The sequence below is a fragment of the Gordionus sp. m RMFG-2023 genome, chromosome 4 (assembly GCF_954871325.1).
Source record: "Gordionus sp. m RMFG-2023 chromosome 4, tfGorSpeb1-WG-v2, whole genome shotgun sequence".
NCBI lineage: Eukaryota > Metazoa > Nematomorpha > Gordioida > Chordodea > Parachordodidae > Gordionus > Gordionus sp. m RMFG-2023.
This window is the reverse complement of record NC_088778.1, coordinates 5,481,391-5,553,479: the sequence shown is the minus strand read 5'-3', so window position 1 is coordinate 5,553,479 and position 72,089 is coordinate 5,481,391. Positions and strand designations below refer to the sequence as shown.

General features: G+C 27.8%; 4 protein-coding genes and 2 long non-coding RNA genes across 7 annotated transcripts; 5 read left to right on the top strand and 1 right to left on the bottom strand.

Moving 5' to 3' along the window:
* Positions 1 to 17,268: 17,268 nt before the first annotated feature.
* On the bottom strand, positions 17,269 to 29,318 carry LOC135929131 (protein unc-93 homolog A-like). 2 transcript variants are annotated; one of them, XR_010572485.1, is made up of 5 exons: positions 28,198 to 29,317; positions 27,261 to 27,418; positions 23,970 to 24,243; positions 22,801 to 22,925; positions 17,637 to 17,777 (listed from the first exon to the last, which is right to left on the bottom strand). XR_010572485.1 is itself a non-coding variant. In XM_065465647.1 (4 exons), exons 1-4 carry the CDS (start codon positions 29,105 to 29,107, stop codon positions 17,572 to 17,574), a joined length of 1,548 nt encoding a protein of 515 aa, XP_065321719.1. In that variant the 5' UTR covers positions 29,108 to 29,318; the 3' UTR covers positions 17,269 to 17,571. The 2 variants fall into 2 exon arrangements, 1 of the variants encoding a protein (XP_065321719.1); XM_065465647.1 differs by lacking the exon at positions 22,801 to 22,925 and having other exon boundaries at positions 17,269 to 17,777; positions 28,198 to 29,318.
* Positions 29,319 to 53,999: 24,681 nt separating this feature from the next.
* LOC135928511 (uncharacterized) lies at positions 54,000 to 54,605 on the top strand. The gene is made up of 4 exons (XR_010572362.1): positions 54,000 to 54,084; positions 54,124 to 54,145; positions 54,247 to 54,507; positions 54,555 to 54,605. It is a non-coding gene; the product is annotated as an uncharacterized LOC135928511 (long non-coding RNA).
* Positions 54,606 to 56,426: 1,821 nt separating this feature from the next.
* LOC135928551 (zinc finger MYM-type protein 1-like) lies at positions 56,427 to 57,527 on the top strand. Its single transcript, XM_065465007.1, has one exon. The coding sequence runs from the start codon at positions 56,427 to 56,429 to the stop codon at positions 57,525 to 57,527; it is 1,101 nt and encodes a 366-aa protein (XP_065321079.1).
* A 2,175-nt stretch (positions 57,528 to 59,702) lies between these two features.
* Positions 59,703 to 60,206, top strand: LOC135928550 (uncharacterized). The gene is made up of 2 exons (XM_065465006.1): positions 59,703 to 60,009; positions 60,079 to 60,206. The coding sequence occupies exons 1-2, from the start codon at positions 59,703 to 59,705 to the stop codon at positions 60,204 to 60,206; spliced, it is 435 nt and encodes a 144-aa protein (XP_065321078.1).
* Positions 60,207 to 60,210: 4 nt separating this feature from the next.
* On the top strand, positions 60,211 to 60,804 carry LOC135928549 (uncharacterized). Its single transcript, XM_065465005.1, has 2 exons — positions 60,211 to 60,464; positions 60,618 to 60,804. Exons 1-2 carry the CDS (start codon positions 60,211 to 60,213, stop codon positions 60,802 to 60,804), a joined length of 441 nt encoding a protein of 146 aa, XP_065321077.1.
* Positions 60,805 to 64,924: 4,120 nt separating this feature from the next.
* Positions 64,925 to 65,516, top strand: LOC135929014 (uncharacterized). Its single transcript, XR_010572448.1, has 3 exons — positions 64,925 to 64,984; positions 65,102 to 65,251; positions 65,361 to 65,516. It is a non-coding gene; the product is annotated as an uncharacterized LOC135929014 (long non-coding RNA).
* The last annotated feature ends 6,573 nt before the right edge of the window (positions 65,517 to 72,089 follow it).

Here is a 72,089-nt window from a genome sequence, read left to right as displayed (position 1 = left end):
ATTAACATTATGTCTTGGGGTTTTCCTTCGATTCTAAATGTTTTTTTTTCTTATATTTTTTTATCAAATATTCGCGTGTGAATAAACCGAGTTTATAATTTGTCTCAAAAAGAAAAAATTTACAAAGATATTAAACCCGGAAGATTTTTTTTCTAAAATGAAGATTTATTTTAGAATGCTCGGATATTTGATAAAATTTTACCTATGATTTGAAAAAAAAATTTTTTTTTAAATCTTCAAAGATTTTTGCTCAAATTTTTGGGCAAAAAAATATCTTCAAATACACTTTTAAAATTTTTGTTAAACCCTGGTATTAGCCATTTGAACGATCTACAAAATCGATAATAAAATAAAAACCATTTTAAAATAAGATTACGAAAATACAATAGGAAATGGAAGTGCGCTGAAAAAAATATTTTAAGAAAACAATTGAGTAGAAAACTTCATTTTTTTCAAATTGGATCAAAAAAATCGAATACATTTACGTTAAAAATTTGTCTAAATAATAATATAACATCGTCCACTGTTTTAAAAAAACAAATTTAATTCTAGAATGCATTCAAACATGTTCGTTTATCTAATTCATTTTATTTTTTAGGGGGTGGGGGGGGGGGGTAGTCTACATCTAAAATAGGTTAATTTTCTTAAGCAATAATATATTATATAAGTTCTCAGCCATAAACTTTGGGACTATTGTTTTAAACTGTTCTATTTCACTCTTTTTTTAAATTAAGATTTTTTTCCGGAATAATATTAAGCAAAAACCTCTAGATTTCGTTAATAGATGTCCAAACCTTTCTGCAATGAGAAAAAATCATTTTAGAGATTAATTCATGATATATATAATTATATAATATTAATATTTTAATACTATATTCAGGATGTCTTATGGGACAACTTACAAGTTTTTAGCTAATAAGAGGAAAATGAGTAAGTTCTATTATATTTTTCAAATGGAAAAAATTAAATAACACATTACTTACAAATATCAATTAAAGGTTTTTTTTAAAAAAATAAATTCTAACTAATTGATAAAATGAGAGTTATTTATAATTTTAAAATTATTATCATCATTCCTTTTTTAGTATTATAATGAAATTTATCAGTATTTTATTAATTTTACCAGCATAAATAAATAAAATAAAATACCGGTATTTTATTCTGTATAAAATTTTGATATATGTATCTTTATTTCAATATACTATAATATAATTTGTCAGTAAATATAAAGGGTGCATGGCAGGTGGGATATAAAAGGCAAACATCTATAACTTTTTGCATCTCTAGAAATAATTGGTCAGAAGATATTTTAGTGGTGGGATCTCCGCATTGTTTTCGAACATTTCCTCAACCTTTTATTTGATATTTTTTTTTCTTAAGGATGCAAAAGTACCTCTTCTAATTTTGTAAAATTTTTAAAAAAATATTTCACAATGTATAAGTTATCGAATGCCACTTATCAAGGGTTTCTGGCTTAAATAGAAGAATTGCTAGAGCATTTAAGCTCTAAACTACTGGGGTTACGCGGCAAGGGTTAAAATGACAAATTTGTGAAAAAATTTCCCTGGTCGACGATCAAAATATTTTAAGTGGGTTCTCTGCCCGCAGAAATTTTCTGATATTTAATACATATCATATTTGTCCTGATGGTTCTAGAGATTTGCCATATTAATTTTAATTGATTTACAAGTAAATATATTTTTCATCATTATTTACTTTACATTACTAAATTTACTCATTATTTTCAATTAATTATCTAAATTAGAAAATATTTACTTAATTTTTTAAAAATTTCTTCCTTATTTTAATATCATATTTACTTTAATATTTTTTTTTTACAAATTTTAATCAAAGGAATTCAAATGAAAACTACAATAGGAAAGGGGATTTGTTTCTTATTGATATTTTCTTGCCTATTAAGGATTGGGAACGATATTCCCTATAATATTAAAGATTAATGGAATCAATATGAAAGAATTCAACAGGAACCATTCGACTTTTTGATCTCTTGAGGGAATCAGGTAATGACACACAAGCTACCGCTATGCCAATGCATTAAAGATACACCATCCAAAAGCTTCCCATTCTTATTTTAAAAGCTAAGGGCTCCAGAAATCAAAAATTTGTCAATCAACCATTAAGGCTATCATGCCGCTATAAGGGACCACTGACTTAAGACAATATTTATGGGGTTGCTTTAAGATCCCCCATAAACGCTCAATACGTTGAGTATGGGTTGATACATGATTTGGGTCTAAAGTTTCTGCTGTGACCGAGTAATGATCATATCCATTTCCATTAAGATTGTCATAACTTAGAAAAATGTTAAATTTTAAGATTTATCGATATCTTGGAAATTTGCAATTCAATCTGATCCCCTCTATTTGATAAAAATTATTTTACTTATTCACCTACTTTAAGAATTTAACTGACTAATTACAAAATCATTATAAAATTTGCACCAATTTTAATTAAATAATGCCAAAATTAATGAAAAATGCTGACCATTTTAATCAAAATACATCCAGAGGGGATTATCAGCAGTGAGTATTATATTTTTCGAATCTAACAATTATTATTTTGCTTATGAATTTTTTTTTAAATTTACAGAAAAGAAATAATTATAATTTTATTAAATGATATATGGAATAATAAATTATATTATTCAAATGAAACAATTCTAGAACGTATATGTTCTCCAATTGAAGAGAGAAAATTAGGCAAGTCTCTTCTTTCTTCTAAAAATCAATATATAACTTTTTTTAAATATTTTGTTTCGTTGCATAACGACGATTTTTTTTGGGAGTGTATGTCCCAATACTCTAATTGGTCAATTTTGCCCATGTCGACCGCTATTTCCATCTTCATTTTTTCGATTAGTTCCCATATCTTAGGTTTTTTGTAGCCTATAATATGCTGAAATCGATTATTCCATCCTTCACATACATTGTTTGTTCGATTTTCCCCAGCAATCGTAACGTTGAACACATTCCATGTTTCAGGTGGGAACAATGGCTCTACTTGCCTTTGAGAGTTTCTCCCATATCTCAATTCCCCATTCACATATTTTTATCAAAATAAATCAATAATTCTTTGTTTTCATCCGATACAATGGTTTTTAAATACTCCATACCTCGTTTGACATCGTGTATAGGTAAGAATGCTAATCCATCGATCATAGCTGCAAATAAACATAACGTTGGATCATTTAGATGTGATGATTCTAACCCCACATCTTGAATATTCCTATGTGGATTGAGTTAGATGATAAAAACATCCTTGGATTATGATATCTCTACCTAAAAGTTGAAAAAATATAGATTAAAATTATTTTATAGGTTTTATTTAATATATATGTCTTTATCAATTTTCATTAATTACTCGAGGTGGGTGCGTTCATCTTACACTCATAAAAAACCCGTTTAAAATATTCCTAAAAACAACAGAAAAAGGAAAATAGAATTTAAAAAAATTTCAAGGTCCACGGTCCAAAATACATTTTAAAATCAAGGTCCTAACATATCTCGATAGTATATAGTTGTAATTAAATCGTAAAAAGACTTAGAATATTATCGATGGGATTGATTGCGGCCTTTAATCCATATAAAATGTTATCGGATCTATGACTAAATTCCGTTCTTGGGCTTTTTCGAGTAAAATCTCAAAAATTTCTTCCTACGTTGTATACGTTTTTCTTTGTAACAAAAAATATGCCGCTGTAATAAACAGTGTTTTAAAGGGTATTCTAATTACATATAGCTGCAAAAATAAATGAAGAGCCAATTTAAAATTCCCGTCTATATACCAAGTTTTCGTTTCGGCTAACATTTTAAGCATATAATCGGTGGCATATATAATTATTCGTTCATAGGATCTCCGCCATTATCATGCAAAAGAAATCTTACATTCGTGGGAGATCCGGTTGTAGCCCAATCCTCTAATATTAAAAGATAATTTCAATTAAAAAGTTATTTATAGGCATAAATATGATTTAACCTGAAATGTTTAATTCTTCCAATGTGGCCGGAATAGGAGGAAACCTTTTTATTTTGTGATTTCTAAGTGTCCTCTTGATACTATCTTCATTCGGGAGTCTTTTTCTGGATTCGGGAGACAATTTAGACATTTCTTCTGCGTTTATTTGGCAAGTATTCTGATTTGTTCCAGGGGCTTTTCTTTTCATCGTGCTTATAGCATTTTCAATTTGATATTCATGTGGGTTTATAGGATGAATATGAGGCTAATTTTCCATTGTATAGTCATTTTCATTGTAATATTTCAAAATAACTGGGCATTTTTCAGCATTATATAATGTACATTTGTATCTTTTAAAATTTTTCGTAGTTTTATGATAATTGTAGAAATAGCACTCATGAAAAATTTTAGCATGCTTATTTAACGGAATAATAAACATAAAAAAATTTATTAAAATTATCAAAAATGTTTAAAATAGTAAAAGAAAATTATATAAAAAGTAATAAAAAACTATGAAAATCGTTTGTTTCAAAATTACAAAGAATATACCACCCAAATATATAAATTTATTTATTCTTAAGCATAATTTTCCTTTCAACATTATAAATAATAATATTATCAGGGAACTAACTGGGATTATGTAATAACATTTCCGGAGTTGAATACTTTCAAATAAAAAAAGTTTCTATTTTAAGATTATAAACCCTCCTGTGTTTTCTTTGATGAATTAAATATATTTAAAATTATAATATTTATAAAAATAAACAAATATTATTTAAAATAAATACTATATTTTTTGGTAGCGTTCAATTACTTGAGATAGTCATTGAATTAAATAAGCTTTTGTAATCAGTGATTAGGATGAATCCTTTCTTTGAAAATTTATAATCAGATACAATTTTTAAAATCAATAGTATTAAACATAAAAAAATTTCATTATGTTATTTTTGTCCGGGATTCAAACTGTTATAAGCGAACGGAACAGAATAGTGTCATAATATTCATTTTAATGTTATATATATTTTAACCTTAGTGGCGTGTTAGAAATAACCCCCCCCCCTTCTTCGTGGTAAATATAATGTGGTTTAATTACCTGTTTTCATAATATCTATTCAAGTCTAGATGAAAAGTGGATTATGAAAATATCCTTTCTCTTTCTTTCTAGGAAAAAATTTGCTTTTCACTTTTTTCTAAATTGTAAAAATTTTTTCATATTTTTCATATATTTCTATAAAAATCTGTCGTTACAAATCTATACTTTTTATGCTATCTACTAAATTATAAAATATAAAAGCTACCAACCGATTTATCAATTCTCATTTAAAGATTGCCCTTTTGGAATTAAAAAAGAAATAATCTCAACGTTCAGAAAATACTAATATATTTTTTAGAAATATTTTCGTTATTTTAGCGGCGGGATTATTTTATGACAATTTTAAAAAAATTATTAAGAAAATTTTTTCCGGTTTTATTTTCCGGGGATTAATTTTCCCCCATATTTAATTTAAAATCTAAAAAATGGGGAATTTATTTCCGGGGAAATATTTTCTATGGGAATTATTTTCTATAGGAATTTTTTTCCAGGGGAATATTTTTCCGGGTAATTATTTTTCAAGGATTTTTTTTCCGGGGAATTATCTTCCAGGGGATATTTTTTCCTGGGATTTTTTTTCTGGGGAATTATTTTCCAGGGGATTTTTTTCCACGGGAATATTTTTCCGGGTAATTATTTTCCAGGGGATATTTATTCCTGGGATTTTTTTTCTGGGGAATTATTTTCCGCTTACCATTTCGGAGGCCCTTGCTAATTCTTGCTAATTTATATTTTTTACGAATTTTTTTCTGATATATCTTTTGATCTGCAATTTTTAATATTTTTTAAGAATATTTTTTATGTATTTTTTCTTATATATCTTTTGATCGCTAATTATTTAGGTAATGAACATCTTAAATTAAAATTTCAGTGAAATGTACCATACATAGAAAGTGACTGACAATTGTCATAATCGTTATTTTTGAACTTTTTTTAAAGTAAATAGGTAAAAATATATATAAGCTAAATTTAAAAAAATTGTAGTTAAATTTAAAAAAATTGTAATTAAATTTAAATCTCAGTGAAAATGACCTTACAAAAGATAATTGTAATATTTTCTGCTTTTGATCATTAATTTTTAAATATATTTTTTAATATTATTTATATATATTAATTTTTTATGGACTTTGATTATGATACATTTTTTAATCGCTGATATTTCTAAATAAATAACGATTTTGACAATTGTCACTTTTCTATAGTAAATATCCACTGAAATTTTAATCTAACATGTTTAAAATATATATTTTTGCCTATTTACTTTAAAAATTTTAAAAAGATCAAAAATAATGATTATTACAATCGTCACTTTTCTATATTAGTTCTTCGCAAAAATTTCAAAACTTGTTCACAAAACATATTTTTACCTTCTGAAAAAAATCAAAAAAGTAATGATTTTGACAAATTTCATTTTTCTATAGAATATCCTCACTGAAATTTTAATTTAACATGTTTATGAAACATATTTTTACCTGATTGCTTTGAAAAAATTCAAAAAAGCCCAAAAATAACGATTTTGACAATTGTCACTCTTCTATATTGCATCTTCACTGAAATTTTAATTTATGTATCAGAAAAAAGGTACATAAAATTATAATCAAAAGATATATTTTAAAAATAATATAACATAAAATATATTAACTCAAAAAAAAATATATTAAAAAAATAATATAAACATTAAAATAAATTATTTCAAAATAAATAATATAACAAACACATCAAAATAAATCTCAAAAAAATATATTTAAAAAATATTATAAGATCAGAAAACCTTAAAAATCTTAAAAATATTATTTAAAAAATACATCTAACAAAATCTATAAATTATGAAAATAAATTTATAAATAATAAATTCCTCTCAAATAAATAATAATTTAATCTAAAATAAAAATTAATTTATTAATTTGTAATTCACCCAGCCTACCATATAACACATTGCCGAAAAAATCAGGCAATGTACACATTACCAAAAATAACATATTGACGATAACATATATATTATATTATTGAATTTTTTATTATTTAACGAGTGTAAACTTAGATAATATATCTAATAATTTAATTTGAATGACTAATTCATAATTATAAAAAAAATTAATCAGAAATTAATTAATAAAGTATAAATAATTTTTACCTAAAGAATTTTCAGTTGATTACTTAGGCATTTGCAGTCAGCTAAAACCCTCTCAATAATTTAAATTAAAAATATTTACAACTCAAAAAAATTAAAAACTTCCGAAAATGTCAAGAAAAAAATACTTAATTAATATAATGAAAAATTGTATGAATTTAAATTAAGTTGGATATGGTAATATGAATATATGTATTTTATATATTTTCAAGATGGCAAGATAGGTAAAAGATTATCGAATAATAAAAATATATTTTAATTAGACCCATACATGCTCGGACCGAACTAGGCTTGCCAACTAGACAACATCAATAAAATAAAGGACCGGACATAAGCACGACAAAATATTAATCTTATGTTCATTTTCTGTTTTTACTTTTTGTTGTCGAATATCACAATAAAAAAAAAGAAAAATATTAGTAAGGTAATATATATTTCCATAAGCCTATTTTGTACTCTAGTAAAAATAGATAATCATTAATTAAATTATCAGAGATGTTGCGAATTTTTAAAAAATAAATGAAAATAAAAGGAATATATGAATAAATTTATAAGTACAACAAATTTTTTTTTTAAATCATTTATTTAAAATATTAATTGGGTGTTATATTTGATAAGGGCATGGAAATGGAATTTTCACCTAAATTATGACATCGATATATATTTAAATTGTTTATATTTTGACGCTTTAGTTCACCCGTTAATAAGAAAAAAATCTATATACAATTTTAGCATATACTTAAAAATTTATGTTGTTTTTTTTCAGCCATTTTATCATATTTTTTTTTTAATATATATATATTAATAATACTATATAAAAAAAATTTAGATATAGATCGTCCATTATGTAAGTTATTTTCTCATTAACTATTTTTTATTAATGATATTGCGATTTACATTTGATAAGTAAAAGCGGATATTAATAGTTACTCATAATTTATTTTGTTATATTAGATGTAGGTTCATATGCTCGTAGTACCGGTGTGCTATTAACGGAGGATGGGAAACTTTATTTCCTTATTCTAATTCCTGCTAAATACAAGGTTTTTTTAAAAAAATAATTATTTACGTATAATAACTGTTTTTATTAGTCTATCTTTTTTGAAACTCATCCCTTTTTGCAATTGATACAATTACGCTTTGCAAAATCACACTATTTTATTGCTTAACTCACTATGTTATGGCAAAAAAATAACTAAATTATTACAAAAATACTATTTTATTGCAAAAAGATGCTAAAAGATACTATTGTACATATAAAAACTAAATATATCAATATAATTCTAAGGTTAGCTTCTAACCTTTCCACCTCCAATTGTCTTTTAATAAATATATTTTTAAAAAAAAGAAGTTATATCATAAAGAACTCAAAAAATAAAAAGGATTCTCTTTAAATCTCATAAGATATTAGACATATAAATGGCATAAAAAAAATTAGCGTACGATTTTATTAATTGATTTATTGTGTCACTTCAGTTTTTATGTCTTCTTTTTGGTCAGCTTTTCTTAGGCAATGCATAACTAATTGCAGATTATAATTTAATTAAGAGCGAGTAGGTAAAAATGTACTATCGAAAAATTAAAATGAAAAAAAAATATTTGAACTGAGTTTGATTTGATACTTGTTGTTGCTAGTGTAGGGAAAAGTTATACTTAGAATTTTTGCTACAAACCCCGGTATAATTTATTTGATGTGTGGGGCCAGGTGAGCATGCCATAAAATACACCATATAATGCAATCCAAAATTATCATAAGATCTAAGTAAGATACAAAATGAAATTGGAGCTACCTTTTATCATACTTATCTCATCTTTCATATTAATTTTAAAAAATTTTTTATATTGTTTCCGCTTTCATCTAATACATATTTTTTTTTAAGTCACGCAATATTTTTCAAGAGATTTTTTTTAAAAAGAATTACATCCTTTTTAAGGATAAGGAGTCCCATCTCCCTATATGACTTAAAAAAGCTAAAACCTATTTAATTTAGTTGATGGAAAACCCAGTTTAGTTATCAATAGTTGATTTTTTTTTAAAAAAATCATTCTTTTATTTAGAACCCGTGATCTCTAACCATCTGGTGGTTCTCTTCTTGGGGCAGAATGTATAAAAATTTTATCCTCATAGGTAAGACATCATAGTGGTAATCTTCTGTAATCGCGACGATACTCCATAAGATGCCCCTCCCTCCCTTGTCTTATCGAGCCCATAGACCCCTTACATACCTGGCTAATCACTTCTCCATGTTATATAATCCGATTGATTCTTCCCCTACTGTCTCCAATCTTCTGTTTTATTCATTGAAACCAATGGCGTTTTTAATCTCGACAACATTTTGATCTCTCTTACCCAAATATATCATATAAAATATTTTACTAAAATCTTTAAAAAAAATTCGCCATAAAATTCTTATTTTTTTTAACTTTGTTCTTATACTGGAATAATCATGAGTAGTGTTGTTAAACGGCAATTTTTAAGCCGATTTTTAAAAACGGCTATAACTCAATATTTATTAAGCAAGACTGAAGAATTTGTTCATAGCAGGCACAAAGATCAAGACATACATTAGTGAAATTTTGAGGTTTAGGTGATTTTTCTGGCTAAAGTATGAAGTTAGCTGTTTTTAAAAATCGGCTCAAAATGAGCCTTTTAACAATACTAATTATGAGTAAAGTAGAACCTCCATAATATGTTTCCTTAAGAGAATTATTTTTTAAGCGTTACATGTGAACCGTTAAAACGAGGAAATATGCACTTTTCTTCGTATTTCCTTAAATAATTATGCTTTTTAAATTAGAACATTTGAGGGTTGTCATTAAAATTCCAGTCTCCATTCATAAGGCACTTTTATTTAGTTGGATTTTAATACTTCATCTATAATTTCGAATTATTTACTACCCGCATATGCAGTTCTTAGGTAGACAGTAAAAGAGTACACCCTAACTTAATTCAAAGATAAATAGGCTAGACACCAAGCTGCATCTTTTATCCATAGGCCCTTTTTTGGCTCACATTTGCAATACCTTAGAGCAAATGGGAATTTGGAACTTAAGATAATAAAAAACATGAAGGTATAACGTCTACGTCTTGGGATAAATGACAGCTTATGATTTAGGATTATACTATGTTTATAGATTATTATTTTTTTCTATTTTTTTAGTTATTCTCATAACATTGTATTTTATAAGAATATTTAATTAGTTTTGATAATTATTTTAATAATATATTTTCTTTAAATTATAAAAAAAAAATTAAGAAATATTTTTTATCTTTATTCTTAAATCACAAATTAAAACAATTTGTTTAATTTTTTTTTTTATTAAGAAACATTGAGATTAACAAAAATTCATAAAAATTATAGGAGTTTCTGATATAAACTCCTCTGAACATATACGTTATATTATTATAGATATTATTTTCTATATAACCCTAAGGTCCAAATCGCTTTTACTTTTTGTAAGCAATCATGTATATGGGCAAATGTAAAGAGTTTTTTTTTATTGTATAATTATATCTTTACATTATTGCTTACAAAAAAAAATATAAATAGACTCAAAACTGGAAATAGCACTTTAATTTAATTAAATGGAGAAATTTTACAAAAAATATAAATGCAGGAAAGGGGGTTAGAATATTGTTACGAAAAACAATTTCGATAAATAGTCGCATACTAAAATGATTCTTAAAATTGGTTAGAGCAAAAGAAATCTACATAAAGTCCAGTGATTGATATAGGTTAATGAGGAGTTGGTTTACATTAAATATAGGCGAAGACACCTTATTTTTGATTAAATGCTTGATTTCTATAAAACACATATAATGGGTGGGGGGGGGGGGGGTAAAGTTACCTTTCAAGACGAAATATTTTTAGCATATGACTATTTATCGAAACCTTCCGTTTAGTAGCAATAACCTAAAAGATTATAATATGTAGAAAATAAATTCAACAATACATTATTTTTATTAGAAACCACGATTTTCTAAAACTAAGTGGAAAGGTTAAATAAGGGGAACATTTTAATTCGGAGTTATTCTAATAATATTTATATTCTAATTTTAAAAAGATTCATTCGTGATTATTATTTTTTTTTGAAAAGCTAAGTGATGAATATGAGCCAAAAAAGCAATGCAAAGATCCACAAATTAAGCGTGATGAGGCTTTTACATTCGATAAGCTAATAGCTGTAGCTGCTGCCAAATGAATATTAATTTTTTTTAATTGAAATAATATGGGCAAACTTATAATAGAAAAAACTAATTGGTGTTTATGGTGTCAATACAATTTTTTAAATATATTTTTAATTTTATATTTTTTGTTCGAATTTTTATATAATTTTTATTTTTTTAATTGAAACGTCCTAAAAAATAAAAAATTTATCTATCATAAAAGAAAATAAAATTTATTTGAATGAATGAATTTAAAGTTTTGCATCCTCCTAAAAATCTCATTATTAATTTATCATAATTATAAGTTTATTTAGAAAATCAACTTGATAAACCATATCAAAATTAAAATTCTACTGATAATCAATATATAGACTAGCTTAATTTTTTTTTAAATATATTTGCAAAATTTTTAAAAAAATCTTAACAAAATATAATGTTCCTTTGCCTCCAAGCGCTGACTCGGAGAGCGTGTTTAGCACAGCATAACATATTCCCCAAAACAGCTAACTCAATCTTTTATCCATACGCAAGCCTAAAGATTTTGCTCATAAATGGCAAAAAAAGTTTGGATAATAGCAAAATATTCAGGCTTGCATAAAAATTTATAGAAAAAATATTGAGTAAGGCGTTCTTAAAAATCAGCTCAAATTGAACTTTAGGAAAACTAATTTAAAAAATTATAAATAAATATATCACTATTTAACTTCAGTTTAATTATAAATTTAAAAAATAAAATTGAATGCTGAAAAATATAAAATCATTTAAAATAATATACTGTATTTTTAAAAAAAGATTATATAATTACAACAAAATATAAGTAATTATTGTTGCACATAACGGAATTCGAAAAAATAAATTTAACAATTATAATTAATACAAATGATTTTATGAGAAAGAAGGAAAAAAAATTAAAAATTAAGGGAAGAGGAAGAAGAAGAAGATCTAGATTAATCGGGCTCCTCGAGGAATGAACCCATGGTACATGTGAAATTAGATATTATAATCTCAATTCCTATGCGGTGACGTAAGTAGACCCATTCTTTTGGGTCTCCTTAATTAGCTCTTAAGGCTCTGCTAATCTTTTTAATTAGGTTATGAGCCTGGCTTCTATATGATGTTAAGGTTTGGTTCCAATTTTATCAGGAATATCCACATATTTGTTCGTTTTAAAATCTTCTGTGTATTATAAAATGTACTTATTGAAGTACTTTAGAAATTGAACATTCTCCCAAGGAATTTGTGTAATTCCATCGGGTAGTTAACTATCAGTATAGAGACCTAGGGGTTCTAAAGTGGCAGGAAAGCCTATGGACTTTAACACCCGTTTTATGAGATGTCGGATTGAGCTTCCACTGCTAAAGATGCATTAGAGGCAATGACGACTAGTTTGACTTATTGTGCACCATGTGCACTTATATGAGACTGATAAGCTAATGAAGCTGAATTCTTGGTTTGACAGCTCTAGGTCAGGAGTGTTAAAGGGAATGGTGTTTAAGTATTCATATCCAGAACCTTGATTGAGAAAATCTAATAAGGCATGACCTTCATATAGCAGGGTCAAAAAGAGGTAATCAACGGACCTTGCAATCATCTGATTACCCCAATCCTTTTGTTTATGTGAGGCTGGAGGTTGACATTCATCTCCGACTGAGGCTTATTGGAGGTCTTTATGTCAACATATGTCTTTGGCTATTTTATTTTTTTTTTTAAAAAAATACATTATTAAGGGCTAATTAAAAAATAATAAATATATACAGTGTTGTGATAATTTAATAAAAAACATATTGACTATTAAATTAAAACCCATCCATATAAAAATATTTTGTTTGCAAAAAATAATTAAAATTGAAAATTCTTTTATTCCTCCTTGTGTCATTTTAATTATTTCTGCAGACAAAATATTTTTATATAGATGGGTTCTAATTTAAATCTTCAACATGTTTCATTAAATCATCACAACACTGTATATATAGTTGTAGGATCTTTGGCTATTTTATATATTTATAAAAGATAATTTTGTTTCCTTAAAAAAAAAAATTTTTTCTAAAAATTTTGAATTAAAAGTCGTTATTTTTAAAAATTATTAAACTTTTACATTTTTCTTTTAAATTATGTTTATAGTTATATATTTTATTTATTTTGGGAGGTAGGGAGGATGAGGGGGTGGGTATGTGGGAATTTTTTTTATTTGCTTAAGATTATAATTACAAGAATAATTTCTGAAGGGGGAAATCCCCCTCCCCTTGAGATCCCCCCTCCATTGGATTACACTCATTTATAATTGCTATATAATTACAAAATTATAGTTGTCTTGCAGTTGTTATATAATTATAAAACTACTAGCAGCTAACCCGTCAAAAATGATTAGATTCTGTTTCTCCTGCAGCTAATCTCTCAATAATGATGAGCGATTAGGATATTTTTTTGATAAGAGGAATCAGAAATATATCCATATTTTGATGTGACATGATTCCTTAATTTCCCATCATTTTTAAAATATTTTAAGAGTATATGAGTGCCTTCAATATAAACAAATAATTGGTACGTAATGACCATCATCTAATAAAGAAGAAAATTCTGATTCACAATTATCATCCTTCTTGAAGAACCAAGTAGATGAAATAGAAAATTAAATAACTAAGTTTGTCATAATCGCATACAATTCAGAGTTTTCTTGTTTATATCTGGAAGAATATAGGTTTGATGAAAAGAAAATGAGATATATGAAATTGAAAGGTGCCTGTGAGAAATATATGATATTTCAGATAGGTATAAATTAATTTTAGTTAAATTATTTAACCTCTTTATTAAAGGGTAAATGTGCCATGAATGGCCATGTTTTTGTTTTTTTGAAAAAAAGGTATTAAAGTTTATGTTTAACCAAACATCATGTGTAGCCTAAATATTAATCTTTAAAATAAAATTTGAATTAAAGCTCTATGTAAAATACTTTATGAGCTAAATGAGATTATGTGAAAGTTGTTTTTCTGGCCAGTCAATACATACTATGTATTGACTGGCCATATACTATGTGTTAACTGGCCATAATATATTATTTAAGAATGTTAGTATAAATATAAAAAAATACAGTATGAAATACTTGTAAAAAACCTATATTGATGTTTCTATATTTTTTAGTTTTATAAAAAATTATAATTTAAATTATATTAAAATCTCAATTTATTACCACATCTATTTAATGATATTATTATAAATTAATATCTTAATTATCATTTTACTAAACATTCTTAAGTTTGTTCATCATTTTATTTCACCAAATGTTGTTTTGCAAGTGCTTTTCATTTTAATAATATGTAAATGAACGAATTGTGGCCAATCAATACATGGCCAGTCAATACTCACCTCTCTTAAGCGCCTTATATGTCTATTAAATAAATCTTTTAAAGTCTAATTTTTTGTGTGAATAATGCTAAATGCCTATGGATAATATTTATATAAAATATCAGTAATCTAAATTGGTAATTTTTTCACCAAAAAAAATGTGTACGGTGATTTTTCCAGAAAGAGCTACTAAAAATAGCTTATTTGAAATAATTTTTTATTGAATTGCTCTATTCAATAAATGAACTTAGGTAAGGTACATATCATAAATATACACATTTTGAGAGAAATTGGTCCTCTAGATAAAAAGTTAAAGGGTGGTGGCCAATCTTCACACATGGCCATTTATGGCACATTTCCCCTACCAAAAGTGATAAAATATTTATTCCTTTAACTTATAACATTTACATCCGCCTTTTAAATTTTTGAATCCTGATCCTATATGCTCAGTCTAGACATCAGCAATATATTATCTGACAGATCACAATTTTACGATTGTAGAACAATTGTTTTATTTATTATAATCAATATTATTGGGTTAGATAAGTTTTTACATTGTTCTTTATTAACATATCGCAATTTATAAAGGATATTTGATTCTTAAATTTAGTTTTGTGTGTGAAATTTTATTTAAGACCATATAATTAGGTCTTGCCATATATGCATTCTCACATGCAATATTTAATTATAAGTATCTCATTGTCATTTCTCATTCAACTGCTCGGAATCGTGTGCCATTCTGCTACACTTAGTTTCTTTCATACATTGCATATATTTTCCAGTTATTTGTATTTTGCAGTTATTATAAGTAGTAGAGATATTTTAATTTATCAAATGAAATAGCCAAAGCCTTTCCTTCCTTTCAAAAACATTTTTCAAAAAATAAAAATTTTTTAAATAATAAATAAAATTCCAATTCACCAATAATTAAAATCCCATATCTTTCATACTTATGCGCGTCACAAGTTTAAAAAAATTTTGCATATTTGTTTATTATTCCTATAACTGTTCATAAAAAAAATTTGAGAGAAAAAATTACCGATTTGACTTTATTGGTCATTTCAGATTTTTGTCATCTAAAATTATATTTAACATAAACCCACAGCCGTTAAGCTATTAAAGTAATTTAAATGAAGATTCTAACTAAAGGAATGTATTTTCGCAAAAATATTCATTTAAAAAAAAAAATTATGTATAATAAAAATAACCCAATTATAAATGCAACTAATCTCTGATTAAGGTTAAAAAAAATAACCCTATCATAAAAACAATCAATCTCCGTTTAACAACACTAAAGGATCCAATAAAATTGAAAGGAAATTAAACCAATTAATAAAATTGTGTCAGATAATGTAAGCTGATATACATCATTGGGTAAAAAAAAAGATAATCCAATATATTGAAAGAAAAGTAAACCAATAAAAAAGTATTACATATGTTTCATATATAATAAAAATATTAACTCTTTATAATATGCGTGATGATGGATAGGTAGAACTTTAGCTTCCAGTAAGATGATAGGAATTGATAGATAAAATTAACATTAAGAATGGTAAAACGATCACTTATTGATTACGGAAATTGCAAATTAGATTGGTGTCATTGACATATAATTATAAAATAACAGGATTTTATACAATAAATTGCCACCAATTCTTGCCCGTTTGGAATTTATCGATCCTGTTTCAATTTTTTACTAAGAGTACTACCATAATGTTCGATTATCTATAATATTACAGTAAATCCGTGTAATTTTAATATATAAATTTATTAAATAACTTAGATGTTCCTGGCCAAATCGTCTTAAATTTATAGAATTGATATTTAGCACATTCCGGATTACCTTGAGCAAAATCAGGGCTTCAAAATTTAAATGCGTGCTCAACATATTTTGATATTATCATTTTATTTTTTTTTGCAAACAATCCTATTTCCCTAGATTTGTAATAATATCTTTTTTTAAACTTAATTTTTAAAGTGAATTTAATTATATAAACTTTAATACGTTGGTTTGACTAAAATAAAATTAGGCATATGATAGTCTTTTCTCAAATAAATGAGGGATTTGAATTTAATCAGCAGGAAAAAAAGAGGTATATTCTCGACTTTTTATTATGACTATAACTTGGCTTGGATGTTAATAAGACTCGCGAGTTAAAATAATTAACATTAAAATTTTTAAAACTTTTCCTGGAAAATTGTCAAAATATTTTATTACAAAATTGTTAAGACACCATAATCCGTTTGGAATGGGATTGAACTGTGTAGATGTCTCATGTTCAAGATAGATACTATGTTATTTTTAAGTCTATTTTCTTGGGAAAATAGGGCGTTTCCAATTATTATAATTCCGAAATTAATATTATCAAATATAATATTTTTTCGCGATTGCTTCCCTTTTCGAACTTATTCACATTTTAGAACCCCGTACACCATTGATATATATACATAGATATAATATTATTATGAATGAATAATGAAATTCATCTTTAAACAAGTTACTATAACAGTAAGCATAAATATTCATTATTAATCCCATACAAATAATTAAAAATATAAATATATATATAATATAACTATTATATCACAATTAATCAATGTAAAATCACTATTTTAAAAAAAGGATATTTGAATTTATATATATATATTGGTAAATCAATATCTATGAATTTCGGCCAAAAAAATCATTGGATGAAATCTTAATTAAACGATACAGATTTAAATTGGAATGCTGCCTTAAATTTTTTTAATTTTTCATAAATATTTTGTTATATCATCATTATTTTGCAGGTTTCATTGATTAAATTTCCATAGTATTAAAATCATTAAATAAAATGTTCGGTGATAAATAATTAATTTCTTTTATGACACTCTATTTTTGACTCTGGTCTCCAAAACGATGTAAGAGATGGTAGCCAAAACGAGCATGACGGACATGAAAATGAGTTTAAATTTGATACATAGAGCATCGTGATAACCGAAACTTATTATGAACCCTAAGGATTCCCATAGTCTATGATTGGCGAAAGCTGGTTCAGGATTGTTTTGGAATAACGAACTATATAAACCTAAAATTTGTATTTTTTAAAATAATATTATACATTAATAACTATATATTTCAATATAAGTATGCAGAATAAAGGACCACATGAGAAGTATACTAATCTCATCATGAAAATAGTGACTCCTTTAATTAACAGTGTCCCTTCATATAATATATATACAAGATTGGAAATGATACTTTAAAAAAATTAACGATTACCGTTATTCAAAGAAAAAAATAAGGTTAAGTTACTACCCTTTACTTCTAAAAAAGCTAACGATTATTTTGCCTTTATTTAGTACGTGTTAAAGATTACAAAAAGCTCGTCTTCACATAATTAGAGATAAGAATACATTAAAATCCTGTGTTGTTAAATGGCTCTATTTGAGCCGATTTTTAAAAACGGCTAACTCAATATTTTATCCAAAAGAAAATAACGTAAGCCTAAAGATTTTGCTCATAGATGACCTAAAGGTTTGAACATCTATTAGCGAAATATCAAGGCCTTGGCAATATTTTTCTGGCAAAAATCTTGAGCTATTTAACAACACTATTAAAATGGAATTAATAATTTTATAGATTCATTTCGCTGTAAAGTCAAGAATATTAAAAGCAGTAGGGAAAACTAGTTTATTAACATTTTATTATCAAATTTGATGTGATATCTATTATAAAGATTATCATTTTAAAAAAATTTAAAAAAATTATTATATTTTTAAGGCCCAGTTTCATCTAATAATTAAATTTTACAAACGAATATAAGAGCTATGTGGGAGTGAAGGAAGGTAAATTTGTAACTGTAACGAATAAATTATTTATTTAGATATTTATGTTGTATATTTGATTTCTGATGGATCTCAGAGATATAGGATTACTTCACATTTGACGTTATTATAACTCTTTGTAGATTCCAACTCTAACTTTTGGAAATATAAAAAATATATTTTAACCAGTTGTATCTTGTACACTAAAGAAAATTTAATAATAAAAGTGAAGAACAATGTGAAAATGCTTCTTAATAAAACGTTAAGTAATCTTTTTCATCTATGATATCATCATCTATAGTACTCTATTCATCTTCTTTCAGAAGGATGGTCGATATCTTCCTGTGTTAAAATAGTCACATGTTGGCTGCCATGATTTAAGAAAATAGAAAACAAAATGACTAAATTCTACAACGGAAGAGATTAGAGGTAATACGATTTCTTCCTTCTATTGGATTCCTTATTAACCGCTAACCAAATTAATCTGGCAGTCCATTTTAAACATTTATATTTTTAAAAAAATCATTATGGTTTAAAAATATTGATAAATAAGCAATTACTACGTTAAATAAACAAACAGAACTGTTATAGAAGTTTTTCCTTATCTAAAATTGGAGGAGCGTTATATATAATAACCCTTCCTGAAATTTAATGCTATTTGTAACTTTTTTTCCAACCTTGACGAAAAATATATATCAGAGACCTGCAGATTCGGATCTGCGGGTAAAAGGGCCGGGCAGTATTTTAATTTTTTTAATATATCAGGGCCGGGCCCAAATTTTATTAATATATCAGGACTGGGCCCAAATATTTTTAATCCCGACCGGGCTGAGCTTGAAAATCTAAAGCCCAGGCCGGGTCCAAATTTTTTAATGCCTATGCTGGTCTCTGATATATAAAAAGTATGAAGAATTTTGATTATTCTTGCCCCATTAACTCTTTCTTTCATTTTAAAACCTTATAGTTTTAATGTTAACACAAAAAAAAACATTTTTATGATCCATCTTGGCTAAAATTAATAAGTAAAGAAACATTTTTTTGTTTCTAATTCTATTTAAACTAATCGGGTTCGGGTCGGGTCAGGACTTGGAAATTTTTTTATATATCTAAATTTAACAATTTTATATTGAATATTTATGTAAAATAAATATATTTGATTTTATTTATTGAAATTAAACGACATTTAACATATGTCTTTTACTTTGAGTAATTATAAAAATTAATTTCTATATTTAAATAAATTCCGGACGGGCCGGATGAGTAAATTTTTTTAAAAAATACTCGGGTTCGGGCTGGGCCGGAAAACTTTTTTAAAAATTTCGGGTTCGGGCCAGGCCGGCAAAACTTTCTTAAAAAAAATATCGGGCCGGGCAGGGCTTGAAAAATTAGGCCCGATGCAGATCCGAACAAAAAGTTTCAAAATAAAGAATTTCATTTGTATGTTAGCATCAATGTGTTTTGTCAATATGATATTTTTATTTTTCAAATTAAATAATTTATTTTGAAAAAATTTAAATAATTTATTTTGAAAAAATCGGATATTATCGGAAATGGACTCCAGAAGATTAGAATTAAAAACGCTATGAATTTTAGAGGATTTTGGCCTTAATTTTTGAACCATTTATAATTTATATTTAAGAAAATCTATGGAAATTCAAAATTAGGTAAAATTTTCTAAAAATCTAATAGGTTTTCAGTTGTAGCAGTTAGAAAAAAGGAGAAATAAATTTAATATAATATACTAAATGTCAGTCATTTTTTCTGACATGAACAATTAATTTTTCTTGGGGATGGAAGTAAGATGGGAAAATCACGGGATGCCATGGTGGGAGGACAAAGAGATCAAGAATGCACAGAATATATTGGATGACTTGGACTGATCTTGAAGATTTCTCATTTTACTATGTATATTATTGTTTACTTGTTTTCATATGAATGTTAACATTGATATTATGAACGTTTATAGCAAATAAAGAATTTGAAAGGTATAAGTCTGATATTTTTGTTTTATCAAATGGCAGCAAGATTATAGGAAGGGTTGAGAGTAAGATTTTTTTTACAGTTGTTGACCGTGACCTACGATCAGAAACACAAGAGTTTCGGTACATAACGCAATTATTAACCACTATACAGGGTGTCAGAAAGAAGTGAGATTAAGGGATTTTAGTATTTTGTTTTCGATATTTGGCAAATAAGGAAAAGGATAGAAAGTATGTAATGAGTATTAGGGCTGAAAATGAAAATAAAATGATTAATTTATTATATATATATATGAAGTATAATATATATTAATGGTTAATGATATTTGATTCATTTTGTCCCATTTAAGACAATATTTGTGGTATTATATGTCTAGATTTATATTTTTACATCCAATGTTTGACAATATGTTATTGTCTTGTTATTTGGTAAGCCTTAAGACTCATTGAAGCGAATAGGTTTCCATCATCAGACCTCACGTAATGCAGGACAGAAAAGATTGCTCAATATTTAAATTTTGGGGATTATAATGAGCAGGAATATATATATGTATATATAGGGTTAAAAAATATTTAATTGATGATTGTAAGTGTGATTAAGATATAAATTAGTGTAATTGAGGATTTATGAAAATATATAAAGAAAAGGATTTTTGTAATAAAATATTTGTTATATAATTATGCATTTGGGTTTTTAAAGGGATGGACAGGTGTGGGAGGATTTATTATTAATTAATGTTAATAATTGTATATGTAATCCAGTTTCAATTAAAGTTGATATATTATTAAGGGATCTATTGTGGGTGAGTTTATGTAGTTTATTTTGAAGTAATTAACCATTTTTAGGAAATATGGTGTAATTTTAATTACACATATGATATATTTAATTATAAATGATAAACATATATAGGATGCATTTAGATGAAAAATAATGTTATATGAAGCATATAGGAGATACATTTAGGTTAAAAGGAACGATATCGGTGAAGATATGAGGTAATGTGTCTGCAGGTTATGTAATAACATTGTGAAGTACATTGAAATTAAAGGAATTGAGTTATGATAAAAGTCAAAATAATATCTATAATGTAGATGTGGATAGTGATTTTTGATTTAATGTGTGATATATATATATATAATATATATATAAATTTGGCATGGATTTTTAGATATATTGGTATAAGTTTGATATTGTTGATATATATATAAATTTGGCATGTATTTATATGATATATTGGTAGAAATTATGGTACTTAAATATTTTTTTTTAAAATTATGAAATTATATTTAATATATATTTTTTTTATTATAAAATTTTATAAAATTTTTTATTTGCATGTATTATACTGTGTTTATTGTAATTTTTATTAAAGGAAAAATATTTTTATGGATGGTCAGCCATGTGTTGATGGGTATGCCTTAAGATGGAAATATTGTTTAGTTTAAATACTTGAGAAAGTTTTTTTTTTTAATTTTTTTTTGAAAATTTATTTTGTGTATTACATTTTTTTTTATCTTTGTAATAATTTTATAGCACATCACATTTTACTGTTTTTATCTTTGTAATAATTTTATAGCACATCACATTTTACTGTGTATATTAAAAACATGTATTTTTTTAAAAATAAAAAAAAAAGACTCAGATTATTTTATATTGTGAATGTGATATTAAAAATTCTCTACATATATACCATATAGCCCATTATATTCTCAATTTTTATTACTTTGCATTCTACATTTCTGTGAATCCGTGCTAATTGTGATGGGGTTAATGGTATACTTTTTTTAGGATACTGAGTAATTCCTAGGAGAAAAATATTTTATTTTCTGCATATTATATATTTTTCCACCTTATAAAATATTAAGTTTATGTCTATACTTATTCCTTGTAATTTTATTTAAAATCTTTGTTCGACAAATTTTCGCGATTATTTTTAATACCTAAAAATAGATTTTTCTATTTATTTTAGGAGATATTTAAAAAAAAATGTTGCTTTGTTTTTTTACATGACATAAGGAAAATTACATGTTGTTGAAATTGCATTTCACACATGATTTGTTCACATTACAGTATTATATGTAAAATCATTATTTCCTAATTCCCATTAGTCAGACCCCGAATAATGTATATTATAATTCATATTTTCCAAATGTATTAAAAGAAATTAATTAGTATGTTTTGCTTGTATATTTTGTCAATATTACTGTTCCATAGATTATAAATGGGGATAACACGATGTAAATGTCATTATTGTTAACATTTTTTTCAGCGATTATATATTGAAATGTATTGGAGATATTATACTATAAATCATCATAAGAGGAGGCGATTCGATAAATTCCGTGAACGTTTTCAAGGCGTACCGAAAGTTGATACAATTCAAATGGACGATTCGATACAATGCCACCAGAGAGAGAGGGACGCTGGGCCTGAAGGGTGGGCGTGTTGTAGCAGTTAGAAAAAAGAAGAAATAAATTTAATATACTATACTAAATGTCAGTCAATTTTTCTGACATGAACAATTAATTTTCCTTAGCGATGGAAGTGGGAAGGGGAGATCACGGGATGCCATGGTGGGAGGACAAAGAGATCAAGAATGCACGGAATATATTGGATGACTTGGACTGATCTTAAACATTTCACATTTTACTATGTATATTATTGTTTACTTATTTTCATATGAATGTTAATATTGATATTATGAACGTTTATAGCAAATAAAGAATTTTAAGGGTATAAGCCTGATATTTTTGTTTTATGTACAAATAGCAGCAAGATTATAGGAAGGGTTGAGAGTAAGGGTTTTTTTACATTTTCTAACATGATGAAATACATTTCCATGAAAATTATAATAAAAAATGCTTCCAAAAATTGATTTAAATTTGAAAAAATAGCAGATTGACTAAAAAAACACATTTGTAAAAGTAAATAAGTGTAATTAAGCAAGTGTTAATGTCAAGACTTTTACCTATAAATTATAGCCTTGAAAATATTAATTTACCAAATATTTTTAAAAAAATTTTATTTCCTAGAGGAAGTAAAATTTAAAGTAATTATAACTAAACATAATATACAAACAAATACATTTATATAATATAAATAATATATGATTTTACCATTTAATTAGCTGCTCAAATGAGTGATATTAAACTTTTTATTAAATATTTATATCTTATAAAGAATTGCGAAAATCTGCTTTAGAAAGATGGAAAATAGTGAGGATATGGATTTTTATACCTCTCTTTCTTTCTTTTTCTCTAAAAATGTAGCAAGAAACCCTTGCCCATAATTTATGCCCATAATTTATAAGGTCGATGCTTAAATTAAAATACTTTCGATTCTCATATAATGTCACTATCATCTCACTCTAATGATATTATCTTACTCATCTAACAATATATTGTTGAGGAAAATCGTTACTTAATATATAAAGGAATTAAATCATTATAAAATCAAATAATTTTTTAATATACCATTGATTTGTGGTTGGTAAATACCATCAAAGCATCCCCATAAACCCGCAACGACGAACATAAGGTAGAAGTGGGTAGCGAAAGCTTGTTTAGAGAAAGCCAGAATCGGAAAAACCAGAAAGGAATGGATTATAGCGGCCGTTAAAAATAGCGGCCAGCGAGATATTTTCTTGTTCAGGTAACCTGAAATGAGGCACACTATCGCGTTAACTGCTCCATATACCATCATCACGAAACCCAGGTAACCTACGCCATAATAACAGGCTACGTATGCCTTCGGTAGATGAAGGAAATAAACATAATGATCTTTTTTCTTTATTTCTTTCCTTTCTTCCTTCCTCCCTTTCCTTTCTTTCTTTCCTTCTTTCTTTCTTATAATAACATCTTTCTAAATTTATAAATAATATAATAGTTGTCAGAAATCATTCATAATGCTATTGTAGAAATAGAGTTATGTCTAAAAATCTCAAACTTGAATTGGATAACCACGAGATCAGCCATATTCTATGTAACACATTCAACATTCCTTTCTCATTACCATATAAATGCAGCTAATTTCATACTAATGATGATGCATCCTTTACATTGTAAGCATAATCCCTGACGGCAAACTCGACACTCGAGCTGCAATCAAATTATATCTCTGTACTTAGATCAAATGGTTTTCCTATCTTCCCGATGGTATGTGTCCTGATGGAATAACAAGAATTGTAGGGTCATTATTTTTCTTATCTGGACACGAACTCCCCTTCCAATTTTAACAAAGACGCTCTGAACAGGGGCAAAATTTTAAGATCGCTAAACACAGCGCTGATTCTAATTACATATTCGTGCCAATTATTTGCTTCACTTAAAGACATATGAAGATTTAGCTCAAAAAAAATTTAAAGACGTCTGCCGCCAGCCCTGTAAAGGCTAGTAAAGGATCGCAATGGCCATGCTTAAGGCTAATTATGTTTGTTTTATTAATTCGATCTCTCCTGTTAATTAGTTTTCTCCCCCTAAAGACGACGTCGCACCTCATCTTTTTGTGCTATAAATTTCTTGATACATAATATTTTGATTTGATGGATATTTCATAAGATATTTTTTATACCAACAGGGCTATGCTTGACTCTTAAATACTAATGAATTCGTATTTTTAACCAATTTGTGAGGATTAATAAATTATTATAAGATAATCTCTAATGGCATACCGAATTGCAATTATTATTTCTTCTGATAAATTTAATCTATATATAAAAATTATTTATTAATTTAAAATATCTTAGAATTGATATATTAATTATTTAATATTAAAAAATTTAATTTCGGTATAAATTTAAAAGTAAATTTAGCCATTGTATGCCAATTACTCACTAAAATATTATTAAAATATATTTAAATGTGACCCTGAAATTAATTGATTGACAATATCCATCTGTCATTCTTGGCATGGTCAGCAAATCTATCATATTGCATAAATTGTTTATTTTTTAAAACTTGATTATCATTCAAGCTTTAAAAATACAATTTTTTTCAAAAGTAATTAGTTACATATTACATTCTAAAAATCTGTAAGCAGAATACTACCCCTAAAAAAATACCCTTCCCCTCCACACTCTTTATATTTTTTAATCCGAACTTCAATTATAAATTACATTTAAGCAAAATTTAGTATCACCACAAAACACCTAACATAAAAAGAAAGTAGAGATAGCGATAAGATTAAATTATTTAGAAAAGGATCTTTCATGGTCCTACGTAGACTTCTCTTAATAAATTTAATTTTACTCATGACCCTTTCGGCAACTAAATGAGGTAGTTGGAAAATAAATATTTATACAAAATTGACAAAAAAGGAAAGCAGAAAAATTAACGATAAAGTAAAATAAACGAATAGTTCTTCGAGTCTGAGTCATAAGTTTCAGAATTATCATCATCAGTAGAAGAAGAAGCTAAACAATGTATTTATATAAATATTTTAATAAAATATTACAATTCTCAGATTGGCAAGTCTTACGATTCTTTAATCTCCAGGTCATGTATAATAATTACATTCCCCTTTTTAGACATCATATAAATATTTCAAAACTTAAACATTTATTCAAAAACTTGACACGAATGTAATAAAATTTACAGATCATTTTTAACAAATTTCTTTTCCGCCATTCCCTTTGATGAAAATTGTTTGATTTTAAATATTTCCTTAATTCATCATTGAATCTTTCATTTAAACTGCATTATTATCAAATCAAGTGTAGCATAAAGCATACTTGTTTCCTTTTTGAATTTTAATGAATCTAGAAACTTTCATAAAGAGGTTCTTTTCCCCCCTTTCCGTGTCATTATCTAATAAGATTAAAAAATGATCCACAACAACAATAATTTAAATTATAATTTTCAAAGTGTTTGCAATTTTGCACAAACCAAGCATGTTACCAACAATATTTTACCCAAAGCGCAAAGTGATAAAATAAAACAAAATTTTTCTATTCTAAAAACTATAGCATTAGCCATGATAGAAGTGGCAGGATCTTCCCTTTAAATTTGTCAAAGCTGCCATCATTGCAGTATAAAATAGAGAAAAAAATTTACAATAGCTATATATGATCATGTTAAATCTAAACAAATAAGATAAAATTACCGAATGGTATTCTTGATGCGTAAAAATTGTTGCCAATTTGTCAGTATATTATGAGCACTGTACATCTTTTGATACCATTGAAACACACTTGAATCTTGTCTACGTAAAATATTCCTTAGCTCTTGACATAATTGAATGATTAGATTTAATCGATGACAATAGCAATAAATAAAAGCTGCCTTTGAGGACTCAGCTCTAATCAAAGCCAGTATTCCGTTGATCCTTTCACTCATGTTTGAAGCACCATCATATTGCCCAACTAAGAAATTGAGGGGTATATTTATGGAACTAAGTTTGCATATTACATTTATTCAATATCAAGCCCGGTCGTGTTACCCGTACAGTATAGATCTATTAATCTTTCAGCCGATTAAATATATCTTACTAACAAAGCTATAGCTTCTGATTTCGAAACACCAGATCAACTATAATTGAAAAGTATCTGTTAGGATGGAATATAGTTTGAATTCTACTCCATTTTGTATTATGTCCCTTCTTTTTTCCTCATATTTTTGTACATATATGTAATTTAAAAGCATTTTTGAAAAAATAAAAAATGATTTACTATCCCATCATCATCGGGGTACAATATTTTCTAACAAAAAAAATTTATTTAAGAAGCAGTTGTTTCTGTAATGTATATTTATTGTGATTATGAATTTTACTTTTGTGAAATCGGCCGACATAAAGCCTTGCTGCAGCCCACTGTAAATAGACAAGGGAATCAAGCATATTTGCCTCGGATCTCGCATCTGATTCAAAGTGGCGAAACACATTGACCAAATGGAACCCCTTTTCTTAACACCTTTCCCATTTGAATCATCTTTTGGTCATTGTTATTATTCGAAATTTTATATTTGTAAATTAATTAATATAGATAGAAAAACCTTAGATGTTGAAACATTGTAAATTATCCCCACCCCATCTCTCGCATAAAAAAAATAGGAATGAGTGCCATACCTATTTCACAAGTTGAATTAGGTCAAAATTTTAATGTTAAAAGATAGGGAGCAATTATTGATGCGTTTTTCACGCATTGACTTATTTAAGAGAGCTAAAAACCTAGCATTGGACCCCCAACCCTACGATATTTTTATTAATATATAAATGGGATTAAATATGTTATTTGAACTATAAAACCTCATATCAAAATTAAAAGAACAAAATTAATGTATTTTACAACGATTTAATTTTATAATGCGTAAATTTGATTTATAGCAGCTGATCCAATTTCATATAATTATTAATTTTCAACCTATGTAGGCGAAATGGGATTAAAAAATAGTATTTGATTTTTTTGTATTGCTAGCCTAATAATATTGTTCTAAAGTTACATTATAATTTTTTTACATATAAATTAGTAATTTACGAATATCTTGTACAAAAAATAACAAATGCGTTTTAAACGTAACGTGGAAAAATCAAGCCACAACACCCTATATGCAGTTAAGTAATTTTCTAAAGAAGAGGTTGTTGCTCACTAATGATATGGATGCATTAAAAACCCTTGAGATAAATTATTTCCTCAATTTAAATTTTGAAATTTTATTTTATATTGAATAAATAGGTGAAAATCATATTTTCATTATTTATCAAAAATACCTTCATCATAGCTGTCAGCTTTGACGGATTGCCTCGGCAGATTATCCAAAAAAATTGAGACTACCAAAACAGCTGAAAGGGACAAGGCGGTATAAACGGCATACAGAGTATATATTTTACGCTGAGAAGGTTTAAAAATAGAACCCCCTGAGTCTTGATTAGAACAAAAAGATGAACCACAATGGAAGGAATGGTTGGAATTGCTATTGTTATGATCTTCAGCCGACACGAAATCGCTCTTCAATGTGAGCGAAGAAATTAATTGGCCCAATAAGGATCCCGTCTGAAAGAAGGCGAAGAATATTCCGAATAAGAAAGGTGCTATAGCTGCCGCTTTCCCGTTATTTTCACCTGTTCCTTTTCCTACTCCTACAGTATCTACAATTTCATTAGAACTACTATTCATGGAAGAATTCATCGATTTTGAAGGTTCAGTTGGGGATAAAAGAGAGGTATCCGATCTTTTCTTACTACTCTGTTTGTCCCTTGAGAGGCATTGGCCTAATTTCTTGCCCATAGCAGTTATATAGACCGATTGAGAAGTCCACAGTGGACCAGCAGCGAGTCCCAAGAGGGCCGAAGTTGGGAAAAGGGTGTACCATGCTGGTTTAAAGTTAGCTATAATGAAACTGGTGTACATTAGGACGCACAAGACGAGTGTCCATTTGATAGTTAGGAAAGATATAAGTAATTCGGGTAAAAATAGGCATGAAATGATAAAGAATCCGTATATGATAGATAATGAAGTAGAACCAAGTCCTTTGAAAGCGTTTATACTTGTTTGAAGAGTGGAAACAGCTTGAAAGGCCGAAAATAACAAGAAAAATGAAGCGCTGAGCGCTACCACATTTTTGTAATATTTCCATTTCTGTGCTTTTGTATTGGGATCCGTCATATTTTTATCAGCCATTTTGAGATTCCAATTGGATTTTTTTTTTCAATAATATAATTTCATGTATTTTAAGGGTGTCGAATAGTTTAGCTTAGATATAACATAAGTTTAAATTTAATATTTTTAATATTATATGAGCATCTTTGTTGAGTCTATTATGAATGAAAAGTTTTTGTATGCGTGTTATTTTTGATAATTTTTAAAAACCAATTTTTTTTATTTTAGAAGATTCTTTTATTTAAAATAGATCATTATTTGTTTGAACAGAACTGATTTTTAATATACTTTTATCAATTTCAAAAATTAAACATTCTATTTATTATTATAATATTTATAATCAATTTTTTCCAAGATGTTTATTTTTATTTAAATTTAATTAAATATTTTTTTTTATTATTTCAATTTCAAATCTTCAGTTTTTTTTTTAAAGTTAATCTTTGATTTTTTTAAAATATTGTTGTTTAATATAAAGTTATAAGCTGAGAGGTTAATTTTTTATTTATTATTTTTACGATAGGAAAATAGATGGTCAAAAATCGCGAAAAAAATTGCTCGAAAATTGTGATAAGATTAAATATTAAAGATCTATATGGGGAGGGGGGGAGGAATCAAATGTAATTTATAATAATGAATCATTTTAGTGGACAGTATTTTTTTTCTTCGAATGACAACCAGAAAAGGCAACTTCGATTATTTCATCTTTATTTACCAATAAATCCTCTTTTAATAAACTAAATTTCCCTTAAATTATTTATAATATTTACTTTACCTTATAACTTATTTTATTAATTTATTGAAAATATTTATCTTTCCTTATAATTTAATTTATTGTTTTTTATTTATTATAATTTACAAAATAATAATTTTTTTGTTTATCAAGCTTGCAGTTAAAGCAACATATTTTTTTTAAATTAAATTTTTTAACCTAATAAACTTTGAAATGTTAATTTATAAAAAAAAAAATCATTTTAAAGTTACACTATTTCATCCGATCTATAATAAAATATTTTTAATTCGTTGAATTTTCTTCCCAATTCATTATTCCTACTAAAGATCTGCAAAAGTTGGTAAGACCCGTGGAAAATTCGGGTCGGGTCGCGCCTTATAAATTTTTTAAAATATATCTAAATTTATCAATTTTAAGTTGAATTTTTAATGTAAAATATAAATATGTGATTTTATTTATAGAAAGTAACACCTATAACATATATCGTTTATTTTGAGTAATTATAAAAATTAATTTCTATATATAATAAATTCGGGCCGGGCCGGGCTTGAAAAATTAGGCCCGATGCAGATCACTAATTCCTATTACGGTCCTGCAAGCCGGCCCGAAGCCCAGGCCTATAGATTTTTTAAATGTTTCGGGCCGGTCCCCTTTGACAAATATATTTAAAAAATGGTTATTTCCTCAAATTAAAATGATAATTTACAATTTATTTATGATAAGGACAACAAAATTCCTGGTTTGGGCTATTATGAATTTGCAAGAACTCTAATTCTTAAATTTTTATAAAATGTTTTCTTCTTTTTTTTTTTGATCGATTAAAGGATTAATCGAATCTATTGAAAAGTATTATTTAAGGCAATTATTTGAAGATATAAAAATGGATTATAATATTACACCTACATAAATAGTATAATATATTATCCAGTTATTTCTATGACCTTTATTATATGTAACTACGGGGGGGGGGGGGGGGGGGGATCATGACGCCAAAAAATCTCTATCTTCCATACAGATTGTAAATTAGGCTCTTATAATTATTCATTGTAAATTATTTTAATTTTAATACTTGCTATAAATTTTCCCCTTCAATTATTTTACTTGTTTATTGCAACATAGAAATAAATTGCTTACATAGTTTACTCATGAATCCCATTTTTAAAATGATAAAACCTATTATTATTAGCCCCATCAAAACTTGATAAGAGGGAATATGATTGAAATTACGTCATTTTTTAAAAAAATAATTATGCACTCTCACAGTGCCCCTTACAAACATTTAAAGTACAGCCATGCATCAATATAGTATAAAAGTTCTATACCGCGTCATAAAGGTATTGGTAAAATAATTGATAAAAATAAATAAATTGGCATAAGATCTTCAATTATTCCATGTCGAACCAAATACAAAATACAACTAAAAAGATAATATTCCGAAGAAGCTTAAGGAAAATAAAAGAATTTACTGAGAGCACCATATCATAGATTTTTTTTAAAAAAATATTATGTGTGGGAGAGAAAAATTTTAATCCCCCTATTTATAATCAATAATTATTTTATTTTATTTTTAAAAAAATAGGAATATTTTTACAATATAATTGAATAATTAAAATTTTTTATATTATTTACAATAACTTCAACCTTCATTCCGATATATTATTCTATTTTTTATTATATCATTTAAAATTTAAATTATTGTAATCCAATTCCTATAATATATAATATTTTATTATTGTTTTTTTTTCCAAATATTTTAACATTGAATTTATTTTTTAAATTATAGAAACAAATAGAAATTTCGCTTTTCTTTGTATAGAAAGGGGAAGAAATAACCCAAGAATATAAAATTGATTGGTCCATTTGATAAAAGAGCAAAAATTCACGCCTTTGTCTAACTAGAACCCTTTTATCACTTGTTTTGAAAAGATTTGTAAAATGACAAATCTTCGTCTTTTAATTCAATTATATAGTTTTTTGATCATTTAAACCTTGTTGAAAAATTAATAGCTAAATAAAATTAGTAAACCTTCGGCAGGAAAAAGGAGGCCGGCAGTTGAACCATCGTCTTCGCGAGTGAGTTATTTGAGACAGCAGGCTACCCCCCTCCCCTTACCCCCAACAGAAATCCTGTACATTTGGATATGGAACTAAATAGTTGGACCATACTTATAGACACTAAATAAAAATGATATCGAGGAACTTTCATAAGATATAAATAGGGAAAACGGGAGTAAACTACGTTAATATTTTAATCATATAAATTCAAAGCTAGAGTAAAACAGAACAAATTTTAATAGGGTAAAGGAGAGGGAGAGGGGCGGGTTAATAGCTTAAAATGATAATTACGAAAAAAGGTAAATTTCCGAAGATGGTGATCCCCCCCCACCACACTTGGCTACGCCTATGCCTCATCATAATTAAGGCTAGATATAACAAGCAAATATTAGTTGTTGATAATCAGCTTTTACTTCTAACCGCAATCTAAAAATTAGTCATGACTCTGTATAAATTCAATATACCTAAGTTTTATCTGAAAATAAATGACTTAAAATACAATTGACAATCAAAATCAATATCTATTAATAAATTAGAATCTTCATACCAGTTATTTTTATTTTTTTTACCTACAAATAGTGTTATTTTTACTTTACCCTACCCCTCTTTGGATGCTTACCCCTTATCCCAGGGGCATCACTAGCCGTTACAATCCCAGGAAGCTCAAAATTTATTTTTAAATTATTTTCAAAATTACCTTTTTTTTAGCTAACATGATTTAAAATTACCTTCATTTTTTTTTAGTTAACATTTTCATAATTACATTTTGTATTTAAAAAAATCAAAATTTTGAGGAGGAGCTCGAGCCCTTGCCTTGATGGCAAACTTTTCCCACAACTACCCACTGATGTTTAATGAAAAAACTAATATTTGTAAGGATTAATATTTATATCGTTAGAAAAATTAATTAAAATCTGTTTGAATTAATGGGAAAATAAAGTTGCTGAAATGATGCAGTTATGTTTGGTTTATGGTGAAAGAAATGATTTTAAAATTATATATTAATAATTTAATAAATATGAAATATTTTTGTTTTGAAGATATTTATTTTAAACAAGGACCAAGAACAAGTGGCATTTTTGCGCTCCCTTCTCGTTTCAGTTCCGGTCAAAATAATTGTTTCGTTCCACTTATTGGAACGTTCCGTAACATTCTTAGAAATATATCTAAAAATATTTTTTTAAATCCACATATCTTAATTAATCTTTATTTAATTTATAAATGTATTAATTATTACATCGAAGAAATAAAATATTTTCTAAAAGATTATCATTTTGGTTTTTTATGGTGTTGTTAGCATAAATTTGAATGTTGAAAAACAACGTTTAACACAATATAACTACATGGATAATACTATTTAGGCCAATTCATACATATAATTTTTTATTATATTGAATTCCCAGTATTTTAGCATATTTTATGATATATTTAGACACTATCGATTTTTTTTTATAGTTGATAGAATATCATCATTTTTGTAAGTTTGCAATGTTTTTTTTTAATCCTTTGCCTTAGAAACATTTCTAATTCATTATATTCTTGTCCTTCTTCAGAAGATTTATCAGAATTACTTATTATATTTAAATCTTCATCCCTAAAATTTTTAATATGTTCCCATGTAGCCATGATTTATAACTATATTATTTACCTCTTCGTACAAAAGAAATTTAAACCTAGGTTCTAAATAAGGCAGAACAGTAAAAATCATTAGCGTTTTTCCCCCTTTTGTTGAGAGATAAAATTAAGTCTTGTGATAACAGGAAATTAATTTTTTGAAGCTTACATTTGGTCCATTGTCCTATAAAATCACCAGGAAAAATTCTCTCTTTTTGGAACATTAAGCTTGATTCTTTAACGGCCCTAATAAGGCCATCATTTTTCTACAGTTTTCTAATCTTCATCGAAGAAAAATTTCAAGGTGCCTCAATTGTAAGGATTTAGAAAATAAAAAGAAATGAATATATGTACTGTTAGATTAATAAAAAAATTATTAATTTTAAATATAAAAATAAATAATAAATTTATTTATAATTTAGAAACGTTCCTGGACCCTTCTGAAGGTTCCTGAATACACGTTCTAGTTCCATTTCTGTTCCATATCACTGATTTTAAGGCATCTGAAATGAGAAAGCGTATTGAGGAAAATCTACTTTTGTTTTATGCTATCATTCTAATTATGGATGGCAATGGAGGTAGTCGCATTATACAATTAATTAGTAATGCTATTAGATGCTGTAAAGCCTTATGGTTATGCGAAATTGGTATTCTTCATTATTATATTTTAATTTTATATAAAACTTATATATTTTTAGTTACTCCAAAAATGCCTTATATGGTATGAAATACTAAATCTTTGCAAACTCATCTTATAAATATTTAAAATAGATCTGACATTTTTTTATTATACCGACGGTTTGTAAGAAAAGAGAAAATAGAATAATCGCTTGGGTGACCTAATGGGTTAGATGTATGCTTGGAAACAGATGGACGCAGAGGACGCAGGTTCAATCCTGGTAAGAAGCTTAAAAACTTTCAGGTTTTTCTTCGATGATTGATGTGTAAAAAGACATATGATGGTAAGATAAATTTCGGAGCTTTGAGATAACACCCCGGTCACCGACAGGCCTGGACAGCCGGGTGCTAAGGATACTTGTCCAATAAACAAGATGAAGGAAATAAATGAAAATATGAATATGAAAGCTAGGGCATTCCCTCCAAGCGATGCGCAGGGTGTAGACCTCCATGCTGCGAAAAGTAAAATAAAGGTCAAAGCAAGACAAGGTTAGCAAGTTTGAATATTGGAACACTTAAAGGTAAAACGAGAGAATTGGCATCATGTTGAACAAGAGAAAAGTTGATATAGCATGCATATAAGAGACGAAATGGAAAGGTCAGAAGTCTTTAATGATTGGAGATGGATATAAATTGTCTTATAATGGAATTGTTAGCATTAGGAACGGTGTTGGCATTATCCTCAGTCAAGATCTAACCTCCTCAGTAGCAGAAGTCAACAGGATCTCTGATAGACTAATGAAGATAAAACTCTGCATTGGTCAATAAATACTACACATCCTTTCAGTATATGTTCCTCAAACGGGATGCAAGGAAGAAGAGAAAGATGACTTTAGAGCTATTCTTGATGAAGCTGTAATGGAAATCCCTAAGGATGACCTAGTCATAAGAGGTGGTGACTTAAATGGGCATGTGGGAAAAACAAGAGATAGCTACAAAAGGTACGATGGTGGTTTTGAATATGGAGAAAGGAATTATGAAGGAGAGCATGTACTGAAATTTGCGCAAGCCTTCGATCTTGCCTTAACTAACACCTACTATAGGAAAAAAGACAGTCATTTAATAACATATGAAAGTGGTACAAGGAAAACACAGATAGATTACATGCTAATCTCTCGCAGTAGATTAAAAGATGTAATAGACTGCAAAGTCATACCAGGAGAAGATATAGCCGCGCAACACAAGCACATCGCAAATAAATCCACTCAAAACAAGATAAAACTGGAACCATGCATCAAATGGGGTAAATTAGAAACAATTACAGATGCCTTTGCAATCAATGCAAACATTGAAACAATAGATTCCTCACTAGTAAGTGGACAGACCTTTCATCCAGATTAATAGACACTACCAAATCAACACTAGGCTTGATAAGGGGAGGTAACAAATCATACAAAGAACTATGGTGGTGGAATAAAGAGGTACAAACCACTATACAGGAGAAAAAAAGCCCTTTATAAAATATGGTATAAATCCAAAAATCCAGATGACAAGAGAAGATACAAAAAATGCAAGATAATAGCTGCAAAGGCGGTGGCTAGGGCCAAATCTATGGATACGATATATGTATGAAGAACTACATACCAAAGAAGGGCAAAATAAATTATACAGATTAGCCAAAGAGCGAAAAGAACTCTAGGGATATAAACGGAGCTCCGAAAGTAATCAAAAAAAAGGATGGGAAATTGATAATAAAGAAAAAAGAAATAATAAATAGATGGAAAGAATATTTTCAGGAGCTTCTCAACTTTATCCCCACATACTACATCTAGATGAACACTCCCCATATCAAAACCTTGTACAACCAATAACAGAACAAGAAATAATCACATGCCTCAAGCATATGAAAAACAACAAAGCTAGGGGTCAAGATGATATTCCAATAGAAAGCCTTAAAGCACTAAAAGATGAAGGAATACATTTCCTCACAAATCTATACAATAAATTACTTGGAAATGAAGAGGTTCCTCAAAAATGGAGGCAGAGCTATTAGTTCCAATCTTCAAAAATAAAGAGGATCCACACAATTGTCAAAATTACAGGGGCATAAAACTAATGTCACACTGTCTAAAACTATACGAAAAAATTATAAAAGAAAAATTAAGAGACATAATCGAAATATGAGAAACTCAGTTTGGCTCTATGCCTGGAAGATCAACAACTGATGCTATCCACGCAATTAGGCAAATGAGTAAAAAATACAGGGAAAAGAACAAAAATCTACACATTGTCTTTCTCGATCTAGGAAAGGCCTTCGATAGAATTCTAAGAAAACTTATCTGGTGGGCGCTACGCCACAAAAAGGTTCCCGAAAAATATATATGAATAATGCAGGATATGTATATGGGCCATACAACGATGGTCCATAGCACAACAGGTACCTCAGAGGCTTCACAATAGCCGAAGGAGTTCATCAAGGGTCAGCTCTCAGCCCACTTCTCTTCATTACAGTAATAGATGTATTAGCACAGTCTATACCTCAAACAGTCACGTGGAATATGATATTTGCAGATGATATTGTGATACTTGCCGAATCCAAGGATGAAATGAAAGAAAGATTACTGAGTTGGATAAATATCCTAGAAAAGCACGGACTATAAGTGAATAGAGAAAAGACGGAGTATATGGTGATAGGAGAAGATGAAACAGAGTATTGATATAAATGAATGGCAGATATCGGCTATTGAAAGCTGCAAATATTTGAGCTCCACTATACAAACAAACAGCGCAATAGAAAAAGAGATAAAGTGTAAAATTAATCAAGAGTGGTTAAAATGGAGATCTTTATCTGGAGTGCTATTTGATAAAAGAATCTCACATAAATTAAAGGGAAAAATTGACTGTTCAATAGTACAACCAACTTTTCTATATAGTTCGGAAACATGGCCAACCAAGGAATCAGACGAAAGAAGTCTACAAACTATGGAGATGAGAATGCTGAGGATGATTGCTGGGGTAACAAGAAAGGATAAAGTGTGCATTGGATACTACGTAGTTTAAAGGTAGTGCCTACTAAAACTAAGTTAACGGTAAACAGACTTAGGTGGTATGGGCACACAATGAGAAGGCCTATGAACTACATAGGAAATAAGGTTGAGAGTTTGGAAATGATGGGCAAACGTAAAAGAGGAAGGCCAAAACTTCAATGGGGCCATAAAGTAAGAGCCAATATAAAGAAGTATAAATTAGATAAAAGAGATTGTATGAATAACATAAAGTGGAGGATGTTGAAGGAGCTTACCCCATAAAAGGTGAAAGCTAAAGAGAAAAAAAATATATATATACACATTATGTTCTTCAAATTAACATATTTTTTTAATCACTGCCATAAATTCGCTCAATATTGAAATTCTCCTCAAGAATTTATCGATTGTAAAAGGTTAAAACTAGCGTCGCGCAGAGGCACGAGCCCTAAAAAAATTTGAAGAGCCCCCTCAAAATTTTGAATTTTTTTTAAATACTAAATGTAATTTCGAAAATGTTAGCTTCAAGAAAAAGAGTAATTTGATTTTTAAAAAAGGAAATTTTGGATAATATTAGCTTTAGAAAAAAAGGAAGGTATTTTGAAAATTTTTTTGAGCCCCTTGAAATTGTTCAGACGCCACTGAGGTTAAATAGCCAAAACTAATTATAGATATTTTGGATATTTATTATAGTATTTAATTATGTAACGTAATAAATTATAATGATATTCATAGAATAGATATATAAACAAACTAAATGTAATTAAAACAATTTTTAAAAATATGATAACTAATTGTAAGGATTGTGATGCTAGTGGGTAATAGTATTATTAAAAATCCCGGGTCGATTTATAAAAGCGGTTGATTAAGATTTTAGCCAAAATAATATTATGTAAACCAGTGGCGTCGCTATGGGGCGCGCAGGGCTCGAGCCATCTGAAAAGTTTGAATAGCCCCCTGAAGCAAAAAATTTTTTTTAATGGTTCCTTAATATCCCCTTGAGCTAAAAATAATGTTTTTAATTGCCCACTGAATAATTTCTTTTATAATTCTATTGAGTAATATATAGATTTAATTTTATTAAAAAATTAATAAGACTATCTTAATTTTTATATACTATTTTAATTATTGATTAGATTATTACATATAAATTATACTATGTCAGCTTGCAATCAAATTCTATCACTCACTAAATATTAATTTAGCATTAACAGTTGAAGCTTAATTGACTTTTATTATTTAAATTATTATATAACCCTAATTAAATAAATATAATAATTTATTAATTAATTCATAATTTAATATTTAATTGAGTTTAAAATCACTAATCAACTATATTATTGATTTTTAAATTTAATTATCATGTCTCTTCCTAAAATTATTTTTAAGGTCCAAATCCAAATAAGTATAAGAGATTTATTTATAAAAGTAAGTAGACATATAGTTTATAATCCTCTATTATATATAATTTTTTATAAAATATTAGGTAAAATGCCACTTTTACAGACGTATCTGACAGTTATATAATATATTACAGTTAATATTTTTAAAATTTTACTAATAAATGCTTTTGATAATAAATATAAGTAACCATTTGCTTACAAATATTTAACGACATCTATTTATTTACAATATGATTAAAATTAAACGTATTATTATTCATCCCACAATGGATGTAATAAATTAGATTCTTTTCTTCTCTTTCTTACGTGTTTTTAGGAAGCTATTTTCTTCTTCTTCGGAATATAGATTTGAGTTAAATTTTTAGTACGAATATATTTTTAATATTATTATAAACTACTATTATTTTAAGATATAATATACCAACTAGAGATGGTGCGACAATATAAAATCTTAATTGCTTTCATGATATCACTCTGGTTCTTATTTTGAAGTTAGAAAATCATTTCTAACATTTTTGCCGTGTAAATAACTCAAGGCTTCAATATATTTGCATAATTTCTTCTAAAGGTTTTTAGTGTTTTTGTTTTATCAATTTATCTAACAGAATAAATTCTGATATGGGTTACCATCGTGAGTGTCATGACTAGGACTGCTAATTAACCAGCATCTATTATTTGTGAGGCTATGTAATTTAAGAATATTACTACAGCTGCTGAGAGCATATGATCGCATATTTTAGATAAGCCATCATGGTCAACTGTGTAGTTGTTTATATATCATTAAAATGGAAGATAATCTTTTAGAAATTTAATATCATACAATAATTTACTCGATTACTTATCTAGCTCTTTCATGTCATCTAAGAAGAGGAAGCACTAACCACCATATAGTTTTATGATTTGGATTGGTCGTTTATATTCTCTTCTTCAAGAATTGTTGATTTGGTAAGGTCCAGGCGCGTAACCAATGGAGGGGGGAAAGGGGAAATTCCCCCCCCATCGCAAATTTGACTATTTTCATAAATATCATTTTAAGCTAATAAAAATTTTACCCCTACCCCCCAGACCCCCCCCACCCCACTAATCAAAATTTTACAAATATTTGAATATCAATTTTCCAACATATTATTCAAAAATATTAATAAAATGGAAAAATATTTAGCCAAAGAGATTGAAGTCAAACGATAATTTATAAATAAGGTTGAGCATGAAAAAAAAGTAATGTGTCGTTAGCAGCGATATCATTATTGAATTCAATTGATCAATCAAAGTTTATCATTGCTGCTAGTTGCATCAATAAATTATTTTCCTATAGCTCACTACTTTGTAGAAATTTACAAAAACCAAATTTAGATTTGGTTCAGGTTATTGATTTGGCGGAAAATATACATGAACAGGTAGATACAATAAGAATGAATTTAGACGTTGAATCGAAGGCTAAATTTTATGATATAATACTAATTAAACCTCGTCTAGCACCTAGGCCATTATTGAGATGAAAATATATATTGGCTCAACTGAAGAATATTATAAAATATCCATTTTCATCCCATTCTTAGATACTTTTTTATCGCAAATAAAAGTACGGGTTTTAGATAAAAAACAAGTCTTTAGCAATCTTCAAGTTTTATTACCCAAAGATCCTTCTTCATTTTCTAATGCAACTATTGGTAAAATTAAATATTTAGAAAAATTTTATTCCTATGAGATTGATACTGAAATAAATTTAATCAGTGAATTCGAATTGTGGTATAAATATTTATATGTTTAGCTATTTTACCTGAGCATGCTATTGATGCGCTCAATCGGTGTAAAGAAACCTTGGCTCAATTTCCTAATATTTCGAAGTTGTTTTATATTCTTGCATGTTTGCCTATTACAACATGTACGAATGAAAGGACTTTTTCCAACTTGAGAGGGTTGAAAACATATTTACGAAGTACTGAATCTCGGCTAAATGGGTTAGCTCTGTTAAATATACACAGAGATTTGGTTCCAACGACAAACGAAATAATTAAAAATCTTGTATTTGATAAGAAGTTAAAAAAACTTGTTAATTTAATTATTTTCTAGTCAATATTTTAAACTACTATTAGTATTTTCAATAAAAAAATTATATTCTACTTATATTGTATGAGAATTTAAGCTGAGGCTAGTTTTTAAAGCAAATTTTATAAAAAAAATGACATTACACTTTATTTCAACTTTACATTTAAAAAAACTTTATTAAATATAATATACCTATCTTGAAATAATAAAAAAGAGGCTTGTAATAATAAAAAAGAGGCTTGTAATATCCTATCCATAAGCACGAATATTTTTTCCCCCTATAAGAAAATCCTGGATACGCCACTGGTAAGGTCTATAACTTTTTTCTTATTAGTCCATTCTATAATCTAAAATGGTAATAGAGAGTTATATTAGTTTCATGACCTTTTGTCAATGTAAGTTGCTAATATTATATATTATTATGTAGTTTTCAAAAACCATTATCAATTGAGGCATATATATATGAACTAATTAACCTTTTTTATCATTTATAATTCTTTAGGCGCAAAATTTTTTTATATTAACAATCGAAAATATTTTATACTGTAATAAATAGATTTTGTATTAAAAAATATTATTTTTAGAAATGATGATTTATATGCTAGTTTATTTTACATGCAAAATATAATAAATGACATTCAGAATAATTATTTAGAGTTAGTAAATTTTAAAAAAGTATAATGTATTAATATAAAACCAGCCGAAGGCTGGGCTAAGCTGGCCGAATGCCCGCAATTTGGGGAGTAAGGGGGCAAAGCCTCCCATAATTTTTTTTTAGTTGAACCCCCTGAGATTGTATAGGCTAGCGAAGCTCCTGATGTAAACCTGGATTTTGCTTATAGATGGTAAAAAGTTTAGGCTTATATTTATCAAATCTCGAGGCTTACATAATATTATTTGGCTAAAGTATTAATGTTCTATTTCTTTTCTATTCTTGTCCTAATGCCTGGTTAAATATCATAAATAAAATATATTTAAAAAAAGGAGAAAGATAAAAAAACCTTGAGTTAGGGAATATTTCTAAGTTAAAAATAGATAAAGATAATTAAATTATCAAAATTATTGCTAAATATTTAAATTTAATGTATAAATTAAAATAGTGAATAAAATAAATATTTCATAATTCTATTTATCAATCGTTAGCCAAACTAATATATTAAATTATTTAATATGGATTAAGTTAAAAATTCATTCCGTAGGTCATGTGGGCAAGCTTATATTAAAATATATTTAAATTTTATTACTGAATATTTAAATTATTTAAAGAATAGGGCAAATATTTTAAGATATATTTGATAAAATAAAATAAAATAAATATTTCTTAATTCGATTAATAAAAATTTTGGTAAGGGTTCAGATGTAAAATAATCACAATTGGACTTTGCGTGGACTTGTCCTAAAAATACTTCCTATGGCAAATGCATCTATTATAAATTACAATTATATTAAAAATTGTTTGTAAAAAATTTTTAGAATTATGTTTTATTAAATGAACTGATAGAGGTTTTATTAAATGAACTGATAGAGGTTTTATTAAATGAACTGATAGAGTTTTTTTATAAATGATGAAAAAAACAAAAATAAGGCTTTAAGAGGGAAATCTAACAAAATATTAAAATTTTTAGGTAGAATTCAAATAGTTGTTTTAGATTTTCACGACTAAATTATATATAATCTTTTTAATGATAAATTTATTTTTCTAATCGAATTCCAAACATGATTTTTAATATTTTCTAACATGTAAATTTTACATAACTTAGCTTTAAACTTTACAAAAATTAATATGTAACTCTAAATAGAATGCATATGTCCATAATCTTATATCTTATCAAGATTATAATGCTTTCAACTTAGTACATTTAAAAATAAAATTCTTATATGTGTCGAAAGATTAAAGTAAGCTAAGCTATACAATGTCATTCACTCGTTAATAAAACATATGGTTAATCCGAATCCATCCCCTTCTCCTGAGCGGGCTATTTATGGTTTTGTTATTTGGATAATATCACATATAATGTGTGGTAAATTCTAAACTTTGTTCCCAAAATATTATATTTTTTTATAAAGCATTGTACTTTATTTGGTCATTGTTACCTGAAACTGTTTTGTTAAAAATTGGCATAACATATTACCCTCAAAAGTATTATATCTCTTAATAACTATTTTAATAGTTATTTAGATATTGGGCCCTTGCTTTACCAATATATATATCTTCCTTGTCTATATTTATATTATTATTTTATATCTCTTTGAATCTAATTATTACTCCAAATTTTGACTCAATTAATATGATTACAGGTATATGAATTTCATATTATATCTTAGTATTATTTATTAAGATTCAAAGGCTCGGTATTTGACCTTGAATAAAAGAAAAACCTTAATACCACCTATATTAGATTTGACAATCTCAGAAGCTAATAAATTATTATATACATAATTATTACTTGTAAATGAAAAAAATATATGTAATATTTCATGATCTGTGCAAGAAATTTTTAGTCTAGTATGATTTTAATGCATTAAAAATTTATTAAATATGTCAATTTTCATAATATTGATATACTTCAGTAATAGATATGTTTATGATCTTTTTCAATAATTAAATTACATAATATAAATTGCTATTGCCACATAAATCAAAATTATAATTGATATAATTTTTTTTCAAATCATTACATATTAATACCATACATAGTAAATATATTTTCATTTTTTAATGTTTTTTTATAATAAAATTAATTTATTTGTATATTTATTAGAGATACTTGTTGTCCTTCAGAATTTATATTTCTTATACTTTCAATTTAACTAATAACTATAGTTGGGTAATTTCAATATTTTAGCTTTAGTCTAAATTTTAGCAAGCTTAAAAATCAAACCAATTTTTTAACCAAAAACTATCACCTTAACTTTTGGAGTTTTTTTAAATATAGCAGCCAAAAAGTGTTAATTGGCCAATTTTTAAAAGCAGTCTAAGATATTGTCCAAAAGAATATAATGTAAGCCTGGAGATTTTGTTCATAGATGGCAGATAGGATTGGACCTCTTATAATATTATTTTGGCTAAAATCTTAATTGGGTTGTTTTAAAATTGACACAAATTGGGGTGTATAATAATATTATAGCTCAAAATTGAAAGAAACTATTATAAATTAAAATGCCCTTATTTTAAGATTTTATCCAGCACGCAGATGCAGATTGTGCTGAATTAGCTGTTATTTAGCCATTATCCTGCTATAGTAATAACTAAGGCTGGCAAATAAAAATCAATTTGTTTAAAATCACCATGATTTTTTTTTAAATTTCAAAATACTAAATATAAGGAAAAAGACAGATTATTTTAGAATTAAATTATTTTTATATGAAAATACTAAATTGTAGTAGTAATCATTATTTATTAGTTAAAAAATATACTTGATTCATTTTTATATTGTTTAAATGTGTCGGCTAAAATATTTTTAAAAAAATATTATAGATTCATATATCTTGTGGCATATATATCACATTTCATAATCACAAGAAATAATTGCTCTACTAATTTATTCAATAAATTAATATTTAAATTTTTATTGGCTTTATATTTATCTACCATTTTAATTTTTCTACAAAATCATTTGAAACCTTTTCACTGCAAAACTAGATTAAAATATATAAAAATAACATCGATATGATATTGGAATTTTAAGGAAATATGACAAATCTCATAAATTATATGCCATTGTTGAGTCAAAATTAAAGTTCTAAGATTTTAATATTTATCTAGCTCGACTTGCAGCAAGGCAGGCCCATCATTCTAATATTAATTTACGGTTAGTCGAAGAATATAAAATAAATCTCTATCTACCCTTTGGATACTTTTAAACACAAATGAATGAAAGGTCCTTGATTCAGTAAGCATTTACAAATCTACAGATATTATTACCGCATAAGTCTTCCCAATCTATTTTAAATCTTGATAAAGAAAATATGTTATTTGGTATATTTTTATTGTGAGAATCAGCGTCTACATTAGCGGGAAGGGTAGGAACAGTTTGCATCCTATATTTTTGAGGGGGTATGGGGTAAGCTGCTTTAATGGGGGTAGGATAAAATTTTTGGGGGGATTATCTATTAAATTTTGAGATGAAATAGGACAAAATTTATTGCTGTAAAAATTAATACTTTTATTATAGTATTATTATAATACAATTCATCGACCAAATCTATATATTGCAAACAATCATACACATTGTTTTCCAAATAAACTATCCTTTTAAATGTAATTTAAAAGGTCTAGTTATTTTAGCAAGTTCATAATGCCAGAATAATAAATTCATTGTAAATAATGAAGGTTTTAATTGAATTTATTATCTAAAAATAAATTCTTTATATTCATAAAATATCGATAGTTGGTAGTAGAGATAGATTAATTTAAGTTATCCTTTATGAATTCTTTGAAAAGAGTATTAATAAATAAATAGGTGAAAATAATAATATAAAGACACCGCCGCCGAAGGCGGCGGGAATTTTTTAGGGGTGTAGGCAAAGGTTTTTGAAGGGGGTTTGCATCCAGTGAAAATCCTGTCATGTAGACGCTGGTGAGAATGCAAACTATGGTATAAAAGGTTAAATATGGTTGCTAATTGTAGTAAAGAAGTAATCTAGTCTAATATTTTATTATATTGTATATTATATTTGCCAATTGGATATGATTATATACATATATATTTACGATTAATATAATAGGTGTTGTTTAACTTCCTAATGTATTATGTACACACTTATCCATTATCGTATAAATATAATCGCCATTTCTAATTATGTTGTTGTATGATATGAATATTGTATAGAAGTATAGAAATAAATAAATGAAAATAATGGTTCTAATATCGCAAAATTGACGACGAGGAGGATAATATTCTAATTAAAACAAGTAAGAAAATAGTTATTAATTTTATAAATTATGCCTCAGGCCAAAAATACTAGTATAATTGATAAATTAGAAAAATATCAAATTAATTCTTCAATACAACGGTTGGTTCCAATTTTGGGACGCAACGTTAAGACTTAAGAACTGGACACCGACCGATCAAGAAAATAAGGACCTGTTCATGGTGAGTTTTGGCGCTGAAGGCATTGACATTCTCGAACAATATTTATTTCCTGAAACCATTCTAACGACTAAATTTAATAAGATAAGGAGTGTCTCGCTACATATTTTTGAGAAGAATAAAACCATTTTCGGTAGTAGATTAGACTTCATAAGGTTAATTAGAAGTGAGAATGAACCAATTGGAGAATTTGCTAATAGAATCAAAATAACTGCGAAAGCGTGTTGTTTTACGCCGTCAGAAGTTGACGGCCGGTTAAGAGATCAATTAGTCGCGGGTATAGATCTACCAGGTCTTGAAATTGAACTTAGGACTAAATATCCTCTAGCATTGGATGCGAACAAAAAGCCCCTGACGTTCCAATTCGTGCTAGATATGGCCACGGCAACAGAAAATGCTCAAAACGAAATGACCATCAAGAAAGACTTGGTAAATAGTGTCAGACCGCAAGATAACAAACATAAAATGCCTAATTCACAAGAGTTTGTTAAGAGAGATAATAATTATAGGAAGCCTAATAATAAGTTTTACGATAATAAATGTAAGAATTGTGCCGGCTGGCATGAAAGATATTTATGCCCAGCTAAAGACAAAACATGTTTTAAGTGCCAGAGAACCGGACATTTCGCAGCATGTTGCCTTAGTAAGCCTGTATATCGCAATTTAAACTCAGTGAAACCACATTTTCACTCAAGTGATTCGATTAATAATCTCTGGACAAGGGGATTAAATAAAAGGGCTAAGATCACAGCCAAAATAAATGGACTTAGTGTCACTTTTGATTATGATACAGGAGCACAAGCCTCGATTATAGGATTGAATATTTGGGAGAAAATTGGCAAACCATTAACATCTTCCACAAACCCATTAGCAGCCTATGGAGATAAGCCTTTGGATCTTATGGGTGAAGCCATGGTTCGTGTGCAAGTGGGGAAGGAAATTCGCAATTTTTATCAGTTATTATAATAAAGTCAAATGATTTACCTCTGTTTGGGTTGCCATGGATTTTAGCATTTGGGTTTGAGTTACCGAGACAGGTAAGCATAAAACAGGTTCTCAAAACGAATAGAGAAACAATAACATCAAGTTGCCACCAAACCAACGATGCCCCGATGGGCCGCTCGAATACATTCGGTGCCCCCGCGGGCCAAAGCCTCGATGGGCCGTTCGAATACAATCGATGTTCACACGGATCGAGGATGTCACTAACGGAAGACTCAATGGGGCATTTGTTAGCTAAACAGTTTAAAGCTGTTTTTGACGACAAACCGGGGTTGATACGTAATTACGCGGTGCGACTTCAATTAAAAGATACGGCTGTTCCAAAATCGTTTCCAGCTCGTCGAGTGCCATTTCCGTTACGCAGAGCGGTTGAACTAGAACTGGATCGCCTTGTGGCTGCTGAGATTTTGGAGCCCATCGATTCCTCTATAACTAGGGTGCCATGGGCAACCCCAACAGTATAAATGTCAGAAAAAACAATGGCGAGATTCGTATTTGCGCAGATTTCAAGGTGAGTTTAAATCCCCATCTATTATATGATCATCACGTTATTCCTACACTGGATGACTTATTGGTTAAGATTCAGGGGGGGAACCGTTTTACGGTGATAGATTTAAAGGACGCGTATCTACAAATGGCCGTTGAGCCAGAGTCCCAAGAATATTTGGTCATCTCAACACATAAAGGATATTTTCGATACCGAAGGATGCCGTTTGGGCTTTCGTGCGCACCAACTATTTTCCAGCGTTACATGGACAATGTTTTGAAAGATTGCCCGATGACTGGAGTGTATTTGGACGATGTAATTATCTCCGGCGAAAATGACGCCGAACACCTGGCTAATTTAAAAATAGTACTCGAAAGGCTGCAGGAAGCCGGCCTCAAAGCTAAATTTGAAAAGGTCCAATTTCTACGGAAATCTGTTTCATTTTTAGGTATAGTTATCGACCAAAATGGGGTACATCCAAGCGAAGAGAAAAGTTAAAGCAATCCAGGCCGCACCTAACCCCAAGAATGTTCATCAGTTACGTTCATTTCTTGGGCTTGTCACATATCATGAACGGTTCATTCCCAATCTTCATAGTGAAGCAGCTGTGTTACATCGATTGACTAGTGTAAAAGTACCATGGTGTTGGACTAATGTAGAGCAGGAGGCTTTCGATAAGGTTAAGACATTGTTATCAGCGGAAGAAACCTTAACGCCGTATAATGCTAAATTACCGTTGATTATGGAGTGTGACGCGTCAGATACAGGACTGGGGGCTGTTTTACTTCATAAGGTTTCACAAAACGAGGAAAAACCCATAGCATTCGCGTCTCGGACGTTGTTACAGTCGGAGAAACATTATGCGCCTATCGATAAAGAAGCGAGGGCATTGTTATTTGGAATAGAAAAATTCCACAACTTTATCTACGGTCGAAAATTTAAACTTCGGACAGACCATAAACCCTTGGAACGGTTGTTCGGGGAAAAGAGGGATCTGCCAAAGATATCGAACAATCGTCTGACACGTTGGGCCTGGAAGATGGCCGCTTACGACTTTAGCGTGGAATATAGATCTGGTCGGGAGAATGTTATAGCAGACGCCTTATCTAGGCTACCGCTCCACGATATCATACCTAATCGGGATACCAAGCATGCATTGGCAATTCGGAACGTAAACTTAGAGGATATGCAGGTCTCAGAGGGAAACCTGCGCAAGTATTCAACTAAAGATTCAATATTAAAGCGTGTGGCACAACATATTGAGCAAGGGTGGAGAGGTTTTAATCGGAAAGAAGAACCGGAGTTAGTCATTTTTTACACCCAACGAGAGGAATTAACAGTAGACAGGGGAATAGTTGAACGAAATGGTAGATTGATAATCCCTACGAAACTTAGGAATTCAGTGTTAGAAACACTACATCGGGGACATCCGGGAATAAACGCGATGAAATCTATTTTCCGGTTGTATTGTTGGTGGCCGAAGTGCGAAGAGGACATAGAACAGTATATAAAGCTGGTGTGTTGGATGTCAGAAAAATCGACCAAACGTAATGGAATTACCACTATACTCATGGAATTGTACTAAAGAGCCATGGGAGCGTATACATCTAGATTTTGCGGGACCGGTTGACTCTTTATATTGGCTAGTGGGAGTAGATTCATACTCAAAATGGGTTGAGGTAGACCTGATGAAAAACACATTGGCGAAGGAGATGATAACGAGATTAAAGAAGTGGTTTGCTACCTTTGGGGTACCTAAAAGCATTGTAACGGATAATGGACCTCAATTTATTTCAATAGAATTTAAGCGATTTTGTGAAGAAAACAACATTTGCCACATTCGCTCAACGCCGTACCACCCGAAGACAAATGGGCAGGCGGAACGAACCATTCGAACTTTAAAAGGGAGGTATTATGCCAGTCGAGAATCAATTAATGACCCACAAGAGGCGATGACTCAAACGGTAGCAGCGTATAGGCTGGGAGAACATAGTTCGACGGGTAGGTCACCAGCGAAGATTATGTTCGGTGTCGTCAAATAAGAACTAATCTCGACTGGGCTAGACCAGAGGTGGGAAAGGAGATTGATAAAGCCAAGGATAAACAAAATCAAGAACGTGATACACATTCCAATTTTAGGGAATTTGATGTTGGCCAGCATGTATGGGTAAGGAATGAAACCACTAAGGGTTGGAGAGAAGGAGTGATTCAGGATAGAAATGGATTATATTCATATGTAGTCAAGACCCCAGATCGTGTAATACGGAAACATGCTGACCAATTAAGAGACCGTTTGATAGCAGATACGACGGAGCACGTGATCGCTGACAGCGATCAGAGAGAGTGTGAGGCCCCAAGGCGAGATCGGATACATAAGCCCCCGAAACGAATGATTGAAGAGATTTAGACATCTCTCAATTAACGTAGGGGGAAATGTAGTAAAGAAGTAATCTAGTCTAATATTTTATTATATTGTATATTATATTTGCCAATTGGATATGATTATATACATATATATTTACGATTAATATAATAGGTGTTGTTTTAACTTCCTAATGTATTATGTACACACTTATCCATTATCGTATAAATATAATCGCCATTTCTAATTATGTTGTTGTATGATATGAATATTGTATAGAAGTATAGAAATAAATAAATGAAAATAATGGTTCTAATATCGCAAAATTGTTCCAAAAAATGCTATCGATACTTAGCATAATTTTAAAACAGATTTAAAACTATTTTTCTAATATATAAAAATTATATATTTTCACAACTTTACTTATTAGTAATTCTACCAATGAAAGAACATCTTCTTTAACAAGAATAAAAGCATACCTGGAAAGTAGTGTCCCAGCAATTTGAGCCAATTTTTTTTAAACGTATTTTAGCCAGACCAAGTCTTGAGATTTCGCTAATAGATGTCCATCTTTAGGCCATCTATGAGCAAAATCTTCTGACTTGCATAATATTTTTTAAAATTGATTTAGCCGATTTTTAAAATAGGCTCAAATCGAGCCATTTACCAGCATTTTTGAGAAGCACTACCTCTAAAAATAGCTTGAATGGGTGTTAGCCCCTCTTTATACACTAGGATTTGACAGCAACTGATAAAATCATTGAAAATTTTTCTCAAAGCAAAAGAAAATTAAATTTAACATATAATTTCATATGTTTGTTAATTATATTTTATCCAATTTTTAATACATCATATTCATGAATACTTTTATACGTGCAATAGTTCTTAAGAATATTTTTGTGCATTTATCTATTTTTCCAACATTTTTTTTAAAAATGTAATTAAAATTTATATATCAAATTTTAAATGCTTAAATTAATATTTTTTTACATAGTTCTTTTTCAATGCCGATACACATTTAATGATTATTATAATAATTTATAATAGAATTTGTCGATTATAAATTTTTCAATATTTTATAATAGTCTTAATAAATTTAAGAAGTTAAATTTTTTTGAAGAAAATAATTATACTCACCCTCCCCTACCTCTCACAACAAATTCCTGCGTTTGTGCCTGATATTTTATATTCTTATAATATGTTAGTATTTATAATGAAATGCAATACACAAAATAAAATAAAATTTTTATTATGTTTATATTATGTATTCTTATAAATCACTAGTATTTAAAAAATTTATTAATTAAATAATAATGTTATAGAGCGTCATCTATTCCCCTTGAGTTAATTATACTGAGACGCTCACCCGTTCAAAATGCTAAAGGTAGACCTGTGCGCCGGCCGGCCGGTGGCCGGCTGCCGACCTTTTTTTGGTTACGCCGAAAATGCCGCCGTTTAAGAAAATCACGCGGGCGCGCCGCCGATTTTTATGTCGGTGCGCACGGCCGGCGCAGAAATTTCTTTCATATTTCACACCTTTTTATTCTAATAAGTGGTCAACATCACTCTTGTAATTTTTTAATGTCAATCAGATTTTGATAAATTTTTATTTTCTATTATTTTATAATCATAATTATATTGACTCATTATAGAATTTAATCACTCAAAAATCTAAAATTCCAAAAGTTACCATAATTTTACATATTTTTAAAATGGATGTATCTACATTTAATAATTCTATAAATAATTTTAGTATCCTAACTCTGGATAATAAAAAATCCATAGTCTGGAAATTTTTTGCAAAAGAATTAGAGAAATTATTACTGCTCTAAGATATAAAACTTCAGAAGTTGAATTTGAATTCGAGGAATATCAAAGAAAATGTCTAAGTACATTAGATTTAACATCAGACATGTTAGATCTTGACAGCATTGATCCATACCCGAGTACCCGTTTTCAAATTGGCAATTCCAATGATAATAATAACAATAATTCCACGTATATGGAAACCTTAAAATTAAATATCCCAAGCCCAAAACATTGGGATAGTATATTAATTATGCTAGAAAGCATATCTGGATTAAATAAGGATTTAATTAATAATGTTTTGAAAAGAATTGGGAAGCACTTTCTCAAATTATGAATCTGATCTGATAGAAGAACTATTAGCATTTCTTTCAAAATTTAAAAAAACTGTCGAATTTCTTTCAATACATAAAGGGCCTACTTTAAACTTGGTTACTTTTTAGAAGTGAAATTGAAACACATTTAATAGTAAATGATAGTGATAGTTCTGAAATTATTTCACTATAGGAAAATATGCTAAAAAAACCTGCGTTACGATTTCCGGTTTGTAATCTGCAATTAATATTATATAAGTATATTCTTTTATTTTTTATTTAAAATTATCTAGGTATTGGCTTCTCTTTTAGATCCAAGATTTTAAAAATTGACAATTGTGTCAAAGTATTTAATAGAGCAAAATTGCTCAGCTTCAGAATTTATAATAAAACATCTTAAACTTATAGAGAATGATGATAATCAGGTAGTAAATATAGCTAATGAGGATGAAGATGAATTATTAAATTCAAGTTATTTGACAAAATTGGCAAATAAACATTCAACAAATATAAATTTATGATTCCAAGTTAGGTGACTTAGAATAAGAATGCCACAGTTTTCTTGGAAAACGACATTTACAACATATTCTAAATTTTTGGAGAGAAAAGAAGAGTGAACTTCTTAATCTTTCCAGTCTCGACAAAAAAATTCTTTGCATTCCAGCGACTAGTACACTCAGTGAAAGAGTTTTCTCTACCGCTGGATTGACGTTAAATTCAAGGAGATCATCATTATGTCCCGAAAATTTAAATAAAATAATTTTTATACAAGATATTATAAAATTACGAAATCGATTTTGGATATAATAAGTTTTCTATTAAATGAATATTAAAAAATATGCCGAGATATCTGTAGAATAGTGTATATTTTTATTTGTTTTTTAAAAAAAAATTAATAAGCAATTAAAAAAATTTATGTTATAAAAATTTCTAACTGCGCCGATTTACGCCGATTTTATTGACGGCAGCTAAAAATCGGCGCGCCGCCAGCCGTCGATTCGATTTTTGAAAATTGCGCCAGCCGCTGATAGTTTTGTCGGCGCACTGGTATAGCTAAAGGTAATGTTTTAGCAAACTTCAGGAATAAATAACCCTAGAATTTTAGCCGGGAATAAATAACCCTAGAATTTTAGCATTAAATAAAACTAATATTAAAAAAGGAACATAAATTAAGTAATATTTCTAAATACCTCTAAATTATAAATTTATTAATCAATATCTCTAATGATAGGTAACAATTATACTTAAAAAGTGGCTAGTAATCGAAATTTTTAGAGTACATGTATATTGATATTCAGATTAAATAACCAAATATTTTTTCTTAGCTTCTTTTACATTTTATTTGTATCCTTCCTTATTGCCCTTCATTCCTTCAACCACACCTTCGTTATAAATGAAAAAATATTTCAATTTAAGTCAAATTTTGTATTTAAATATTTTAATTATTTTATAAAAAAAACAAAATATCTACAAAATTGTATTTCGCTCAATATAAAAGACAATTTAAAAGGAGATATTGTTATTTTTAAATACAAATCAAAAGGAAATAACGGAAGGAGTGAGGCATAACATCTCATGTGATATTGATATGTCCTTAATCCCAATTATATAATGCTTATCAAAAACTAGGTATAGAAAATAACAATACTAGTGACGAAACAAAACTATTGAAATGTTTATTCCAGATATAATAATTAAAGATAATACTAGAGTGTTGTAGTTGAGATATTTGGGACCTAAAATAAAAATAATACTAAATTCTTATTAAATTCTATATATTGATCAATTATAAATTAACATAAAAGGAAAAAGTAACAAAAAATATAAAGAAATAAAAAAGTTTAAAAATTACGAAAAATTATCTTTGAAAAATATCGCCGGGGTGGCGTAATGGGTTATGGTGTATGCTTGGAAACATAAGGAAGCAGAGGACGCAGGTTCAATCCTGGAAAGGAGCATAAAAACTTTCAGGTTTTTTTTCGATGACTGATGTGTAAGGACATATGGTATGATGATTTTCGTAGCTTAGAGATGACACCCCGGTCACCGACAGGCCTTAGCCGGGTGCTAATGATACTTGTCCACAGCGTCTACATGGCCGGGGGGGGGGGTAGGAGACAAATGCCTCCAAAATATATTAGCATTTTTGGGGGTAGGTATCGATTTTAAGGGGTTGATATTAATTTTTTGGGGGTAGGCATTATTTTTTGGGGGGTAGGTATTGATTTTTGGTGGGTAATTTTTGATTTGAATTATAATCTTTTTTTAATCCATTAATTGATACGATTATGATGGTTATCGTTTGATTTTCTGAAAAATGTCAATTAAAGTAAAGATATTTGTCAATTAATAAATAATATAAATTTTCTTTGTCAACGATTTTCATTTAGCATTTTATCAAGTTAATATTTACACATTTCCTATTTGGTACTTTTCTTAGAGGTGAATATATTTATATTATGTTTTTTAATAAATTTATAGATTTTAGCAGGATAAATTTTAGGTAATTTTTTGAGTCATGCATAAAAACATATATCAGCAAGCAAAGAATAATAAAAAACATAATATGTAAAAAATTATATTATAATAATTATTTCTTTCTAGATGCCAAGTAACAAAACCATATTTAAAGTTAAGTGCAATATTAAAAATTGCAAAACTTCTAAAATAAGAAGTGACAAGATACATGAACATTATAAACATAAACATCCTCATGTCAAGCCAGCTGATATGAAATTTACAAAGGTAGCCATCAAAAGAGATAATAATAATTGGGTATCTTTAAATTGTGATATTCCATATAATATCACAAATGGAGTTGAAACCCAGTTGCAAAAAAAGACAATAACATCTTACTTCCAAAAAGTAATATTTTTATTTATTATTGTAACTATAAATTTGTGAATTTATAGAAACTGATTTAAAATTTTACCAGAATAATATTAATATTAAAGTAGTCAGGGTATAGAGAAAATAAATTATATATATTATTATTTAATGTTTTTTAACTGTTTATCACACTATTTTTATATCTATATATACTTTATAAAGTTCAATTTAACAATATGTTTAATAAGTTAATAATAATAATTTAAAACCAAAGTATTAAAAAAACTTATTAAGTTAATATAATGTAGTAAAATAAGGTAATGTTAATTTCTAGGAATTTTTAAATTTAAATCTTTTCATCTTTAATTGAATTAAGACTTCAAATTCTTTTACTTTTTTTAAATATAAATCTTATAAAATATGATTTGGAATCAACTATTTTCAAAATGTTATCTGTGTGAGTTTCATCCCCTTTATTTACATTATGTGTTATATTAGGTATGTTTATTATCATTGTTTTATTTAGCTATTAGAATTTCTTTAGATAATATACTTTCATCATGAATTTCACAATTTTATTTATACTTAATATTGTTTTTATTTTTATAGTCATTATAATATTGTTTTATGATTTCTTCATGTGATCACAGTTTTATATTAATCTGCATCTATCATGCCTATGAATCTTTCAAGTATATTTTAAAAATGTTTTTACATGATCTAACAAAGTCATATTGATGTTTATGATTATTGCGTTCAAAATATGTGAATTCCCTTTGTATTCTACATTCACTTGTGCTTTACCTATTACTTGTATCATCTTTCCATTGTAACCTGATAACTTTATGTTGGACTTCATATTATTTTTAATACCTGTTTTCTCAATCATGTATTCATGTAGAATTAAAACATTTATTAAAAACTTAATTATAATGTAGTTAAAAAAAATTATCATTTGCCTAAAAATTTATTAAAATATAGTTATCATAAGGAAAGAAATTAAACTCCTCTTTATTTATAGAAAATCTCAGTTATTGAAGATTCACAAATTGTATTATCTCCTCATCCAATCCCCAGTTCCAGTGAGGTATTTACTTTGTATGATGAGGTATTTAATTTAAATACGAATTATATGATAACTTTTGAAAGAAATAAATTATGATTATGAGGTTAATTAAATATTTCCAACCTTTATTAAAAACTTAATTATAATGTAGTTAAGAATAAAATGACCATTTGACTAAAATTTTATTAAAAATATAGTTTTTCATAAGTAAACAAATTATACTCTTTATAGCAAATCTCCAATATTGAAGATTCACAAATTGTATTATCTTCTCATCCAATCCCCAGTTCCAGTGAGGCGCTTACTTTGCATGATGAGGTATTTAATTTAAATACGAATTATATGATAATTTTTGAAGAAAATAAATTAGGACATTTAAATATTTCCAACATTTATTGATTAACTTAATTATAATGTAGCTAAGAATAAAATGACCATTTGGCTGAAATTATATTAAAAATAGATTTTCATAAGTAAACAAATTATACTCTTTATTTATAGCAAATCTCCAATATTGAAGATTCACAAATTGTATTATCTCCTCATCCAATCCCCGGTTCTAGTGAGGCACTTACTTTTCATGAGGCATTATATTTAAATAAAATTTATATAATGACTTTTGAAGGGAATAATGAGGATATTCAAAGTCCAAGTCTTATTCAGCTATACAAAAAAAAGGAACCAAATGACCCTTTTCACTTTATATTATTTAGGATGACAAATATTTTGATAAATTTCATAATTGCTGTAGGCCCTTGTCAGCCATGTACAATTAAATTTCAATATCCTGTTACTAACAAGAGGTTTTAAATAATATTTATTTTCATTAATTTTTACCCATCCATTATTTCTATACCAATATATTTTTTTTTACTTTTTAAACAGGAGCATGAATATAACCTATTATAGAAAGGTTAATATAGATGGTTCCCTCAACCCCAGAAATTGGCTATCTTATAGCACTACTTTAGACAAAATCTTTTGTCTATATTGTATTATGTTTGGTGGCCCTAAGTCCAATACTTTTTGGACTCAACATGGGGTAAATAATTGGAAAAACATAAAGCGTGACTTAGAGAGACACGAAGCATCTTCTCTTCATAAAGATTGTGAATATGCAAACATGACTTGGCTTGCAAATAAACGCATTCAAGATCATTTGCTATCAAATAAACTTGATATAATCATGGAAAATCGTAATATAGTTCATAATATTATCAATGCCATTATGTACCTTATAAAATGTAATATAGCCTTTTGGGGTTCTAATTCGAATGAAGGTAATTTTATGTGTCTAATAAAATTAATGGCAAAAACGGTTCCAACTTTACGTGCATACATGGATAACAACGAAAAATTGCGGAGAAAAAAATCAGATAAAATTTCGAGACCTTATATAAATTTACTGTCATATGGCCACGTGAAAAAAATAACTGAAATTATTAATATAAAAATAACAAAAAGCATTATTCAAACAATTAAAGAGAATCGTGCCTATAGCATCATATTAGATGGAACATATGATGTGTCTAAAAAAGAATGCATAGCTTTGCTTGTACGGTATATAGAAGATGATCTGCATCCACATCCTGTAGAAAGGATCATACATGTTTTTACAACATCAGAAACCACTGGGGAAAATATAAAGAAACATGTTTTTTCTAAGTTTAATGATCTTGGTCTTCCTCTTGATTATTTGGTTAAACAAAGTATGGGTGGTGCAGGGAATATGAGAGGAGTATACAAAGGAATGCAGGCTTTAATATTGAAAGAGGCTCCAAAAGCCATCTATATTTGGTGCCATGCACATCGGCTAAATTTAGTAGTTGCTCATGTTTGTGGATGCAAAATTGAAATGAAAAAGGCAATGGGAATATTAGATGAGTTATATAATTTTATGAATGGAGTTAGACGTCAAGGTGTATTTGTTAAATATCAAATGAGAAAGTCCAAGAAATCTCTTAAAAGAATTAAAAACACAACAAGGTAAATAAAATATTTTTAATGAAACTTGCAACTTATATATTTTCAGAAATTGGTCATCATCCTACAAACCTGTAGAAATCTTTTTAGATGTTTATGAACATATTTTAGCATCATTAGTTGAATTAAAAGATTCTAATGACCCAAGCACCTCTTCCATTGCCGATGGGTTATTATCAAGAATTAAAGATGAAAATTTTATATTAAGTCTTTTTATTTTGAAAGAAATATTGAAATGTACACATGAGGCTTGTATTGAAATGCAGGCAGTTGGTAATGATTTGGCTTTGGTAACCAAATTAATACAACATACAAAAAATAAATTACAAAAACTAAAAGGTTAATATTAGTTACTTTTTCTATAAATAATTTTAAAATATAGCTAATGGAGACAATATATTTTAAAAATTACATTCCTTATCTAATAGTTTTTTGAAAAAGAATAATGTAATAACTGATTTGTATAATATGAAATCAATATTCAAATTGGATCAAACAGAATTCAATAATTATGTTGAACAAAAAAAAACAAGTTGAATAAATTAAAAAAATTTAAATTATTATTTATTATTATAGATATAGAAGGAAATATTTTTCCCTGTTCTAAATGCAATAATTAATCACCTAAATGATCGATTTAATTATGATTGTTTAAATTTTTTATCACAGATATCCATTTTTACTCCCGCTGGAATTATGGATAATGAAAAAATAGAAGGATGGCAAATATCCGAAATTTGTAATACTTATCAATTGGATGTCCAAAACATTGTTGATGAATATAATGATTTTCGCTCTTTATATTTGGAGTCTCAATCAATCATTTTTTGCAAAGATCTTTTAAAAGTTAAAAAGAATGACGCGTTATATATTGATGAAAGTAATTTATTGATATTTTATTTGTAATTGTATATAATTAAAGGTATTGCAAACGATCAAATTACCAAAGAAAATATCAACAGCGAAATCATGACCAAAATAAAAAAATGGATAAAATTTTCTTTTATATTACCATACCGACTTTTAAATCAATTAAATTCTTATTCAAATTTAAATTTATTATATAAATATTTATTAACCCTTCCTACAACTTCCTGTTCAGCCGAAAGAGCCATGAGTAAAGTAAAAATTGACAAAACTCGAATGCGGAATAAAATTTCGGACCCATTTTTGGAAAATTTACTGTTAATATCCAGCGAAATTGATGTTTTTGAAAAATTTACAATTGATGATATTATAACACAATTTGCTTTAACATCAATAAGCTTATCCAAATTATTAATAAAATAATTAATGTATCTTTTTCACAGCGAATATATAGGCTTTTAAATAATGTATATTTAATTTAACATTTTATAATTTCAATGCAAAATATACTATAATTCATTTTATTCTAATATTTTATATAATAGCTCTATTTACAATACATGTTTTTAATTATGTGGAATCAAGCTAAATATACCTCTTTAAATTTATTCGTCTTATATTTTTTACAATATTTTAGATCTTTTTCATAGAAATATTATATCTCATTTAATTCACTTATATATATTTTATGAAAATAAAGTGAATACCAAATTATGAAAAGATTGCATTATTTAAATAAAAGTTCATTATCACTTACAAATTTTTAAATTTTTTTTCCCTAAATAGGCTTGAAAGATTGTAAATAGAATTATGTTGTAAGGTTATAAATGGTGGCAGATAAGATTTTTTAAATAAAATCACTATACCATCGTAGGTCTGTAAATTTCGCGGCCGAAGGCCGCAGGATTTTTTTTAGGTGGGTATGGGTAGATTTTGGAGGGGTTTGCCTCCATCAAATTTTCTGCCATGTAGACGCTGCTTGTCCAATAAACAAACAAATGAAAATATGAATGTGAAACCTAGGGAGTTCCCTCCAAGCGACGCAGATCTCCATCCTGTGAAAAGTAAAATAAAGGTCAAAGCAAAGAAGACAAGATTAGCAAGTTTGGAATTGGTATCAATGTTGAACAAAAGAAAAGTTGATATAGCGTGCATACAAGAGACGAAATGGAAAGGTTAGAAGACTTTAATGATTGGAGATGAGTACAAATTGTACTATAAGTGAATTCTTAGTAAAAGGAACGGTGTCGGTATCATCCTCAGTCAAGATCTAACCTCCTCAGTAGTAGAAGTCAACAGGATCTCTGATAGACTAATGAAGATAAAACTCTGCATTGGTCAATCTATACATCTTTTCAGTATATGCTCCTCAAACGGGTTGCAAGGTAGAAGAGAAAGATACTTTAGAGCTATTCTTGATAAAGCTGTAATGGAAATCTATAAGGATGACCTAGTCATAATAGGTGGTGACTTAAATGCGCATGTGGGAAAAACAAGAGATACCTACAAAAGGCATCATGGTGGTTTTGGATATGGAGAAAGAAATGATGAAAGAGGGCATATACTGAAATTTGCGCGCCCTGACTTTGCCTTAACCAACACCTACTATAGGAAAAAAGACAGTCATTTAATATGAAAGTGGTACAAGGAAAACACAGATTACATGCTAATCTCTCGTAAAAAATTAAAAGATGTAATAGACTGCAAAGTCATCCCAGGAGAAGATATAGCCGCGCAACACAAGCTACTCGTCACAATTACAGATGCCTTGGCAATCAATGCAAACATTGAAACAATAGATTCTTCACAAGTCAGTTAAAAAAATGTGGACAGACCTTTCATCCAGATTAATAGACACTGCCAAATCGACACTAGGCTTGACAAGGGGAGGTAACAAATCATTCAAAGAACTATGGTGGTGGAATCAAGAGGTACAAACCACTATACAGGAGAAAAAAGCCTTTTATAAAATATGGTACAAATCCAAAAACCCAAATGACAAGTCAAGATACAAAAAACCCAAAAGATTAGCTACAAAGGCGGTGGCTAGAGCCAAATCTATGGCATACAATGACATGTATGAAGAACTACATACCAAAAAAGGGCAAAATAAAATATACAGATTAGCCAAACAGCGAGAAAAGAATTCTAGGGATATAAACGGAGCTTAGAAAGTAATCAAAAATAAAGATGAGAAATTGATAATAAAAGAAAAAGAAATATTGAATAGATGGAAAGAATATTTTCAGGAGCTTCTCAACTTTAATACCCACATACTATATCTAGATGAACACTCCCTATGTCAAAATCTTGTACAACTAATAATAGAACAAGAAATAATCACCTGCCTCAAGCATATGAAAAACAACAAAGCTAGGGGTCCAGATGATATTCCAATAGAAAGTCTTAAAGCCTAAGAGATGATGGAATACATTTCCTCACAAATCTATACAATAAAATACATGGAAATGAAGAGGTTCATCAAAAATGGAGGCAGAGCTATCTAGTTCCTATCTTCAAAAATAAAGAGGATCCACACAATTCTCAAAATTACAGGGGCATTTAACTAATGTCACACTCTCTAAAACTATACGAAAAAATAATAGAAAAAAGATTAAGAGACATAATTGAAATAGGAGAGACTCAGTTTGGCTTTATGCCTGGAAGATCAACAACTGATGCTATCCACGCAAATAGGCAAATGAGTGAAAAATACAGGGAAAAGAACAAAAGCCTACACATGGTCTTTCTCGATCTAGAAAAGTTTTCGATATAATTCCAAGAAAACCTATCTGGTGGGCGCTACGCCACAAAAAGATTCCCGAAAAATATATAAGAATAATACAGGATATGTATATGGGCCATACAACAATGGTCGGTAGCACAACAGGTATTCCAGCAGGCTTCAATAGCCGAAGTAGTTCATCAAGGGTGGGCTCTCAGCCCATTTCTCTTCATTACAGTAATAGATCTATTAGCACAGTCTATGCCTCAAACAGTCCCGTAGAATTATTTGCAGATGTTAATGTGATATATTTGCCGAATCCAAATGAAATGAAAGAAATATTAATGAGTTGGATAAATATCTTAGAAAAGCACTGATTAAAAGTAAATAGAGAAAAGACGGAGTATACGGTGATAGGAGGAGATGAAACAGTGAGTATTAATATAAATGAATGGCAGATATCGGCAATTGAAAGCTGCAAATATTTGGGCTCCATTATATAAACAAACGGTATAATAGAAAAGAGATAAAGAGTAAAATTAATCAAGGGTGGTTAAAGTGGAGATCTTTATCTGGAGTGCTATTTGACAATAAAATTTCACACAAATTAACGGGAAAAATTTACAGTTTTATACAATCAACTATTCTATATAGTTCAGAAACATGGCCAACCAAGGAATCAGACAAGAGAAGTCTACTAATTATGGAGATGAGAATGCTGAGGATGATTGCTGGGGTCAAGAAAGGATAAAGTGCGCAGTGCAAGAATACTAAGTAGTTTAAAGGTAGTGCCCATTAACACTAAATTAATGTTAAACAGACTTAGGTTAGGTGGTATGGGCACACAATGAGATGGCCTATGAACTACATCGTAAATAAGGTTGAGAGTTTGGAAGTGATAGGCAAACGTAAAAGAGGAAGGCCAAAACTTCAATGGGGCCATAAAGTTAGAGTCAATATAAAGAAGTATAAATTAGATAAAAGAGATTGTATGAATAACATAAAGTGGAGAGAGATGTTGAAGGAGCTTACCACCAGAAAAGCTGAAAGCTAGAGAAAAAAAAAATCTTTGAAAAATAAAAAGTTTAAGAAAATTAAGGCGAAAAAAAATAAAAAGTGAACAAATCCAAATTGTTAAAACTCTTAAAGTATGAAAAATCTACAATTATCGTGTTTTTATCTCATTTACATAGACTGGGATCTAAATAATAACTTAATAATTTTAATAAAACATTATTTTTGTGTAAATATTATCATAATTTGAATCAGCGTCTACATGACAGGATTTTCACTGGATGCAAACCCCCTTCAAAAACCTTTGCCTGCCCCCCCCCCTAAAAAATCACCGCCGCCTTCGGCGGCGATGTCTCTTTATCATTATTTTCACCTATTTATTTATTGATACTCTTTTCAAATAATTTATAAAGGATAACTTAAATTAATCTATCTCTACTACAAACTATCGATATTTTGTGAATATAAAGAATTTATTTTTTACATAATAAATTTAATTAAAACCTCCATTATTTACAATGAATTAATTATTATGAAATTATGAGCTTGCTAAAATATCTAAACCATTAAAATTATATTTAAAAGGATAGTTTATTTGGAAAACAATGTGTATGATTGTTTGCAACATATAGATTTGGTCGATGAATTGTATTATAATAATATTATAATATAAGTATTAATTTTTACAGCAATAAATTTTGTCATTTCATCTCCAAATTTAATAGATAACCCTCTCCCCAAATAAAATTAATCCTACCCCCATTAAAGCAGCTTACCCCCCACCCCCTTAAAAAATAGGATGCAAACTGTTCCTACCCCTCCCGCTCATGTAGACGCTGATTTGAATAATGCATTTTTTTATAACGCAATAATACAAGATAGAGTAATCCTATATTTATTTAATAATGATGCTCCTAGTGTAAAAAATATCCATATTTAAAAGGGTCTCCTAAAATAGACGAAAATTTTATCTAGCCAAAAATAATCTTAATAAATATGAATAATAAATGATGTGTCAATTAATATTTTATATTACTTCTTCTAGTATTGTTAAAAAACCCGATTTTGGTCAATTTTTAAAAACGGCTTGATTTTGATCAAAATAATATTCTAATCCTATATATTTTGCTCATAGATGGCATAAAGATTTAGGCGTCTATTCAAATCTCGAGGCTTACATAATATTATATTGGCTAAAATCGTATTCGGGCCCTTTTTAAAAATAGACCCAAATCGGGCTTTTTAACAATACATTCTACGCTGTTGTCATGTTTACTGTACACAAATTAACTTGATTATTTTTTATTTCAAACTACTTTGATAACCACAGTAAAAAATTTATTTAATAATATAATAATATAGTTTAAAAAATTTTAAATATAATATTTTCAACATTAAAATTATCAATGAATAATTCATAAATTCTTTCCAGTGAAAAAATACTTCACTTTTATTATCTTTATTCTCCACTTTTATACTTTCTACATAACTTCAATAAAAATCAGCCCCACACTAGAGGTCTGCAATGGGCAGTTAAACAATTTTAAACATTGGGTAGGTTAAAATTATTACTAAAGCAATGAGCGGGCAGATGAATTCAAAATATTTTTTGGATAAAATGAACACCGCGAGCTAGGATTATTATAAATAATTTTTTATTTTATAATATTACATATTTTATATGCGTAAAATAAAATAATTAAAAGGCCGTTTCCCATGCCATGGCATACCATACCAAATGTAGGGATGCATATCGTATCATATATGGGTTTAGGTTTAGAAATAGCGTTTCGGGTAGATTTGTACAAAATAATAATATTGGTTCAGCTTAAACTTTTTAAACCCCGTTTAAGCCTTTTATGGGCGTTACTAGTCTTTATAATATCAAGGGGTTCAAAAATATTTTTTTAAAATTGTTTTTAAAATTACCTTCTTTTTTAGCTAACATTATCCAACATTATCCAACATTAACTTTTTTTAGTGGTGTAAAAAAATTTTAATTTGAAAGGGGCTCTTCAAATTTTTCAGGGGACTCGAACTGGTGTTCATATACAAGTCTATTAGAAATATGGAAAATAATATTGAGCCGTATACAATTTAAATATCTTCAAGATTATATTATATAAAATTGTATTTTGAGTAGGAGATTTGGACAGCTGTAGCATCTACATGAGCGGGGAAGGGGGCGCTAGGAACAGTTAGCACCCAATTTTTTATCGGGGTGGTAGGGGCTGGCGCTTTTAAAGGAGATAGGATAAAATAGTTTTTTTTAAATTTGGGGGGCTGGAATAATTTTTGGGGGCCATTTTTTGGGGTGCAGAGATTTTTTCTGGGGCCAGGTTTGGGGGCCAATAATTTTTGGGGGGAGATGGTGCCCCTCTCATTCCCCGTGGCTACGGCCCTGGTTTTCAATAGCTATATAGAATGAATTAATATTAAAAAAAAATTTAATACTCATTTCTTGGCATTTTAATTAAAATATTTATTAAAATAGCGGTATTTTTGTCTGGTGTCTTTTTGTCCAAGGTTTTTTCCTATTATATTTATATTCAGTGTTGTCCGGGAATCTTTGTCCAGGTTTCTTTGTCCAGGACATTTATGTCGAGTATTCATTATTTTTAAACGAACTTGATATTCGTTTTTTAACTTATTGCGACTCAGGTATTAAAGTAATTTATTTAGTGACAAATTGTAAATATAAGGTAAAAACAAAGCCATAAATTAAAATATAAATGTGAATGATAGATAATTCTTTTGTCTTTTGTCTTTAGTAATTAATTATTAAGTTGTCTAAATTACATTCCTAACACATTTCTATTGCTTTTATGCATATATTCATTTATTAACTTCCTCTTTAGGTAAAAAATATTTTTATCAAAATGATGAATTATAGATTAGAGTCTATGATTATATGATTAAATTTGCTAATAACTGATTAAATTATTATATTCATTTATATTATGTTCTTAATATAGGTATATCGATGAATCTGTTGGGAAAAGTTAGAAGCTAGGATATTTGAATAATTGTTAGCTGAAGTGAAAAGATGACAATTACCTAGACAAAAGTCGATATTTATTTGATTAGAGGATAGTGTAGATGAAGATCAAGATTATCCACACTAGGTAAAATAAACAATAATGATGAAATATTTTGGAATTACCGTATGACAAACTGATTTGAAATTAAAAATCTGATCATTATAAATAAATTAAAATTATATACTTTTTTTAGAGTATTGCGCAAAGAAATTGAATAAACACGTCTTAAATCTATGCTGAAATGCCATTTCTACCAATTATATGATTCACTTTTAAATTTTCTTGTGTTAAATAATTGATAATAAAAATATTAATGTGAATAAATTGTGATGATAGTTAGAAATAAATAATATTTTTCTATGTTGGACATTGTAATTACATTTCTTTTGTGTGATTTTAAATTCATTACTAATACCAAGATTTTCCATAAAACTCCCTTCTCCATAATTTATTGTTGCTTAGCAAAATTATCTATTTGAGTATTAAATACAAAACCTAAAAATAAATTATTTTATTTATAGAATAATGAGGATAATAAGTTTATGATTCAATTACAATATAAATAAAGTGTTCATTTTAATTTATTATAAAATACAATCATTTAACATGCATTTCTTAAATCTAAAACTGAACTTGTTTTCATTTAATCTATATGATAAAAATAAATCACTTATTTTTAAATGTTGAGCTTAAGCCAAAGATAATTACTGACTTTATATCATGATATGGAAGGAGTTCCTTTCTGAATCAAGTAAAATCTTAAACCTCTTCATACAATTTGAGATATATAAAAAATTAACCCCCACCCCCTCTCACCTGATATCTCAAATGGTTATATTATGAGAGCCTTTTTTGATAGAAAATTAATTATTTTTTTAATCACATGGTAAAAATTATTTTAATAAAAAAATCTGTAAAATACATTTAAATGCAAAAAAAATAACAGTATAAGGGAATAGATTCACACAATGTATTTATAGAGATATTACTGAGATAACATTTCCCCTTGGAGTCATTGAAATGATGACAATTTATTTCTTAAATTTTTACTAGTGCAGTAATTTAGGCTTTTAACCTTAAAAATCCTACTGGTATTTTGAAAAACTATCAGTCCTCAAGCTAGAGCTAAGATATTCTGCCAAAAAACTCGGCTCTTTGGCCATAGGTGAGGGTAAATTTTTTAACATAGAGCCTTAAAAAATATGTAGAATTAATTTTTTATCGATAAAATGATAATTGGCATTTTATTTATGATAAGAAAAGCAGTTATTTTTACTTCATTTAAATTAATTTATATAAATGAAATATTTGTCAAACCAGGTTTGGGCCTAAATTATACCTACAAAAATACGAATCGAATAATTCCATTATTCGTATTCGTTTAAATCGAATAATTCCATTATTCGTATTCGTTTAAATCGAATAATTCTATTATTCGTATTCGTTTAAATCGAATAATTCCATTATTCGTATTCGTTTAAATCGAATAATTTATTATTCGTATTCGTATGAATAATAAAATGATTATTCGATTCGAAAATTTTAATTACCGTGAATTAAAAAAGATCTATTATAAAATTTATTTTGTAAAATTTAACTAAGGATAAAGACAAACAAATTTTATTAGTGAGACAAAATAGAAGCATACATATATAATATATTTATATACAATGTGGAAAAATCAATATAATATTCATATTTATAATGTAGATAAATCTGACGACGGCCAATTTTTCAAACATAAAGTTTTTCGGATTGTTTCCTCCTTTAACGACATTCTGTATTTTGTAACCATATGAGCTCCAACAGAAAACAGTCGCTCACATGGGGTTGAAGATCCCTGTATCGACAATATGTCCCTCGCCATTTTAGATAACACAGCATTAGCAATATTTTACAAATAAAGTGGTAAAAACTTTAGGCAAAAAGTCAAATTTATGATTTCTCCATCATCAAATGAAAGAGAAATATCAGGTTTGCCTGTCATTCTTGATGTGATGGGATTAGCAGTTTATTATAATTGTATATGTTTTGTGTTATATAAATTACCTTCTTCGTCCATCTCTATCATAAAAGAAATTTCTAAAGTAATGGTCTATTATGAGATAAATTAAAATGGAGTTTCAAAATTTGGCGCAATTTTCATTATTCCACTTGGAGATTTTATTAAATTGAAATAATTTCAAATAATTCCTAATAATAATATATGATTTATATATGATTATTTTCCAATATATATTAATACTATAAATTATTTTAGTCGAATAATCTCGAATAATAGATAAAAAATTATTCGACGAATAATATATTTTCCTTATTCGAATTTTCGAATCGAATAATTGTGTTATTCGTATTCGTAAAATACGAATCGAATCGAATATCGAATAACAAATAATTCGTTTTAGGTATAGCCTAATTAAAAAAGGGTGATAAAATTAATTTTCTTTACAGGTGGAGATAATTTTTTTTACATTGAAATCATTTTTTTTGGAGCATTAAAATTTTATTCAAAATATTAAAAACAAATGTAATATCGTTAAAAAATATAGTTATAAACTGGTATGTAAATATTCATAAATGAAAATTTTATCTTCTTTGTGATTGCATCAATTTTTTAATAATTTGATTGGTTATATCTCGATAAGTATAGCCACTCTATTCAATCAATTTTAAGATATACTTTCGAAGAAAGATCCCATCATTTGTCCTTGTTCTAATTGGTGTCATTCCCTAAATATTCAGTAATTTTTAAAATACTTGGACTACTAATAAAATATATTTTAAAGCTACTGTATTTGGAGGATTATCTACATAAATGAATCCTTTATACCATTTAAATTCTAAAATTAATTGGCCTTCAGATATATTTCTATCCTATGAATAAAATCTAGCCAAATATTTAATTTTTCACTGTCAAGATTAGATAAATCCTCTTATCTAGTTTTGTTAAAATGCCTGATTTGGGTCGATTTAAAAAAACGGCCAGATTAAGATTTAATTAAAAATAATATAGTGTAAGACTCAAGATATGGCAAGAAGAAGCCTAAACCTTTCTGCCATCTGTGAGCAAAATCACCAGACTTACCCAATAATATTTTGGTTAAAATCGTAATCGAGCCGTTTTTAAAAATCGACTTGAGCTTTTTATCAACACTACTCGGATCAGAGTGAGTTATAAGATATAATATTTGTAAATTGAATGGAGCCATTTGATAAATCACAAATCGTTCATTGATTTGAGCCAAAATTAAATCCATAAGTGGTATAAAACGGTTATTTTTAATAATCCTCAGAGTCTACGTTAATATTGAAACGATTATCGGTGGAAATCTAGGCTTGTGAATCTCAAATACATATAATTTCACTTTAACAATCACATAAATCTCGAGGAATTCCTGGTCGATATTATTTCTTAGTTTTTTAAGTTGTAATGTTATAATATTCGCGATTCTTATAATTTCAACCAATTCATTTTTTTTGAAAAATATCATAAAATTGTTGTGTAATAAATAATTTACTAATATACCAAAAATCGGCAGTCATATTAAATCTAATAATGTATCAGGATGAAATATTTGTTTCAGGTGATTCTGATATTCCTCCAAGGGCATATAAAATAGGCTCTTCTAGATCCAAAAATGCTATAACATCTTGATGTCGAAGGGCCCATCTTGTCGTGTAAGCATTTTGTAGTTTCTTTCTTCCTGGAGCGCAGGAAGTATCATAAAAAATTATATTCATCGAACATATACAATCTATAAATTAAATAAAATTTTTTGGTTGATAAATTTTTCTTATAAGTAATTTATTTATGGCCCAGTCGGTGAGTGACATGAATCCGATAGACTTGGGTTCAAGTCCAGCAAGGGTCATGTTTTTTTCTGAAGCCTTGCTGGCTCCTCGCTTGGGGAAATGATATATAGTAGATCGGATTCGACCAGGTGATTCAAATATATTATATTTAAAAAAAAAAATTAGTCTTATATTTCGAAAAAATTTGGTCGTTGTTTAGCAAATTGTTTGACGTGTATTATCACCAAAATCTTCAGGTTTGCTTTATAATTTTTGGGATAAAATATTATTAGCAGTTTTTAAAAATTGACTCAATTGAGCCGTTTAACAAGAAGTCATTTTCCACGGTTGAAAGTTCCTAGCCATATTAAATTACCCAGGGTCCCAGGTAATTTTATATAATTCATATACCATATTTCCTTGTTGAATATATATTTTTTCTCCTTATTTAAATATTTTTTTAATTAATCGCTGGGTAATTAGTATATTTGTTAGTCGTTAAATCTAATTATTAGCCGCTGGACCCGAATTGTTACCCCGAAAACTATCACTTTGAACTCGGGGTTTTTCTTAAAAATATAGCAGCTCAAATTTGAAAAACTATTATGAATTAAAACATCTTAATGTTAACGGATTTTCTCTACACAACTATACTCCTTAGCAATAAAGTCACATTAATAATTAAAAGGGGATATTTAAAAATAAAAAAATTACATAATTAAACGTTTTGGTTAGATTTAATTTATCAAATTAATTGCAAAATATTTATTCTTTCATTTTTTTAGCGATAAAATATACATGTTATATTAGATAGGTTTAGGTCTTAACGAATAAAATAGTTTTAAAATAACTCAAAAATTAAATATTTTATAAGCAACAATTATAAAAAAAATTTTTTAGGGTAACGGAAAGCTAAATGATATTTGTAAAAAAAAATATAAACATCTCAATTTTTTAAAAATTAAATATAGTAAAATAAAATTTAAAAAAAAATAATATTTATGTCATTTTTGATCATCGTTATTCTCATCAATTTAAACACATTATTATTCAAATTTATAGTTGTTTTTGTTTTCATAAGAATTTTAAAAAGAAAGGCACATGTCGTTCAAATCAGATTTTTCAAATTTAAGAATTGCCCTTATTAAATCCCTGAAATTATTTTAAAAAGTGAGGCACATGTTTCAAATCAGATTTTTCAAATTTAAGAATTGCCCTTATTAAATCCCTGAAAATTATTTTAAAACGAAAGGCATATGTCGTTCAAATCAGATTTTTCAGATTTAAGAATTGCCTTTATTAAATTCCATAATATTGAGAGATAAAAAGTTATCTAGCGGGTTAAGAGCAATTAAGAGTTAAAAACAGGAAGCTTATAGTAGCCATATTTTCATTTTTCATCTAAAAATCTAAAAAATTCGAAATACGTCAATCAGTTTGGACATTTGTATCCTTATTGAGAGAAAACATAAATCAAGTTCGTATATAACTAATATTTTTTTATACTTTTGTTTTGAGGAGACGATTATAAAAATTCCTAAACCCGGTCTGAATAAATAGGATTGGAATTCGGTCCTGAGGTTCGGTACTAAGAGACTCGAACTCCGGTCCGAGTTTGATTCAAAACCCGGGTCCGAGTCATTTTCAGAACTCTGGTTTAAAATTAAATAGTAATTTTTATACTAGTATAAATATTTAATATAATAAATTGCGTACGTGATAACTGATTCATATTCTAAGTTGTACTTGTAGTGAAGGAGTTAGACCAATTAATTATTTTTTTTAAATTATCTATTTTTATATATTTGCAAATGATATTTAGCAATTAATTTATTTTATTTTTTTTAAAAAAAAGAGGTAAGAAGAGAGGGGGGTGGAGTTGGTAGATTATATAATATATATTTTTTTAATAGGATTTCAACTCCAACATTATAAAAATTGATATGATAAAGATATAATGTAAATTGACACCTTAATTGGTTCTCTTCGATATAAAAATATATATATATTAATTAACTATTTTTTAAAAAAAATATGTAGTTATCAATCAATATATTATTCCTTATTTTACAATGATATATATATATTATATATTTCGGTAACATGTATTTTGTTACCTCTAGGATAACAAAACAAAAACAAGTATAATACTAAAGTATTTATGTAATATTAAAATTAATCATAAATATTTTTGCATTTAATAATTATTGTTTTATTTTTCTTTTTATAAATTTCTTCACTAAAATATTTTATTAATGACATTTAAAAATATATGACGCAACAAAGAGGCAATATATATTTATTTTTTAAAAACAAGGTCCCGTTATGTGAAAGCTCACGTGATTTGAATAGTAGATCTCGGGATATTGGCATATTTAAAGGGAGATGGAATGGGGGGAGGGGGAATAAACCAGGCCTCCCATATAAAATTTTAGAAAGGCCACTGTCTCAAGGAACATATGGATTGGATGATGGATTGATGCTGACATAAGGTAATATTTCTTTTTGTGAAACCCTGATATGGATAAACGATTGGTTGAGAAATATACAAAGAATACAGTGTTTTTTAGAGAAGAAATAGGAGTATGAATGATATATAATGGCAATTGTAAAAAGTTAAATTTTTTAAGATTTGAATTAAAATAATCTTAGCAGGAAAAACTATTTATAATTTGCTTTTTGAAATTTTTTTTATCTACCTCTCCGTTGTTAAATATAATAGCAGTTACTTTTGAAAAATATGTAGATAGTATCTGTAAATAATATTTTGAGTGTAACTACAAAAATAACTATTTTTTTTCCAAGTTACTTTTTAAAATATGTTAAATATTTACATATATTCATTCACTATGATGATTTCCAAAATTTAAATGACTGTTTATTAAACTAAATATAATGTCTCATTCTAAATCCTTAATGGTGATGGTGAACAGCCGACCTCACCTGATTCGGTTTTTAATGCGTTGATCGTCGGTTTAATATTATAGAATTGGTTTCATGTCATTTATTATTTATAAAAAAAAACATGCTTTAGTGAAATAGAATTTAATTTATACTGTTTTCGTTATAATTTTGGACTATATACTCTCCACTCATTTTCTAGAATTGGATGCGTTTTATAAAGAAAAGT

What these genes read in the sequence shown, in the direction of transcription:
- LOC135928550 (XM_065465006.1), top strand. Translation starts at nt 59,703, where the DNA reads ATGAAGATAAAACTCTGCATTGGTCAATCTATACATCTTTTCAGTATA. An exon ending in CTACTATAGGAAAAAAGACA is followed by an intron (nt 60,010 to 60,078) that starts GTCATTTAATAT and finishes AAAAATTAAAAG; the next exon opens with ATGTAATAGACTGCAAAGTC.
- LOC135928551 (XM_065465007.1), top strand. Translation starts at nt 56,427, where the DNA reads ATGAATATAACCTATTATAGAAAGGTTAATATAGATGGTTCCCTCAAC.
- LOC135929131 (XM_065465647.1), bottom strand. Translation starts at nt 29,107, where the DNA reads ATGGCTGATAAAAATATGACGGATCCCAATACAAAAGCACAGAAATGG. An exon ending in TGTCGGCCGATTTCACAAAA is followed by an intron (nt 24,244 to 27,260) that starts GTAAAATTCATA and finishes CATCTACCGAAG; the next exon opens with GCATACGTAGCCTGTTATTA. An exon ending in TTACCAACCACAAATCAATG is followed by an intron (nt 17,778 to 23,969) that starts GTATATTAAAAA and finishes TACAAATTTTAG; the next exon opens with GTTTATATAGTTCGTTATTC.
- LOC135928549 (XM_065465005.1), top strand. Translation starts at nt 60,211, where the DNA reads ATGTGGACAGACCTTTCATCCAGATTAATAGACACTGCCAAATCGACA. An exon ending in TCTATGGCATACAATGACAT is followed by an intron (nt 60,465 to 60,617) that starts GTATGAAGAACT and finishes AATATTGAATAG; the next exon opens with ATGGAAAGAATATTTTCAGG.